This window comes from Schistocerca gregaria, chromosome 1, assembly GCF_023897955.1.
Source record: "Schistocerca gregaria isolate iqSchGreg1 chromosome 1, iqSchGreg1.2, whole genome shotgun sequence".
In the NCBI taxonomy this organism is placed as follows: domain Eukaryota; kingdom Metazoa; phylum Arthropoda; class Insecta; order Orthoptera; family Acrididae; genus Schistocerca; species Schistocerca gregaria.
The window spans coordinates 172,477,382-172,549,470 of NC_064920.1; the positions used below are offsets into that span (position 1 = coordinate 172,477,382).

The following is a 72,089-nucleotide window of genomic DNA, read 5'->3' on the forward strand; positions in this document are numbered from 1 at the left end:
GTGGTTGGAAAGGGAGTGAGTCAGGGTTGTAGCTTAGCCCCAGTGTTATTCAATCTGTATACTCAGCAAGCAGTAAAGGGTGGTTGGTTGGTTTGAGGGTTTAAAGCGACCAGACTACTTAGGCCATCGGTCCCTTTTTCCAAAAAAACTAAAACCCCCGAAAGAGAATAGAAAAGAACAGCAGGAAAGACGACAGACGACACAGGACAAGAAATACTCCGACAGAGAACAGACAAAACAAATTAAAATCACACCGAGTGTTACGGTGGTTGGCCGACCATAGAGATAAAAAAGGAAAAGCCAACCACCGAGGACACAGTAAAAACTCAGCTTAAAACCGTAGGCCAAGGGCCAGAATCAACTCAAAATATTAAAATAAAACAGAAACACTCAGATTAAATGATAAAAACCCCCTGATCGAATAAAACGTAAAACTAAGTCAGCCATATCAGGCTGGAGCCAGCCGAAAATGAACATTGTTCGGAATGGTCCCCTAGAGTTAGCGCATAACCGACACGACCAGCAACCATCGAGCCGTCAGTGTAGACAATGCCAGAGCCCTGATACGTGGCCAGGATGGAATAAAAGCGGCGGCGGAAGGCCTCTGGAGGGACTGAGTCCTTCGGGCTCTGTGCCGAAGGCAAGGGCGAGGAACACACCATGGGGGTGTACGCAAAATGGCCCGAAAAGGAGGTGGAACAGTGAAAACCCTCAGCCCGGAGAGAAGCTCTTTGACGCGGACCGCGATCGTACAACCTGACTGGGGCCGACGTTCTGGCAGATGTACGACCGAATGCGGGAACAGGAGACGATAGTTTGAATGCCCGGGCAAGCTAAAAACATGGGCAGCATAAGCGGCAAGTAAATTGTGGCACCTTAACCGCAATGGAGGGATACCTCCCTCCACTAGTATGCTGTCCACAGGGCTGGTACGGACAGCACCAGTGGCAAGGCGTATCCCGCTGTGGAGGATTGGGTCCAGCACCCGCAACGCAGATGAGGATGCTGAGCCATAAGCCAGGCTCCCATAATACAGACAGGACTGGATTAACGCCTGGTAGAGCCGGAACAGGGTAGATCGGTCGGCGCCCCAGCGGGTGTGGCTCAAGCATCTCAAAGCATTTAGATGACGCCAACACGTCTGTTTAAGCTACCGAATATGAGGCAGCCAAGTCAACCGGGCAGCAAAAACTACACCCAAAAGCCTGTGGGTCTCCACCACAGCAAGAAGGTCGTCTTCTAGTTGAAGCCGCGGCTCAGGATGGACTGTTCGGCGCCGGCAGAAATGCATAACGCGGGTCTTGGCAGCCGAAAACTGAAAACCATGCGCTACAGCCCAAGACTGCGCCTTGCGGTTAGCGCCCTGTAGCTGACGCTCAGCAGCTGCAAAGCCAGTAGAACTGTAGTAAAGGCAGAAGTCGTGAGCATACAGGGGAGACAGAATTTCCCACCGCTGCAGCGAGCCCGTTTATTGTGATTAAAAACAGGCAGACACTGAGAACAGACCCCTCTGGTACCCCGTTCTCCTGGACTCAGGAGGAACTATGAGAGGCCGCGACTTGCACGCGGAAGGTACGAGACGACAGAAAATTTCGGACAAAGATCGGCAGAGGGCCCCGAAGACCCTATCCATGAAGCGTAGAAAGTATGTGATGACGCCATGTCGTATAGTACGCCTTCCGCATGTTGGATAAGACAGCGACCAGGTGCTAACGGCCGGCAAAGGCAGTATGGATGGCCGACTCCAGACTCACCAGATTGTCAGTGGCGGAGCGGCCTTTACGGAACCCACCCTGAGACGGAGCCAGAAGGCCCCGAGACTCCAGTACCCAATTCAAGCGCCGGCTCACCATCCGCTCGAGAAGCTTACAAAGAAAGTTGGTGAGGCTAATGGGGCGGTAGCTGTCCACCTCCAAAGAGCTCTTACGCGGTTTCAAAACGGGGATGACAATGCTTTCCCGCCACTGCGTCGGAAACTCACCCTCGACCCAGAAAGAGTTGTAAAGGTCGAGGAGGCGTCGCTTGCGGTCCACTGAAAGGTGTTTCAGCATCTGACAGTAGATGCGATATGGCCCAGGGGCGGTATCAGGGCAAGCGGCAAGGGCACTGTGAAATTCCCACTCACTGAATGGAGCATTGTACGATTCTGGATGATTGGTGCGAAACGAAAGGCTTCAACGTTCCATCCGCTCTTTAATGGAGTTAAACGCCAGGGGATAATTCGCAAAGTGGAAGTCAGAGCAAAATGCTCTGCCAAGCAGTTGGCAATTTTGTCGGAGTCTGTACAAACTGCTCCATTCAGTGAGAGCGCTGGGACGCTGACAGGGGTCCGGATTTTTGACCAGACCTGCGATGGAGAGACATGGAGGCCAATGGTGGACACATACGCTCCCAGCACGGCTGCTTGCTTTGGCGGATAAGGCGGCGGGCCCGCGCACGCAGCCGTTTGAAGGTGATGAGGTTTTCAATGCAGGGATGTCGCTTGTGACGCTGTAGCGCCCGCCGGCGATCTTTAATCGCCTCAGCGATCTCAGGCGACCACCAAGGCACAGTCCTCCTCCGAGGGGATACAGAAGAACGGGGAATTGAAGTTTCTGCGGCAGTAACGATGGCGGTGGTGATCGATTGAACCACCACATCAATGTCATCATTAGAGAGAGGCTCAATAGCGGCAGCGGAGGAAAACAAGTCCTAACCAGCCTTATTCATAACCCATCTGCTAGGGCGCCCAGAAGAGTGACGCTGTGGCAGTGACAGAAAGATCGGAAAGTGGTCACTGCCACACAGGTCGTCATGCACTCTCCATTGGACAGACGGTAAGAGGCTACGGCAGTAGATCGAAAGGTCAATGGAGGAGTATGTGCCAAGAGCCACACTGAAGTGTGTGAAGGAACCATCATTGAAAAGTGAAAGATCGAGCTGTGCCAATAAATGCTCAATGGTGGCGCCTCGACCTGTTGCCACTGACCAACCACATAGAGGGTTATGGGCGTTGAAGTCGCCCAGTAACAAGGACATGCTGCGTGACAGCACCATCCGGTGGAAGGTAAAGACTGGAGATGGTAACAGCCTGTGGCGTCCACACCCTAACAGCGACAGCCTCTAAAGCTGTTTGTAGAGATACAGACTCGCTGTGAAGACAGTTAAGGACATATATGCAGACGCCACCAGACAACCTTTCATAAGCTGCCCGGTTCTTATAATAACCCCCATAGCCACGGAGGGCAGGGGTTCGCATTGCTGGAAACCAAGTTTCATGCAGAGCAGTGCAGAGGAAAGGGTGAAGGCTGATAAGTTGGTAGAGATCAGCTAGATGGTGAAAGAAACCGCTGCAGTTTCACTGGAGGATGGTGTTGTCCATGGATGAGAAAGGCGTGAAGGGACTGGGTAGCAATTAACGCCGCTTTTTCACTCGCTGCCACCAAGCCAGTACCTGTGCGAGTGACATCCATGGCGTCTGAGGGCCCAGCGAGATCAAGGTCCTCAGCGGACGCCTGAATCTCGACCTCATCCTCAGACACAGAGCTCGAAGGGTGCGGTGGGGTCAGTGCCACGGCAAGTTCTTTGGCCTTAGAGGTCTTGCGCTAGGACTTCCCTCGCTGAACCTTGGGTTTCACCGGCTGGGAAGGCTTCACCGAATCTGTCTCCGGGACGGAGGAAGATCGCGAAGCCCTATGAGCAGCCGCTGGTGGAGACTTATGCCATTGTTGGGCGTCATCCTTCCCGCTGGTGGAAGCCTGGGAAGGGAGGGTCCCAAGGGAACCGTTACGAGCGAGAGCAGCCGAAGAAGTTAGACGCTTCACCGGCTGAGAGGTGGGGACAGACGTCCCCGATGGGTGGGAGGATGGTGCTCCTGAGGTAGGTGGTGCAGGAGCAACCGGTTGGGTAGAACCCCCCATGGGCAAGGGGGCAGGAGGATTTGCAGTGCTCATCGGGCTGGCTGGAATTCTCGAAACTGATGGGGATAGCACAGTTGTTGTAGCAGCTACATAAGAAGATGTCATTCTCATAGGATGGAGTCTGTCATATTTCCTTTTGGCCTCAGTATAGGTCACTTGGTCCAGCGTCTTATATTCCGTGATTTTTCGCTCTTTCTGAAAGACTTTGCAGTCTGGCGAGCGAGGTGAATGATGCTCTCCGCAGTTGACACAGATGGGAGGCGTGGCACATGGAGTATTGGGATGTGATGGGCGTCCGCAATCTCTACATGTGTGGCTGGAAGTGCAGCGAGAAGACATATGGCCGAACTTGCTGCACTTAAAGCACCGCATCAGGGGAGGGATATAGGGCTTGACATCAGAACGGTAGACCATCACCTTGACCCACGCCGGTAATGTATCACCCTCGAAGGCCATGATGAAGGCACCAGTAGCAACCTGATTGACCCTCGGACCCCGATGAACGCGCCGGACGAAATGAACACCTCTACGCTCTAAGTTGGCGTGCAGCTCATCATCAGACTGCAAAAGTAGGTCCCTATGGAAAATAACACCCTGGACCATATTTAAACTCTTATGTGGTATAATGGTAACGTTAACATCCCCCAATTTGTCACAAGCAAGTAACCTGCGTGACTGGGCGGAGGATGCCGTTTGTATCAGCACTGACCCAGAGCGTATTTTGGACAAGCCCTCCATCTCCCCAAACTTGTTCTCTAAATGCTCGACGAAGAACTGAGGCTTTGTGGATAGAAAAGTCTCCCCATCAGCTCTCGTGCAAACTAAGAATCGGGGCGAATAACAGTGACCTTCATCCTGAGACTTACGCTCCTCCCACGGTGTGGCCAGGGAGGGGAACGTTTTCGGATCATACTTCTGGCAGTAAATTGAGCCCGAGAACGCTTAGAGACTGCTGGCGCCTGGCCGCCAGCGAGAGATGATGTACCACGCTTCATTGCGGGTCATCCTCCATGATGCCCTCCAAACAGGCGCCACCCAGCCTCAGCAATAGCCACCTGGCAGGATGGCCATTGCCGGGAGTCCTGATGCCCTAGGGAGATGGGCATCTACTCCTTGGCATACGTGGGGAGTTAACGGCGCAGGCATCAGTAGAGCGATCCCTGTGTTGTCAGGGGGTTACAACCAACAGGGTACATGGCGGCCCCACCACAACGGACTGGCTACCGTGCTGGATGTTAGGTGAATGTGGTCCATGGTCGCCGTCAGTGCAGAAAGTGGCACTGCTCAGCGCTAGGTGGAAAGTGCACGCAGGAACATATCCATGCCCAAGAGATGGAGAGCGGGCAGGACTGCAAGGCAACGACAAAGAAGCTAGCGAAAGGTCTGATCGCAAGATGGACACAATGCACCAAGTAAGGCGCCCTGCCCCAATCGGCTCGCTCTTCGGAAAATTTTGAGATATGGAGGTAAAACCCAACAAGGGACCATCACATACGGCCGAAAAGTTTGAGACTCCTTTTAGTCGCCTCTTACGACAGGCAGGAATACCGCGGGCCTATTCTTACCCCCGAACCCGCAGGGAGGGGGGGGGGGCGAGCAGTAAAGGAAACAAATAAAAATTCTGAGTAGTAATTAAAGTCCATGGAGAAGAAATAAAAACTTTGAGGTTCGCCGATGTCGCTATCATTCTGTCAGAGACATCAAAGGACTTGGAAGCGCAGCTAAACGGAATGGACAGTGTCTTGAAAGGAGGATATAAGATGGAAATCAACAAAAGCAAAACGAGGGTAATGCAATGTAGTCGAATTAAATCGGGTGATGCTGCGGCAATTAGATTAGGAAATGAGACGCTCAAAGTAGTAAATGAGTTTTGCTATTTGGGGAGCAAAATAACTGATGATGATCGAAGTAGAGAGGATATAAAATGTAGACTGGCAATGGCAAGGAAAGCGCTTCTGAAGAAGAGAAATTTGTTAACATTGAGTATAGCTTTCAGCGTCAGGAAATCGTTCCTGAAAGTATTTGTACTGAGTGTAGCCATGTATGGAAGTGAAAAGTGGACAATAAATAGTTTAGACAGGAAGAGAATTGAAGCTTTCGAAATTTGGTGCTACAGAAGAATGCTGAAGATTAGATAGGTAGATCACATAACTAACGAGGAGGTTTTTAATAGAATTAGAGAATTTGACTAGAAGAAGCTACCAGTTGGTAGGACATTTGCTAACATCGAGTATTGATTTAAGTGTCAGGAAGTCGTTTCTCAAAGTATTTGTATGGAGTGTAGCCACGTATGGAAGTGAAACATGGACGATAAATAGTTTGGACAAGAAGAGAATAGAAGCTTTCGAAATGTGGTGCTACAGAAGAATGCTGAAGATTAGATGGGTAGATCACATAACTAATGAGGAAGTGTTGAATAGGATTGGGGAGAAGAGAAGTTTGTGGCACAACTTGACCAGAAGAAGGGATCGGTTGGTAGAACATGTTCTGAGGCATCAAGTGATCACCAATTTAGTATTGGAGAGCAGTGTGGAGGGTAAAAATCGTAGAGGGAGACCAAGAGATGAATACACTAGGCAGATTCATAAGGATGCAGGCTGCAGTACGTACTGGGAGATGAAGCAGACTGCACAGGATAGAGTAGCATGGGGAGCAGCATCAGAGCAGTCTCTGGACTGAAGACCACAACAACAACAACCACAACAACAACAACACTATTATTTTTTGTATAGATCTAAATATAGTGTTCTTTCAAAATTTGCTGACAGTCCATTTTCTGAGAGCCACTTAATAACTACTTGTAAAACATAATTTACAATATTCTCTGCTGTTCCTTTCTCTCTCTTCCGTTTTATTATAACACTAGTATCGCCTGCAAAATGTTACGTTCATGGTCTTTCTGTACATAAAATGAAAAGAGCACATATAGTATACCGAAAGATCTGTACAATAAAAATGCCTATCTAAAAATGCAAAAAATAAGGATCCACAATACAGCAGTGAACCAGAATGTCTAAATGCAAGCGAATGTCTAGCAGGAAACTGTAATTCAGATAAATCAGAATTACTTGAAAGTCGATTCATTAGAAAAATATTAAGCCCACGAAAAACTATGTAAGCTTAGAAATTGCTAACTAATAATAGTATTGACGGAAACATATCTCAAGTAATGGGAGAAAGAAGGCTAGTATGTATTTTACATTTATATCGGTTGCAAGACAGCAAATTAGCCATGAACATCTTCTGGTATTTTTGGGCATTTTGGTCATTACCGAAGTGGAAAACAATTTAGAAACAAGTAATATAATAGCCGAAGAAACAACTGACAGTGGAGGTTTTGGGGAAAAAGTAATTATGGACGGAAGCCAAGGCAGAAGAGAAATGCTCTGAAGTGATCAGGATGACGAATAAAGAATAGAAACTGGCATATGGTCCTTAATTGGCCCATCCGAGGAGAAAAAATAGTTTACAATAAGAGTATTGTAAATTCATTATTGGAAAGATCAATATTCTCAGAATCAAAGACTACGTTTCGCTTGCAGAACACTTAGAAAATGCAACAGGTGTACCAAAAAGATTGCCTACACTATGCTTGTCCGTCCTCTTCTAGAGTATTGCTGCACGATATGGGGTCTTCAACAGACAGGATTGACGGAGTACACAGAAATAGTTCAAAGAAGGGCAGCTCGTTTTGTGTTATCGCGAAATAGGGGAGAGAGTGTCACGGATATGATACGCGTATGGATGTGATACGCGCGTTTTGGTGGTAGTGCTTTTCGTTGTGGCAAGATCTTTTCACGAACTTACAATTAGCCACTTTCTCTTCCGAATTAGAAAACATTTTGCTGACAACCATCTACATAGAGAGAAATGGTCATCGTAATAAAATAAAAGAAATGAAAGCTCGCACGGAAAGATTTAAATGTTCGTTTCTCATACGTGCAGTTTAAGAATGAAACGGCCGAGAAATCGTTTGAAGGTCACTGCTGGATCAAATCGCTGGCAGGCACTTAAGTGTGTATTTCCGAGTAGTCATGGAGATGTACATGCAAATGTAGTTTTGTCGACAAAATACAATTCCTGACAAAAAGAATGAAGCACCGGTAAGACATGGTCGGATGTGAAAATAACTTCGTTCAGGTACTCACCATGCGCGGGTATTGCGACGATCAGAACTGCAGTTCTCAGTTACAGGTAAATTGTTCACCAGAGTGCTTGAGTGTCGTTCGTGTTTAGTGTTGTTACCATGCCTAATATGGTATATAAGGGACGTTGACTGACCACTCGGAAGGACATGGAGATGCTGTGTATTCGTATCAGACAGCGTTATCAACAGCTGACATAATTTGAAAGGGTCCTGATTGTGGGTCTCCATTTGATCGGCTGGTCGAATCGTGCAATATCCATAGTTTTGAGGCATTCGGATGTGACACTGCCTTAACGCTCTACCGTGTGGGAAATTGAGGGCAGGCGTACTCGCCGTCAAGGTTCTGGTTGATCACATATGACCACACCACAAGTGAAGATCACCGTATTGTACACCAAGCACATTGTAACCCCTTCACATCTATGCCTGCCATCCGAGAACAAGTAATGAACTCGCACCATTGGTTGGACACTAGCAGCAGTGAATTACCGTCACACCCGTAGATTGCCTTAAAGCCACAACACAAACGGCTTCGTTTGGAGAGGTGCCGTGACCAGGAAGCATGTGCGGCTGAAGAATGGCGTCGCACTGTGTTCAGCGACCAATCACAGATCTACACTGTCCTGGATGACCATTGACGGTGAGTGTGGCGACGATCTCACATGGGAAACTCCCCATCGCACCACCCTCAGATTTAGTGGTAATAGGGTCCAGCGGATAGCCTACCAACTGAAAACAGAGCAAGCATGAAACAAGGAAGAAAGTGTGTGAAAACAGCAAAATAGAAACAGTGAACGCTCCAAGCGTAAGAAGTTCAACACAGAGCAGTGAGGAAGAGCCTCGGCGTCGTAGTTAACCACTTTAACAGACTGTGAGGCAAAATTTTCAGCCCTTATAATGAAAAATCTCATACATGCCCTCAAATTACCAGCTAGTCAATCGGACTTACCAAAGGCGTACTTGCGTACCTTGACAGAAAAATAGAGATGATAGAAGGATGCCAGCATATATAATTCGGTGCCTTGGAATCTGCAACATATATTTTAGAGAAGACTCAAAATGTAAGAATGTATACGACAAAGAAAATAATCGGAACTATTGGTAAAAAATTCCACATCCCACAGCAAACCAGATGAAACACAATGATTTAAACAGGAAAATGGTCAAATTCCGCAGGCAAAGTCGTAAGTTCAAGGTTGCGCTCAACAGCTTAAAAGTTAATAAATGATTTGTCCCCGACAGCTTCACGACGCCACAGAATAAAACTATAGTCATCCGTAGTACCAGTAATGTGGAAGATTGACGCTGCCATACACCGAACAGTAGGTTGCTCCAGAATTACTGGTTCACGAAAAAGGATAAAGTTTAAATCAGCAAGTTTCCTGTCAACGAAATAAACACCAAGAAAGTAATGTATATGGACGTAAAATCGTTTCCACAAACAAGTTAACAACACTCCTTTCGTTCATACATTGTTTTATAAACTACATCTTTAACGAGGGAGGAGAGCCTATAAATGACCTGAAACAACGCCTGAAGAACGAAAAAACAAGGAATCATGAATAGTAAATGGAAAAGAGAAAAGTTCTTACCATTTATACATCTAATATCTCTTGGCCATTACGTATGTCAATTCCTTCTGTACTTCACAATACAGCGGTTCCGACGTTTTCCTTGCGCTTCGTCGACTGGAGGGAGGCAACAGATCATCGAAATCCCTAACATGCAGTTTCTTATTCACCAAAATTAGTGCCTTAGCAAATGAGAATAATCTGTACGTAAGTTGAGTTAGGACATTTATTATTGTTCTACCCTCTGCAACAATAAACAAGGAAGGGGAACACAGGGACTCTATTGTAAACAAAATTCTCTTAATGACTCTTGCAGGCCTCTGTGTGTGGCGACGAACTCACATGGGAAACTCCCCATAACACCACCCCATCGCATCGCATTTAGTGGGAATAGGGTGCAGTGGATAGCCTACCAACTGAAAACAGAGCAAGCATGAAAACAGGAAGAAAGACACAGGAAAATAATTTCGTGCACTCTTTCCTGAAGGTGAAATATCCTTTATATAGCTGGCATTTTATTCAGGCTCTAATGGTCTCAACCGACTTTGTTTCAAATCCATCAGTATACAAAGGTCTTAGGTTGATCCGTTGTCAGTCGAAGGATCTTTTATCTACCACCTTTCACTTCCTTCAGCTCTGGAAATGTTTGTTAATGTGAGAAATGCAGAGTTGCTCCGTGGTTCGGAACCAACGTTAAACTGTACGTCCTCTTATAACAAGTTATTTCACAGGCCGCAGGAAGGAAAAGGCATTCCCCCATATTGAGGAACACTTGTTTTCAAAACAATCTTCAGGAAGACGGCAGATTTATCCTTCCACTATAAACATTTAGCCATTAGTTTTCTGTGTATCGAGAGGCGATTATTTCAGGGGAGTCAATGAATTTAATATCAAATAAATATATTTAATATGATAAAGAAGGGAGATGATTGCAAATGCCGGTGAACATTCTCGTCGTTTGGTTCTGTACAGGGCCCCTTTACTTTAGTTTTGTGGAGGATCGTGTACGAGCGATCCACAGCAACAGTTTTTCTGTATAAATCTAATGCCAGTGATCATTCTCGTTATTTGAATCAGAACAACCCCACTTTATTGGTATTTTGTAGAGGTTCAAGTACGAACGATACACATCAGTATCTCATGATAGGTTTTATTTACATCTTACACGTGGAGTTTAAACTTGATGCTAGTCCCTATTTTATACTTGATGCTAACAATCCACTTCAGGATATGATGTTTCTCACAAGCTCTTCCGTTAATATCCATGCGTTCTTTCCATGTAAACTGTTTGTCTAAGGTAACTACAAGGCCTTTATTGATTTATCATACGGCGCTGACCTAATTAGAGTCTGTACCTACTACGATGTTAATAGTGCGAATTTTCACTTTCCGTTCTTATTGTTGTGCACGCTTCGTTAAGTATCATTAACTGCTATTGGTTATTTACAGGTCTTTCTGTTATAACTGATTTCCTGACGCTTTTATCATAAATAAATTACGACTTCTTTAATGTTCCGCGTTTTTATCTTTACTTGCAACAATGTGTGCTTATGAGTGTAGCCTGCCGTTGTGGAACCGCGCGACCGCTACGGTCGCAGGTTCGAATCCTGCCTCGGGAATGGATGTTTGTGATGTCCTTAGGTTACTTAGGTGTAAGTAGTTCTAAGTTCTAGGCAACTGATGACCTCAGATGTTAAATCCCATAGTGCTCAGAGCCATTTAAGTGCGTAAATTTACAAGCTGTGTTTCCCATGTAGAAAGGAAAAGATGCAAGCACTATCCCAGTGTTCAGAATGAATTTGATTTCTCCGTAGTATTCATGCTAAATTAGCTTCTAGTCGTTTGCTTGCCCTTCGTATTCCTTGGTTAAAAATGTTGCTCAAATGCACTCTCTGGATATCGGAATGTACAAGAATGGAACCGAATTTTGATTAACATCTTTGGCGTTACTATTTACAGTCTGAAGTTCAGAGATAGGTTTAGCCGCGTAGTCCATAAGTAAGTAAATTACAGATTTTATTCTTATTTGATACGTAGTATATTTCGAAAATTTTCCACAGAATGCTTTTCCATTTTTTATTGGGATTTTGAAAGGAAACGTTAAAAATTCATGCGAATTGCAGTGTAGCTGCAACATGGACCCTGTGTACAAGAAAAGAATATTTGAAGGGCACAAAATGTAAATTTTCCATACCGGTACATCAGCAATTGCCATTACGTCTTGAAAGCGTATAAGTTTGATGATTACGACATCTTCCCAGAAAACTCTTACTTCTCTAACTAAGTTCGTATCATTTTCGAGAAAAACATTGAAGAATGCGAAGAATAAATCCAAGAATAAAGACATGTAACAGGAAATTCTTTGGGAGGGGTCTGAATATTACCAACAAAGATCAACCAGTGTGTTATGTAATTAGCTGTTCAGTTGATTATATTGGACTCACAGGAAATGCAGAGCGGAGGTGTTGTACAAAATTTGAGATACGAAAGAAGTGATCGTATTAAATTTTAGATACAGGTATAACTGTTTATATGTCCCGTGTATTACTTGCGTTTATTAGGTTAGTAGTTTGAGTCGTATTAATAGCATCCATTGTGTTTTTATTTCCGATAGCAACCAGCACTTACTACCTTCCCAAATTTGTCAGCACTATCAAGCCGTTCTGCTAAATCTGAAATAGTGCGTCATTATAAAATATTATGTTATTATTGTGGTCTGCACTGGAAGACTGCTTTGATGCAGTTCTCCATGTTAGCTTATTCTCTTCGTCTCTGCATACCTACCGCAACATCCATCCATTTGAATCACCTAACTGTACTAAAGTATTGGTATATCTCCACAATCTTTACCCCTCCCTAACCTCTACACACACACACACACACTTCTTTAATGACTCAGTATATGTCATAACAATTAATTCCTCCTTTTAGACCAGTTGTGTCTTAAATTTCTATTTTTCACAGTTCGATTGAGTACCACCTCCTTTGTTATTCGATGTACACACCTTCTACCAACCTTCAGCATTCTTCTATAGCACCGCATTTCAAAAGCATTTATTCTGTTCTTTTCTTAACTGCTTACCGTTCACGTTACACTTCCGGATAAGGTTACACTTTGAACAAATACCTTGAGGAAAGACCTAAGACTTAAATTTATGTTAGATATTAACAAATTCCTCTCTTGCAAAAAGGTTTCTTGCTAGACAGCTTTTTATATCGTTTATTTGGAAAAAAAAATGTCATTTGGAAATGTCTGTCAGCAGGAGGAACAGCCTTCAGTTTTATTTGAGGTACTTTATATCTGAAAATACTAAATCGACAGATTACAAATTGCAGAGGCTACAGAAGACAAAATTAACTCGATCGATATATGTTGAGTCATACAGTGGACGAAGCCAAGGGTATTTTCATATGAATGAAATCATTTATGACGATAAGTTCACAAACAATTAAAACTTTAGTTAGTTTGTCTGAGATTGTCTTTATTCTTTCTAGAGTGTATTGGTTTGGTTATTCTTTTTGAAGATAAAAGTGACAGTTCTTATACAAGCATCTACATCTATATCTACGTGATTACTCTGCTATTCACAGTAAAGTAGCTGGCAGAGGGTTCTTTTATGAAAGCTTCAATATCGTCAAAAATGACGACGAAGAACGCGAAACGAAAGAAAAGCTTAGAAACACGAATGTACAATTCCTATAAAAATTAAACGGTTACACTACTGCCTTCATTTTTGATAGAAAACTCAGTCACAGTACAATGTAATTCGTTGACACTGACCTCATAAAACAACAGCATTATCAATTAGGCGGTATACAGAGGAAAGTTTTATACGAGTCGTCGACGGAAACAATGTGGCGACGATAACGTCATTTTGTTGGCGATATTTTCAGAGGGGCTAAGCTACAGGTCAGTCCGTCGCCACAACTACTTCTTTTTAGTATCACATTCATTGATATCGCCATATAAGAAGCAAACTGATACCATCCAACCTAACCTACGTCTCGGTGTAAATCATAGATCAATCTTTCACCACACCCAGTTTTTTTTTTTTTCACATTCGTTGGCTTCGCCAACTAACAAAACTGAGAATATATGCACGAAAATCTGACATGAGAGCAGCCATTAACATTATGTCACTGGCTGACGATTCGTACCGAAACATCGTCTTCACGCAATTAGGCGTGGGTGCAGTTCAACAGCCATGTTCTAACATTACATTTTCCTTGCGGCCTGCAATTGAACACCGTCACTGGCTAACCATTATTCTTTATAAGTTGCTATAAGGTCATTCATTTCTGTTTGGTTTTAACGTCATCATCTCTATCCCTCAGATTTTGTTACCCCACTAACACCTCTTCGAGGGAGCTCCAGTGATCAATACATAGAGTTTCTATCACAGCAAGAAAATCGTCCCCATTTTAAAAGGTGCAATGTATGCTGATTTCCTACGTAATGTTCTACCGATGTTACTACAAGATGTTTCATTGCATGACAGAATGGCGATGTACTTCCAACATGATGGAAATCCGGCATATAGCTCGCGACGGTTGAAAGAAAAAATGGTACAAATGGCTCTGAGCACTATGGGACTTAACGTCTATGGTCATCAGTCCCCTAGAACTTAGAACTACCTAAACCTAACTAACCTAAGGACAGCGTGCGGTTAAAGCGGTATTGAATAGCATATTTCATAACAGGTGGATTGGTCGTCGAAGCACAATACCATTGCCCGCACGTTCCCCAGATCTGACGTCCCCTTCTTTCTGTGGGGAAAGTTGGACATCTGCTATCGTGATCCACTGACGACGCCTGACAGCATGCATCAGCACGTTGTCAATGCAAGTGCGAACATTACGGAAAGCGAACTACTCGCTGTTGAGAGGAATGTCGTTACACGTATTGCCAAAAGCATTGAGGTTGATGGACATCGTTTTGAGCATTTACTGCATTAATGTGGTATTTACAGGTAATCACGCTGTAACAACATGCGTTCTCAGAATTGATAAGTTCATATATCACATTGGAACAACCGAAATAAAATGTTCAAACGTACCTACGTTCTGTATTTTAATTTAAAAAAACCTGTTACCAACTGTTCGACTTAAATTGTGAGCCATATGCTTGTGACTATTACATCGTCATCTATCACAAAGCGAAATAAGTGGTCCAACTAAAACATTCATATTTCTTTACGTACTATACGAATATGTAATAAAAAATGGGGGTTCCTATTTAAAAAAACGCAGTTGATATCCGTTTGACCAATGGCAGCGCCATCCAGCGGGCCAACCATAGCGCCATCTGGTTTCCCTCTTCAAGCTAGACAAATTTCGTTGTTTGTAGTTTTTACGTCTGACGCTTACTTCGTGAGAATTGCTCGTTTATTTCTGAACTGTACACGCTTCTGAGAGTAAGGTTAGGTAAGAGCTTCAGAGCAAAAGTTAAATTGCTGTGAGTGTAACGTTTAATAATTGGAAATATTATCTTGTATCTTACAATTGTTGGCTATTTTTGTAAATAACAAGCGTTTGCAGGGCGTGGTTAGGCAGAAACAGAAGTGTTTTGCTCATATGTCCGTGAGTGAAATGAGTTGTAATGATACTTATAATTTTATTTTTTTCGAATGTGACATCAGTGAGGAGTTGCGAAAATACTAAATCAGTTGTGTATAGTTGCGGGCCCGGTATACCGCTTGCAAGTTATCTAATAAATTACCATTTTTTCGTTTACTGTTTTCTTTTTTTGGGGGGGGGGGGCGGGGAGGGAGGGGTTTCCTATTATCGGTACCTTTGATTGAGATATATAGGTTTACCGTACATTGCGATTATCCTTGTGCGGTTGTTTTTATAATTTCATGTGCTTTTGTTTGGAATAATTCGTGTGTGCTATCATTTGGTTTTTTCGTTGCTTTGAGGAAGTGTGTCTGTCGTCGTTGGAGCTATATAAGTTAAGCGAAAATGGTTCAAATGGCTCTAAGCACCATGGGACTTAACATCTGAGGTCATCAGTCCCCTAGATTTAGAACTTCTTAAACCTAAATAACCGAAGGACACCACACACATTCATGCCCGAGACAGGATTCGAACCTGCGATCGTAGCAATCCACAGCATCCGGCTAAGCGAAATACTCGATTGTAATTTCTTGTTTACTGCATGTTTTGCTTATTCTGGAGGAATTGTGTGTGTATTACCTTTCGATTATGTGTTTCCTTTGCGGTGGAGATGTCGTTGTCTTCGTGTGAGCTACATAGCTTCAGCGTATGTTGAGGTACTATTCGTGTCGTTTTCGTACATTTTCGTTCGGTTTCGTGTTTAGGAATTTGTTTTTCTTGTTTCTCGACGATATGAATCTTACGTGGCTCTGTGGTCGGTATCGCTTTCATCCTTTGAGCGAAAGGAAAAAATTCGATTCCAATTATGCCATTTTTGTGTTTTGTTATTGTCGACAAATTAGTGCATCTAATTTCTCGCTTATCTTGTCTTGTTGTGAGGGGAGTGTCTGGTATCGGTATCTTAGTTTAAGCTATGTAGGTCCAGAGAATTGTTTGATTCCAGTTCTGCATTTTCTGTGTTTTATGGTTCTGTTTATTCCAGACTAACTGCGCCCCGCAGTGTTTTCGCGTTAAAACAGCTACCTATAAACGTAACCCGTTTATGTGTTTAAACAAGTGTTATATTAGCCCATGTCCTCCGTCCGCCTCTGTCTAATTCCTCCTCCCCTTCTCTCTGCTCATTTTCTCCTGTCTCTCTCTCCCTCTCTGTCCATCTTCTCTTCCCCCTCTCCCTCGCCCCCCTCTCCCCATCTTTGGTCACCTCCTTCTCTCCCCTCTCGGTCTTTCCGTCTCCCCCTTTGCCTCTGCACTATACCACTTCCACCCCAATAGGAGGATTAGTACTTCGTTCTAGATCGTAACTAAAGTTTGTACAAAGTTTGGTTGAAATCCTTCCAGGAATTTAGGATGAGCTTTTGACCCGAGGCTTTCTCCGTGTAGGCACATGTCCAATACATTTCACATGTATTTGCACAAATATTTCACCTGAAAAAAAAGTAAGCGATAAACTGTTTCCCTGTCATCATTTTGTGCGTTTGCCAGCGAGGAAACGTATTGGAAAGCTTTGAAATTTTGTGAAAAGTTTGTTGCAAGTAGTTGAGTGTTCTCATTTTGAAATGCTGGAAGAATAAAGTATGGGTATTCGTGTGTTGGGACTACACTTCTTTTGACCCCTAATCTTTTGATCGGTAGGTGTAGCAAGGTAGCCTGAGTGTTAATTCAGATTCATTGCTAGAGTCAGCCAAATGAGGTGTATGTACTGACAAATAAATGTTACAATTTCAGACAAACTGGATGATTTATTGAAGAGAAAGAACTTCACAGACTGGCCAAGTCAACAATGTTTCGGTCCACCTCTGGCCCTTATTCAAACAGTTGTTCGTCTTGGTATTGATTGATGGAGTTGCTGAACTGGGGAGAGATTCGGCGACCTTGCTGGCTAAGGTACTTTGACAGGCAGGAAGACAAGCAGTAGAAACTCTCGCTGTGTGCAGGCCCAGGACGGCTTGCCATAAAGGACAACAAAACGGGGCGTAGAATATCGTCGACGTTCCGTTGTGCTGTAAGGGTCCCGTGGATGACAACCGAAGGGCTTCTGCTATGTAAAGAAATTGCATCCCAGATCATTACTCCCGGTTGTCGGGCCGTATGGAGGGCGACAGCCAGATTGGTATTCTACTGCCGTACGTGAAATCTCGAGACACATCTTCCCTGGTCGTTGGGGCTCTACTCGAAGCGGGGTTCATCACTGAAGAGAATTCTACTCTTGTCAACGAGATTCCAGACCGCAGACGTGCATGGAGACACTCCGGACAGCAGGTTCCTTTTCGATCATCACAAGCGACACCTTTAGAAAACAGCGTTATGTCGACGATATTATACGTGTCTTTTTGTTGCCCTTCATTGCAAACCATTCTGGCCTTGCATTTCAATAAGCTAACGCCCCCCCCCCCACACACACACACACACCGAGAATTTCTACTGCTTGTCTTCGTGATTGTCAAATCCTACCTTCGCCAGGAAGGTCGCCGGATCTCTCCCCAGCTGAGAACATTTAGAGCATTATGGGTAATGCTCTTTAACTAGCACGAGATTTTGACGATCTAATGCGCCAATTGGACAGAGTTTGGTACCGATATCCCTCAGGAGAACGTCCTGCAACTTTGGAAATCAATGTCATTCCAAATAGCTACTTGCATGAGAACCAGACGCGTTATTGACTTGCTAAAAAAAATGGCTCTGACCGCTTTGGGACTTAACATCTGATGTCAGCAGTCCCCTTGACTTACAACTACTTAAACCTAACTAACCTAAGGAAATCACACACATCCATGCCCGAGGCAGGATTCGAACCTGCGATCGTAGCAGCAGCGCGCTTTCGGACTGAAGCGCCTAGATCCGCTCGGTCACAACGGCCGGCTATTGACTTGCTCAATCTGTGAAGTTCTTTCTCTTGAATAAATCGTCAAATTATTCCGAAACTGTGATCATTTGTTCGTGTGTGCTTGTACATCACATGTATTGATACCCGTCCCATTCCCTCGTGGTGCATCGTTTTCTGTCGCGGTGTATATAAGATGAAATGACGTGTCCTATCTTTCTAAGTCTTAGCTGCTCTGGAATGATCTTATCATTACTAACTTTTATAAATCTTTACCAACCCAACCGCCCCCCCCCCCCCCCCCCCGCGGTTGTCCCGTTAATTTCCTGTTCATTGAAGTACTTTGCGTGTTTTTACGTTACTGTATGAAATAATGGTCTATCTTGTCGTCTTTGTCTTGAAAATGTAAGCAGCTTGCTATTAAATGTTATCTGTGGTTGTCTTAATAACTAAGGTAAACAATCGTCTTCACGCATATTATGACATCAGTGCTTAAAGCAGGCGGGTGGATTCGGACCTTACTGTGTTCCAGAAAATGAGTCTATTTGGTCAATCGCTAGCAGAATACTCAGTGTTTCTGATTTTATAAAAGAATGCGCAGCAGTAGACCTTTGCAAATAATAATGACGAAGTTATCTACAGCAGTCGAATAACCTATAACTTGCACCACAAATATTGCGGAAATGGAAAGTGCTATTGATGTGTGGTTTTTAGAGAATGGATTGTTAGTCAAGGGCTCGTGTTGTTCTCCAATAAACAGATTTTAATAATACTTAGAAAGTGTACTTTTTGTGCAAACATACACTTTTTAAATGACACAATACCCATGAACATGAATAGATTAAAAGTCTGGGAAATTAGAATGTCAGTGGTGTTTGTTCCAGGATTCTAGAGCGAGTCATTTATTAGATATGGTGTTATGAAAGTTTCGACACCGACAGTCGTTTGTGCCATTCAACACCCGTAGATGCTAGGTGAAATGTAATGTCTGCTTTCGGTTGCTTGTGTATTCCTTGACTCGTTAGCTAGTTGGTGCATGGCAGTCCAAACAGCATGTTGTGAGTGGGCTGTGGGATTTACCAATGCAGAAAAAGCCTATATGATCATGGTGTATGGAGAGTCTAGAAAAAATGCAGCTCGTTCTTGTATCGTGTATACGGCAATATACGTCAACAGAAGTCAACCATCTTGGCAATTCTTTATCTACTTCTTCAACCAGTTACGTGAAAGTGGTAGTGTAACACCCAGACAATGTAACAGAAGGAGGCAACTGACAGCAGAAGAGGGGACAATTAATTGTTCTTGCTGCTATGCAATCGCACGAGCTAGTGGCATGAGTCTGACAAATGTCCTAAGCGATCTCCATCGACATAGGTTTCATCTCCATCACATTTCTCTCAATGAAGAGCTGCATGGGAACGTTGATGAGAATCGTGTTAACTTACATACGTGGGCATTAAGAGAGGCTATTCCAGATGCATCATGGAGCTTGTTTAGAGGTGAAGCCACATTTACCAATCATGGCCTTACTAAAGTGCTCAAAAATGCACTGTTGTTCAATTGATAATCCCTGTTGACTGAGTCAGGTGGAACGTCAGCGTCCATGGAGTGTAACCGTGTGGTGTGCGTTAGTTAACCATCAGCTCATAGGCCAATTTTTCTTAGAACACTGAACGCGCACAAGCATCACAGCCTCCTAACAGATCGTCTTCCACGGATTCTAGACGTTCCTCCGCAGATTAAGAGGACGCGTTCCCGTGTCCTCTATATCTCTTTTTTTTACGCAACCTTCCCTTCTACAATAACCTATGAAACCTTTCCTTAGGATTTATATCTCTTGCTTAATAATAACAAATGAAATCTTCCCTTTGAAATTCTCTTTCTCAATCTTCGCATACAAATTTAATTGGTGCTTATTAAAAGTGATTTTCTGATTATTTCGACGAAACATAGAACGTGTCGTCGTCGTGGCCCTCGGTCGTTATCTGCAATAACCCAAACTGTTCTTACTTTTTTTACTGTTACTGGATCGCCATAGGACTGCTACATCGAACTGCGACATGAATATGCTTACTCTGGTTTACTATATTCTATTAACTGCTGGTGGGCTGTCCTAATAAGTGGCCGTATTTATTACCAAAGCTGACGTTATTCTTTAGTAGCAAAGCTGACGTTATTCTTTAATTAATTTGACTGAAGTTACGTAATTCATAGTTACACTTTTTCTTGAGAACAATAAAATTTTTGCAAAGTTTTACGTTGATGGTTTTTGGGATGGATTATAATCAGTAATGCAACATTGCTGGCAAAAATTAATTATATTGTAAAAACGCTTCAAATATTTATTGTTGGCAATGAAATGATTTTACAAACGTTCAAATGGGACTTACTTTTTATCATAATATTACAACTAGCATTGCGTGCACATAGGTTCAGTAGTCTTGAGTTTCTCAAAAAAAATAATTCAGTAATATTAGTTCCTCTTATGATAATAGTTAACTGATATCTCTGTACATCCGATTATAATCTCTTATAAATCATAGCTGGTGGTTGGCAGCCACACCGCTCCTCTCAACCTCTCGCTTCAGACCTGCTACCGACTTGCTTCACTTCACGCTTACTGCTGACTTCCTACGAACGCTAAGGTGCGGTCTCTCCTGCCAGCAATGCTTTCTGGTACAGACAATCCATGAAAACATTACAAAATGTATCAATGCGCGGTCTTTCCTGCTCTTTTCTTAGAATGTATTCATACGCGGTCTCCCCCGCCCTTTCTAAAATTATATCAGTTTGCGGTCTCTCTTGCTAACAATACTTTGGTGCAGACATTCCCTGCTACCACAATTATTTCCAACATGACAAATATTAATTATTCCTACTTAATCCTATTAATAAAATATAAACATCTTTCATAAGTTGTGGTTTGACAACAGACAAGAGAAGTACACACGTCTTACAACCTGTAGTACCAATATTATGGGTGTCCCGTCCATAGTGCTCAAAGTACTCCAACAAGTCTTCACTAATTAATTATAAATCGTTGGCTTGGACGCGGAGGACCTGTACCGTAGTCGGCCCGTTCCCCGGATTTCACGCCTGTATTTTTCTTTCCGTGGTGAAAGTTGAAACACGCTGTTTACAAGGATATACCAACTGCACTCGATGTTATGCAAAAACGTATTACTGCAGCCTGCTCGGACATTTCCGCTACAATGCTGGCACATGTGCAGCAGTCGTTCCTTACCGGACTAGAAGCATGTATTGCCGCTGCAAGTGCTAGTTTTGAACACGGCGTGTCATGGCCATTTGTTTCGTTACTGGTCAGAATCCACAAAAACAGAGGATGCACTTGCGTTCTTCTTTACCACAAGTATTGCGCAAGTGTCGATGTGGAATCTTTCCAAATGTATCTCGACCGTAAAAGATCTGGGCTGGAATACTGCAACAAACCCCCCTGATATTCTAGTTTATCCTACTTCTAGCCCGTTAACGTCAATAGGCATTGTTACATTTAAAGAAGTGTATGTCTGCACAAAAAATACACTTTCTGAGTATTATTGTAATATGTTCGTTGACTAACAATATGAGCCCCTGACTACCAGTTCATTTTTTGAAAACCGCACGTCAATAGCACTTTCCATTTTCGCAATATTCGCGGTACAAGTTGTAGGTGATACACCCTATGCATGTGTTCTCGTGTCGATGTTATGATGAATTATTGCATCGGTGCTTCTGTGAGTCAGGAATAAGATATTAACGGAGGTCTGACGACCAGCTATAAGTAGTCAGGCGATTGGGATGGGATCAAATGTAGGTGGCAACTTGATGCATCTGGAGTGGAGATGGAGCACATGGCAGGACCATGTGGGAGCAGACAACGGTATCTAGCTGGGAGAAGGTCAAATGGGATTTGTTTTGGGAGTGTGTGGCTGTGACATTTAGGTGAAATAGTATGATTTCATGAAAAGAATGATATTTTGGAGGACGTTTGTGACAGTACAGATTATATTTTCTGTGATAGAGACAGGATGTAAGAAAATTTTAGGATAGTTTACTATGTGCATGATGCAAATAGCGAAGTCACTGAGGTTTTATGAGAGAGGATTTTGCTTTGAACTTGTATGAATGTGGTGAGTGGGATAAGTTAACAAGCGTTGTATTATGGGGTGTGTTCGAGGTTAGGGGACTGTTTTAGAAGGTGACTTGATTTACAGTGGAGATAGGCTGGCGAGATATAGGGTTTTGGGTTTGGATGATCATTGTACATAAGGCATTTTTTGACAAAAACATACTTGATCTTAGGACTGGGGAAGTTCTTCACGATGACTACGCTGGTGAAGGGATATTCTAACTATTCAGAGGCACTTTAAATAGGAAACCCAGTACCAATCGACAGCTATCTGATGTTTCTGCTGCTGTAATTGTTGTTTACTTTGCTAGCAGTTGTAAAAACTGTGCGCCGGCCGCTGTGGCCAAGTGGTTCTAGGCACTTCAGTCTGGAACCGCGCTGCTGCTACGGCCGCAGGTTCGAATCCTACCTCGGTCATGGATGTGTTTGATGTCCTTAGGTTAGTTAGTTTAAAAAAATAGTTTTAAGTCTGGAGAACTGATGACCGATGTTAAGTCCCATAGTGCTTAGAGCCATTGGAACAATTTTTTATAGAAACTGTGGCACAGAGAAAGAGTAGCCCTAATGAATACATCTTAACAGAATGCGTAGGACAGAATATCAGGAGTAAGTAATTAAGACTGAAGAGGGATGACGTACGAATAGACTCAGCAGTTTCTTGAGTGGCTGCAGAAATTAGTGAGTGAATACTTGTCAGATGATGTGAATGGATGAAAGCTGGTGCCAGCACGCTTCATCGATAACGAAATCAGCGGACGGTACTTCTAGGCTAAGCTCCAACAGCAGCGAAGTTAGCAGTGCTCTATTATATCGTTAAACAACGTAAGTCTTTGTTAAAAGTGGACTGCACTTCTAAACTTAGCTCCAACCTTTTTTGTGATATCGAAGTAGCAAAAATTCTGATATTGGCCAGAACAAAATCAACTGTGAAATCTGTGTTAGTGCGCGACACAGTCAAAAAAATACGCGATGCTTTTTCAAAGGTCCGTTATTTAGGAATAGTTACAGACGACAGTGATCACAAAGCCGAAAAATATTTTCGTTAATTCATCCGCTTTTTTAAGCTTAAGAAAAGTGTCTTAGTTTCTGCTTCCCAAGTCACGTCCAATTTTTATCAGTTTAAGACAAATGTCAGACAGAAATTATGGCAACCACATCCCTGATGACAATGGCTGTGTGCGCGGCAGTCTAAGGCGTGTTTATGTCGCTAAGGCAGTGATTCCCAACCTTTCTGAGATCATTACCTCTGAGTACAGTCAAATATTAGCTGAAACCCCCATTCCCCTGTTGTCAACTTTAGCGCCTATCTGAACATTAGAATGATTTCAAAGACATAATGTTGTTTAACATAGCACACTGCTAATTTCGCTGCTGTTGTTAATATTCCCCATTCAAATGAATTTGACACAAAATAACTGTCTTTGCTTTTTTATGCTTGTAGATTACACGATTTATTTATACACTCCTGGAAATGGAAATAAGAACACCGTGAATTCATTGTCCCAGGAAGGGGGAACTTTATTGACACATTCCTGGGGTCAGATACATCACATGATCACACTGACAGAACCACAGGCACATAGACACAGGCAACAGAGCATGCACAATTTCGGCACTAGTACAGTGTATATCCACCTTTCGCAGCAATGCAGGCTGATATTCTCCCATGGAGACGATCGTAGAGATGCTGGATGTAGTACAGTGGAACGGCTTGCCATGCCATTTCCACCTGGCGCCTCAGTTGGACCAGCGTTCGTGCTGGACGTGCAGACCGCGTGAGACGACGCTTCATCCAGTCCCAAACATGCTCAATGGGGACAGATCCGGAGAGCTTGCTGGCCAGGGTAGTTGACTTACACCTTCTAGAGCACGTTGGGTGGCACGGGATACAGGCGGACGTGCATTGTCCTGTTGGAACAGCAAGTTCCCTTGCCGGTCTAGGAATGGTAGAACGATGGGTTCGATGACGGTTTGGATGTACCGTGCACTATTCAGTGTCCCCTCGACGATCACCAGAGGTGTACGGCCATTGTGGGAGATCGCTCCCCACACCATGATGCCGGGTGTTGGCCCTGTGTGCCTCGGTCGTATGCAGTCCTGATTGTGGCGTTCACCTGCACGGCGCCAAACACGCATACGACCATCATTGGCACCAAGGCAGAAGCGACTCTCATCGCTGAAGACGACACGTCTCCATTCGTCCCTCCATTCACGCCTGTCGCGACACCACTGGAGGCGGGCTGCACGATGTTGGGGCGTGAGCGGAAGACGGCCTAACGGTGTGCGGGACTGTAGCCCAGCTTCATGGAGACGGTTGCGAATGGTCCTCGCCGATACCCCAGGAGCAACAGTGTCCCTAATTTGCTGGGAAGTGGCGGTGCGGTCCCCTACGGCACTGCGTAGGATCCTACGGTCTTAGCGTGCATCCGTGCGTCGCTGCGGTCCGGTCCCAGGTCGACGGGCACGTGCACCTTCCGCCGACCACTGGCGACAACATCGATGTGCTGTGGAGACCTCACGCCCCACGTGTTGAGCAATTCGGCGGTACGTCCACCCGGCCTCCCGCATGCCCACTATACGCCCTCGCTCAAAGTCCGTCAACTGCACATACGGTTCACGTCCACGCTGTCGCGGCATGCTACCAGTGTTAAAGACTGCGATGGAGCTCCGTATGCCACGGCAAACTGGTTGACACTGACGGCGGCGGTGCACAAATGCTGCGCAGCTAGCGCCATTCGACGGCCAACACCGCGGTTCCTGGTGTGTCCGCTGTGCCGTGCATGTGATCATTGCTTGTACAGCCCTCTCGCAGTGTCCGGAGCAAGTATGGTGGGTCTGACACACCGGTGTCAATGTGTTCTTTTTTCCATTTCCAGGAGTGTATATACATGGGGATGGTATCTGTTCTTTCGGACATGTCCCAAGGGAAAGATACCATCGGTGACCATGCAGCTCGTTTGAATGAAATTACAATGAAATGAATACCCCTAGCTGCATACAGGCCTTGATATAAGTCAACGGAGACAGTTGATAATGTATGTGTGCTCCGACCCGCACACTAACCTAGGATCTCATGCTTACATTTCCTAAAGAACAGATTCCATCTTCATGTATGTGTATACAGTTAAGGTCCCACCGAGCATTTGACCATCTTCTGTGCAGATGAACAAACAGTGCCCGAACTCTTACGGGAATTGGAAAAATGCTGCGAGTAATGAGTGTAATGGGCAGGGGTACTGTGAATATAGTGCGAGCCAATACTTTGGGAATGTGGGTCTCACGGGAGGCGTGCCAGCGATAATTCCCTGCAGTCGCACTATCCTCTGTCTCCTCGGTGGCTCAGATGGATAGAGCGTCTGCCACGTAAGCAGGAGATCCCACGTTCGAGTCCCGGTCGGGGCACACAATATCAACTGCCCCGTTGACATATCAACGCCTGTGTGCGGCTAGGGGTATTCATTTCATTGAAAGGATCTTTATCTCTCCACAATTCATGCTGTGTCCCTTGTCAAGACAGTGTTCAGCCACAGCAGACTTTTCTGCCTGATGCAACGTGGTGTGACGTCTGTGTTCAGCGCATCTATCGTTAACAGTGCAATACGATTGGCCAGTGTATGATTTTGCACATTCGCACTGGATTTTGTACATCCATGGTCCCCTTAGACCCAGGTTGTCTTTAACAGGAAATGGTATAGTTTGCATTCGCGATGGAGCGCGGAAAACCCATTTTATCTGATGTTCTTGAATAGTCGGCCTATCTTGAAGGATCCGCTACCAACATCAGGTAGAAATCCATCCTCCTGGAGTTCTCAGTTTCTTCTGGCTGTCCTTGAGCTTTTGTGCGTGCTGGTTGAAATGTGTTGCCAATTTGTTTATCAGAGTACCCATCTTGTACAAAAACAGAGCGAAGATGGCCTAACTCTGCTGATAAGATCCCTGCATCTGAGATAACGCTAGCCCCTTGAACGACAGTCCGTAATACTCCACTGTGTTGCGATAGGTGATGGCAGCCCGTGGCAAGTAGATGTAGAACACTGTGAGTTGGTGTACGAAACACGCTATGAACCAAGGGACCGTCTTACTTTCTGCAGACCAGGACATGTAAGAACGGGAGGTCTCCATTTTCCTCCGCTCCATGGTGAAGCAAATGCCCGGATGGAGGGAGATCAGGTGTTCCAGAAATGCAGGAACCGTTGCTACTCCATGTGGTCATCTCCAGAAACATTTAAGTTTCAACACCGCAGACAGAAGTGCTTTTTCCTCAAAGTCTTCCTTAAAATGGTTAGCTACTATGAGGGGCAAAGGACTGGCTCAAAATAATATCCATCAAATAAGAAGTAAGTCGAAGTAAGCACATGTTTGAATATATGTAAGACGTCCTCGTCCAGCATAGATCCTATAAGTTGTAATGAATCCACCAGAGGTTCTCGTGTGAACAGAGCGACCACGTCGAAACTCACAAACACATCAGCAATGGACTCAAAAGGGAAGCCAAATGTTTTTGTAGGTAATATGTTGGGGCTTTTATATTGCTCGCTATGGAGAGATGGGGAACCTCTCCATAATGGATCTTAGGCAGCCCATAAAGTCATGGTGGAACTGGCGCTTGTATTCGTGAAGCTCCTTTTAAAATGTTAGGTAACTAACTGGACTTGAGGACGAGGATGTCTTCCGTTGTACTGCATCAGTTATATACTTGTGGAGACGGTGAAACGCTGGGTCCTGCAGTATATGTGTCATCGTGTCAAAGTAAGACTGTAGACCTCAGTATGTTATATAAATTTGAACTTTATATCCTAAACTGTTCCAGAAAAAAGAGATGGGCATAGGTGGATGAAAAATGATTAAAAAATACAGGGTGTACATTAAGTTCGGAAACACTTTCAATTATTTATTGCACAAGAACCAAACGTTGCACAGATATGATACATATGCCATTTTGAAGAGACACTCTGTAAGTTTTTTTTTTTTTCATACATACCGCAACAGCGCAGTTTGGTCATTTGCCGATAGGCAGCGCTAGTCGCAAACATCGTGAGTTCAGGTGCGGAGTGAGCTTTCTGTATGGTGGAGTTCAACAAAAACAAGGTTACAGCTGTTCAACGGATGTCTAGAACCAAGTACAGTAAGAAGCCACCAACAAGGAAAGCCATTTACCACTGGAACAACAAATTCATTATGTGCCCGGCAAAGAGAAGCGGACGTCTCAGTGCGGGTGAATTAAATGTGGAGTGCATATGAGAGACATTTATATGGAGTGCAAGGAAATCTGTGCGTCGAGCGTTCCGTGAACTCTATATGATAATTGCCGAATCTGGGGTAGAAAGCATCCATGTTAATGCATTTAATTTGAGCGTACCTTGTCACGTCAGAAACTGTACGGCTCGTTCTTCTTCGCCGAGAGCACTGTCACTGGATATTCCTACTCGGACATATTGCAGCAATGGGTGATGCCTCAAACGCAATCGGACTCTCCGTTCATCTTTCAGCAGTATGGGACTCCACCTCATTTTCTTCGTGAAGTTGGTGAGTACCTGAACACGAGCCTGCCGCATTGATGAATCGACTGTGCTAGAGAAGTGGACAGCTGCTTCATGACATGGCCTCCCCGATCACCAGATCTCACTCTGTGTGACTTTCTGCTGTGGGGACACATTCAATATCTGGTGTATGTACCGCTTCTACGCCGTGATGTAGCAGAGCTCCGGGAGAGAATACGGGAAGCGACTACAACAGTTGACGATGCCATGCTGGCAGGGATATGACAAGAATTCCATTACCGTATTGAAGTCTGCCGGGTCACTCATGGTTCGCATATCGAATGTTTGTAAAAAAAGTTTCAGAGTTTCTCTTCAAAATGCAATATATATGGCATCTGTACAATGTATAATTCTTGTGAAATAAATAATTGAAAATTTTTTCCGGACTTTATGTACACCTTGTATTTTTTTATGTTATAAAACTACCAATCATAAATTCCCGTTTTTTTCCGATATTTTTGGTGTGAAACCTAGCTTATTGCCAAGCTTCATGATTTTACGTCAGTGAGAAGTCCCTATAGGTTTTGACGAGTGAGTTTTCGAGTATCAAAATACCTGACATAAACGGTGGTATCTTTTGCTTGCATTGACTTAACGGCTTCAGTGTTTTGCACCGCTCAGTATGTGACATAAATTTCAATGTTATACTTCTACCCGTCCCTGAGAAATAGGGATTTTAACACAGGGACGGACAGAGAGACACATAGACAAAAACGTGATTCTATAAGGATTCCGTTTTTACCGACTGAGGTACGGAATCTTAAAAATATTGCAAAGTCATGCCCTGGAACCATACGTAGTTTTTTACATGATTCTTTACTGTGTAAGTTTTTTGCTACGTATTTGTACACTCGAAAGACGTACTAATTGAAAAGACAGAGCTTCCTTTATAGGTTGTGTAATAATAAGCGCTACCAGTCACATTAGAATGTGATGTTGTTTAACACACGACCGGTTTCGGGCTTGTACCCATCATCAGGTGGTTTACACTCATGTATACGTTTCCATACTCAGTGTTGGAGATCAATATGGCTGGTGCATCCTCGCTTATTTCCAACACTGAGTATGAAATGATATACATCAACGTAAACCACTTGAAGATGGGCACGAATCCGAAACCGGTCGTGTGATCAGATGATCAAAACCAACTGCAAAATGATTTTGAGATGATATCTGTATGGTGCAAAAAGTGGCAATTGACTCCACGCAATGAAAAGTGTAAAGTTATCCACAAGAGTACTAAACGAAATCTAAATTTCGGTTATACGATAAATCGCACAAATCTAAAGGCTGTAAATTCAGCTCAATACTTAGAGATTACAATTACGAATAACTACAGTTGGAACGATCGCATAGATAATGTTGAGGGTAAAGGAAAGCAAAGACTGCGATTTATTGGTAGAACACTTGAAAATACAACAGATCGACTCCCCCCTGTTCAGGAGTTTTGTTGTGAGGTGTGGGATACACATCAGATGGGACTGACGGAGGAGATCGAAAAAGCTCAAAGAAGGGCAGCTCGTTTTGTGTTCTCGCGAAATAGGGAGGAGAGTGCAACGGACATGATGTGTAATTTAGGGTGGCAGTCAATAAAACAACGGCGTTTTTCGTAGCGTCAGAATCTTCTCGTCAAATTTCGATCACTAACTTTCTCCTCCATAAGGGAAAATACTCTGTTGGCTCCTATCTACACAGCGAGAAATGATCATTATGATAAAATAAGAGACACTAGAGCTCGCACAGGAAGATTTTGGTGCTCGTTTTACCGCACGCTGTTAGACGGTGCAACCGTAGAGAAATAGCCTGAAAGTAGTTTGATGAAGCCTCTACCACACACTTAATTGTGAATTGCAGAGTAAACATGTGCATCTAGCTGCAAAGCGTTAAGTAAAAGCACTCACTATTGTGGCTGGTAGCGGTTATTATTCACCACCTTAGAAAGGAACAGTCACGGTGTTCAATTGTATCCATTATGGATAAAATAATTTAGAGCTTCTTTTGTTGAAATTGTTGTTATCAACACATTTGCTGGTGTCAAGAAAGAAAATTAACACAGATATGTAATACTATTTTGTACTGAAGTCAAAGGGAGCGCGAGCCTTACCCACTCGACATGACATTTGTTTGTCCTCCCGTAAGCATACAAGGGAGAAACGATGTGTGCAGGTTGTGATCAGACCCTGCCGGCTGGCGAGATGCCGTCGAGGCGCAGAGAAGCCTCCCGCAAGCGACGGCGAGAGAGCAGCCCCAGCGACGACCGCCGCAGGGTCAAGAAGCGCCGCGCCTCCACCGTCGCCTATACAGGTGAGGTCGGCACATAGCCTACAGCAGAACAGTACGCGCCGCTCTAAAAAGCGTCAACACTGAGTGAGTGGCTTGTTTGTAATCTTTCATTTGTTTGATTCTATGTCGTATCCACCAGTTCACCAACTACATTTTGTTTATATGAAGGAGAATCGGAAAGTAACGCACAATAATTTTTTCTCCCCTGGTATTGCAGCTGCAGTGTTGAAATTTCATGCCGATATACACTTAAGGGCCAAATAAACTGGAATGGGTATGCGTATTCAAATACAGAAACGTAAGCAGGCAGAATACGGCGTTGCGGTCAGCAACGCTCATCTAAGACAAGTGTCTGGCGCAGTTGTTAGACCGGTTACTGCCGCTACAATGGCAGGCTGTCTAGATTTAAGTGAGTTCGAGCGTCGGTGCACGAGCGATAGGACACAGCATCTCTGAGGTAGCGATGAAGTGGGGAATTTCCCGTACGACCACTTCACGAGTGTACTGTGAATATAAGGAATACGGTAGAACATTAAATCTCCGACACCGCTGCGGCCAGAAAAAGATCCTGCAAGAAAGGAACCAACGATGGCTGAAGAGAATCGTTCAACATGACACAACTGCAACCCTTCCTCAAATTGCTGCTGATTTCAGTGCTGGGCCGTCAACAAGTGTCAGCGTGCGAAACATTCGGCGAAACATCGTCGACATGGATTTTCGGAGCCGAAGGTCCACTCGTGTACCCTTGATGACAACATCGCACAAAGCTTTACATCTCGCCTGGGCCCGTCAACACCGACATTGGACTGTTGATGACTGGAAACTTGTTGCCTGGTCGCACGAGTCCATTTCAAATTGTATCGAGCGGGTGAACGTTGTACGGGTGTGGAGACAACGTCATGGATCCATGGACCCCGCATGTCAGCAGGTGACAGTTAAAGCAGGAGGAGGCTCTGCGTGTTCAGCTGGAGCTATATGGGACCCCTGATAATTCTAGATATGACTCTGACAGGTGGCACGTGCGATCACCTGCACCCATTCACGTATGTTGTGGATCCAAACTGACCTGGGTAATTCCAGCAGGACAATGCGACACCCCTCACGTCCATAACTGCTACAGAGTGGCCCCAGGAACACTCTTCTGAATTTAAACACTTCGCTGGTTTCCAGACTCCCCAGACATGAAACATTATTGAGCATATGTGGGTAGCCTCGCAACGTGCTGTTCAGAAGAGATCTCTTTCCCCCTCGTACTCTTACAGATTTATGGACAGCTTTGCACCATTCATGGTGTCAGTTCCCTGCAGCACTACTTCAGACATTAGTTGAGTCCATGCCACGTCCTGTTGCGGCACTTCTGCGTGCTTGCGGGCTCCCTACATGATACTAGGCAGATGAACGAAATTCTTTGGCTGTTCAGTGTAGTGCAACAGAAGGTGTCAGATTTTCATGTGCAAGTCTAGAGAGGGCACCGTGAACTATTGAACAAACATTGCGCACATGCTACTGTCGTCAACCTCTGAAGATCAGCGAAGTGTAGTTCGACATTTGTGGGCCAAAGAGCATAAATCGAATGAAATTCACAGGGACATACGTGGCTTGTCTGAGGAAGACTATTTGGACCCTAGCAATGCTTCCAGGTGTTGTGCATTCTTCCAAGAGGGCAGTGTGAACCTTAGTGATTCGCCAAGCTCCGGGCGACTGGTAACAGCTGCAACCCCACAGAAAGTCAGAGCCACTGTGGCAGCAATTTTGAACGACCGGCGTGTGCAACTGCGAACCTTATCGCAGCAGTTCAACATTTCATATGCTGCTGTGTACTATACTGTTCATGACAGGGTTGAAATTTCGTAAAATTAGTGTTTTCCGGTGCCTGACAGACAACCACAATGGCCAGCGAATTATGACAGGCTTGGATTACTTAACGCCTTACGGCGCACAAGGGCATGATTTTCTGAAAGGAATCGCCACTGGTGATGAGTCATGGGCATACCGCTACACGCCTAAAACCAAGCAGGCCTCTGTAGAGTGAAACATGCTGCTTCCCCAAAACGAAAAAACTTTAAAGTGATTCAATCTGCTAAGGAAAGTGTGACAGTGATGTGGGATATGCGTGGTGCGTTGCTGGTGGCCTTTTCTGAACACGGAACCACTGTGAATGTTGCAGGCAACGTTAAAACTTTGGTTAAGTTGCGACGTGCTCTTCCAAACGCCATAACATTAACGCTGATGGTGTTAAGCTTCTTCATGAAATTACTTTCCCCAGTGTTGCTGAGTGGGAGGTGCTCCAGCACCCACCATATAGTGCGGACCTTCCGCCGTCGGACTTTTATCAGTTTGGTCTCGTGAAGAAATCCCTGGCTGACCGACTCTGTTTGACAGGTGTGCATGTGAAATCAAGTGTCCACAGAGGGCTATACTCCAACCACACGGACTTCTATGAACAGCGCATACTGAATTTGGTACCACGGTGGGAGAAGTGTGTTGAGAACGTTAGTGACAGTGGAAAAAACTAGATATAAGTTGATATGTGATTTTTTTCTTTGGTTGCCTATTAAACTTTTGGCAATAAAATTACTTTCCGATCTTCCCTTGCAGTTTTAGGGTGCACTCCCAGTTTCAAATCTCATAAGATTTCAAAGCCAGGATTACTAGGACTATTCCGTCCGAGCAGATTTCAAGAAAGAATTAGACAATTTACAAAGTTTACTTACTATTTCGTCAATTTCCTTTAGCCACTTGGCTTCTCCAATAGTTATTATTCATAAGCCCTAATGGGGCATTAGGAGTACATGGTAATTCTGGAGCAACAATTAATGCACAAGCAGAAGCTGTCATCTAGCCTGTTCCAAGGCATAAAGAAATAATGGCACCCCTCTCAGGCGGTTGTCACTTTCCTAAAATCACTTTATCTGATGCATATTTGCAAACTTCCCTTAGTGTAGAATCAAGAACAATAATGGTGATCAACATGCCAATTGGACTGTACTAATATAACCGTCTACCTTTGGGATTGCCAGTGTTCCAGCAATATTTGTAAGAATAATACAGAAGATTCCTCAGTGCATAAATTAACCAGACAATATTATCATAAGAAGATAATCTCATGTATATCACATGGCTAACATACAGACATTATTCAGCATACTATATCAGAACCGGCTGTAATGAAATTTAAAAAAAAACGTGTACCTTTCTCAGCCAGACGTGCAATACTTAGGGCACATACTGAGCAAAGATGGATACAAGCCAACCCACAAAACATAGTGAAGTAGTAATTAAATCTCCTGTTAAGCAAAGATAAAACAAAACTCATTTCAAGACCAAGTGAACAGTTACAGCGAATTTATTCTGAAAATAAATCAAATTGGCAAACCACTAAACCAGATAAAAAGAAAATTGTGTAATTAATTTGTTAACAGAATTGCCAGAAAGAATTTTTAATCTTAACAGCCTTTCTATAATTCACCCCATATTCGGCTACATTCAACTGTCATAAACATTTAGTGTTGGCTACTGATGCTTTCCAAGAGGACATAGGGGCAGTGTTCTACCATAAATATGACGATGGTTCAGAACAACCGATTGCATTTGAATCTGAAACAATAATATGGATCTGGAAAGCTTTTCACTAATTGAGAAAGAAATACTGCTGTTATTTATGGATTTCAAAACTTCAGGGTCTTCTTATATGGAACAAAGTTCCATCTGATTACAGGTCATAAGCCCCACTTCTCACTCTATGGTTTTTACAACTGTTACCAAAAAAAAAAAGAAAAGACAGAGTAACTAAAAAAACGGTTCAAATGGCTCTGAGCACTATGGGACTTAACTGCTGAGGTCATCAGTCCCCTAGAATGTAGAACTACTTAAACCTAACTAACCTAAGGACATCACACACATCCACGCCCGAGGCAGGATTCGAACCTGCGAACGTAGCGGTCGCGAGGTTCCAGACTGTAGCGCCTAGAACCGCTCGGCCACTCCGGCCGGTAGTAACTACATATATGGCCACTATAGTTAAGTAATTTTCGACACTATACGTTCTCACCTGCTGATACAACATTCAAATCCTCACGCTCTTTTGTTTCTGCCCATGGGCCCATGAGTGGAGTTTGACTCATTTTGTTCTGAGTTAGATCGTAGTTTTCGGAAAACATTCTACAATTATTTGCTTATTATGACAGGAGTTGCCACTAGTCTTACCACAGATCTCACCCTCAGTGCGGTTCTCCGTCACCTACAATGGAGATGGACAGATTGACTGCCTGAGGATGCCCCTGTACATTTTTCCTGCATGGTACTAGTGTCTCAGCATTCAGCAAGGCGTCCTGTTGCTGGTCAAATTAGAGAACTCTTGCATTACAGAAGTATGATAACGACGACTGGTACTTACAATTTTACATTAGTACGGACTAATGTACCATCGCCGTTTTTTCAATCGTCGGCATAGATAGATGTGTCAAAAATAAAATATAGCCTTAGGATTAGGGTTTGTCGCGTTAATATAAAATAGTTCATCGATCTTGCAGAGCTCACAACCGACTGATTGTAATCGGCTAGCATGGTTACTCTGAAACCAGGACAGGAGGCGCTCGTGCCGAGATGTAAAATTTTAAGTACCAGTCGTCGTTATCATACTTCTGTAATGCAAGAGTTCTCTAATTTGTCTTAAAATTTATTCTTGGCTTATAAGTTTCATACTTTTCTAATGTAAGCTATGATGCTGATTGCCCTTATTTATATTTGTCGAAACCTATGGAAAGAGTTTCTTTATCCATTGCAACTGGTCGGCTGTTTATAATTTTATTATAAAAACTGTCGTTGTTTAGCTTAACAGAGGGAGTTGAAATATAAATCCACCCACGAGTTAGTAGGAAAAGTAGACAATATGGGATAATTTCCATGAAATCCGAAATCTGGGGCAAGCTGCCGTCCGAAAGTATTTTTCTGGACACTGAATTCTGCAGTCTGGAGCCGTGACTGTCACGAAAACCTAGGCATCTGGCAACCCTAGTCTTATGTATACACAGATTTAGACGCTGGTCAGCACGTAACTAAGTATTGTTACAGCCGGATGTCCAAATTCCTTAGTAATTTGTGATAATTTGGCCAGACTGACACGTATTTCACAGACGACCAGTTACTGTACAAATACAACGAACTGTTCCAAGTGGAAACAGTTTTCCGCACCTACAATATGGGAAGCTACAGTAATTCAATTTCACTGGTTAAAACTTTATTTTAGTATTTCAAATGAAACCAATGTCGCAGAGTACCATTCCTAACTGTTTTAAAATACTGTTCAAAGAATTTCGTCTGAGGAGATAGTTTCTTTTTCTTTTTTATCCTAACGTGGTAGATAAGAGTTTTGTTTCAGAAAATTGCCGATGAGGAACTGGTATAAATATATTTCAAGTTAAACAACGATAAGAAAAAACACTACACAACCATGTAAACGATTATTATAGACATCGAGAAATATGATAAATAAACCTTTAAGAGAGTGAGTAGACAGACCACTCCAAGAATGTATTTAAGGTAAACAGCAATCAAATACAATTTCTGTATGTTGTTCCACATTTAGGGAATTACTGGTATTTGAACTACAATACATTTTATTTATTAATATAACTTAAAAATTAACACTAATAAAGTGTTTACAGTGTACTTAATAGTTTTAGCCATATAAATTGCGAGGACTTACTGGCATTCATAGCCTTTTAATGTATAACTGAGTAGATGTTAGTGCAGTTTCTGAATATGGGCAATGGCTGTCATACAGAACCTAATGTAGACAATCTCTTCAGAATTTTTTACAGTCTACTTTATTCTGTTATCCAACTTCAGGTATATCTTCTCCCTCTTCCCAGCTTCCTTCTTCAAGCAGTCCACCAAGCCGTTGACCCGTTGACTCTAGCGCGACGGTTTCAAGTAACATTTATTTCGCTGTTCCACCCTTCGACAGCATTCGTCGTTTGGTGCCCTTTACCACTGCAATTCCACATTGCGATAGGCATATCATCATTCTGTACCCATGTATCCATAAAGCGGTTAAAAAATTGAGAGAGTCTTTCGTTATCAGGGGCTTCCGCATGAATCTCAAGCATTCCTTACTTACATCCTGCAGTTTTGCCCACGCTGCCCACATGTCGAAATGAAGTCTTAAATCTTCGTTCTGACGGTACTCATCAGTTGGACCGGAATCTTGAACTTTTCTCCATAAGCTCTTCTTCTTATGGAAAACATCCACCTATTTACTTGAGGGGAAAACTTGGCATAGGGCCGATATAGCAGCTGTCATAAAATCAACATTCACTCTTTTTGGACGCTACTAAGGAATTGTTTGTTAATCAGACAAAACAGGCACATATATGTGCCATTATTCTTATGAGGGAGCAGGGAAAATACCGTAGGAATGATGTCTGTTTCGTCTCTCTGGCCTCCTAAGTCTGCATGTTTGGTGTAGATTTGTGCAAACTGATTGCTGCGACTCTTTAAATGTTCCATTCATAAAAACTGGGAAGACGTTTTTAAGCTCTCTTTTCCTTTCCTTTCACTAGAAATGATCATCCTCTCCTCTAATCTATCGCATTCTGGAAGAAAACTACTGTAAACACACCTTTAAGAGATCTTCATGAAGATCCATTTCAGAACAGTTTATGGGCTCTTGTTGGTTTCCCCCCACTTGACTCCGCAGATAACAGCAAAGCATTCTTCATATTTACCGTAGCAAAATCATAACTTTTGTTATAAAGTTTCCCCCTTTTATCCACGTGTATTTCGGATAACTGAGTAATTTCTTCTAGATCCCTCTTCTACGCCCTCTCCATTTGCTTTTTCGCCTCTAGCCCTACGTCATTAAGAGATAAAGAGACATGTTCCAACACATAAAACATTTCTCCATTCATCGAACTCTTTTTCCCCCTACTGTGATAGGATTTTTCGCGTAAACAGACTCTCGTAACAACATGATCTTTACATCACTAAACTTGTGGTACGTGTAACGACTATAATGAGTAGAAGACCTGGCTTGATCGTTGTAACGACTTCCATGATGAGGGTCACACCTCAAACTGCAAAAGCAAAGCAAGCACAGGAGTTAGTATACTTCGACCAGCGATGTTCACATAGCGCTTCAGAGTTGTGGGAGGAGTGTAATATTAAGTATCAAAATGCAGCGCGGTAGCAACTGCAAAAAGTATTCTTTCAACCATACAAAGCAGTGACTTGCAAGTTAGCTCCTCCGTGATTAATACGGGCATGAAAGTATGCCTTGATCAGGAGTATCAATGCTTTTTTTTTTTTTAATGGGGAAACGCAGCACAGTAAGTTTTAGTCCATATGATAGACTACTGTTTAATGTTTGTTCGCTTTAACTATCTGTGGAAGATTGTGACGCTACGTAAACAATAAATAAAAAAGGTTATTTCCAAAGGTATTAATATATGTCGGTGGTAACCATCACCGATTGTAACTGGTGACCGTCTTCAAACCTGATGACAAAGTTCCTTTCAGAACTGTAACATGTGAATCATTACATGTCCAACCGCGCCACTCTTGACCATCGCACATATACGTATCATTGTTAATCACGCAGGAGTGAGCTCATAAATAACTATGGTGTGTAGCTTAAACAATACTATTTGTAGTTGCTACCACGCTACGTAACATTACCTGTAGCAAAACTCAGGTATCGCAAGTCTCCATGTCCTCATATCTGCAGACATTGCTCGTCACAAGTAACACCGTCTATCTTTGTCGTATGTAAACACGACGATGTTGCCGCTCTGGTAAGGATTTAAGTTCACCTTGTAGAGTAACACATGTTACTCAAGCCACAGAATGCGACATAACATGTTCAGAACTTACTGAATGGAAAGAAAATCAAAATAATAAGAACAAGGAAAGGTGAAATTCTAGAATGATGCTCATAATAAAAATAAACATACATTGCAGACATCATCTTTATCTGATACATCTTAATAACGGACATGGAGAGGTAAAGGCTCCAGGTGTGGCCTTACTAACCCAACCTAACGTAACCGAACTTCTCCTCGTCTCACCTCACCTAGTTTACCCTAACTGAATCCAAGCCAAGTGAACCCTGCACAATCCAATCCAGCAACCCAAACCTACCATAAACGTCCTAACCTAATGCAACTTAATGTAACTATACTAACCAAACCAAATCCAGCCTAGCTTAGTTAGACTAACCTAAGCTGACATAACGCAATGAACCCTAACGTATATTACCCAAACCCCGACACGGACCTTAACCCTGACCTTAATTGCGTCCTACATTTGATTCTAACCTAATCGGATATATTCTGACGCTTAACTAACCATAACGTAAGCCGCAACCTAGCGAAAAAATTAACATTAACGTTAACTTTAGACAACCAAATCCAACCAAACCCAATCCAAGCCAACCTCACCCATCCAAATTAAAACCCATCCTAAACTCGCCTCAGCTAACCTAATATAATCCCATGTCAGCTTATACCACCTCGCTTCTTCAACAGCTCACTTCATCTCACTTCACTTAACCTAATCTAAGCTAACCTAATCCAAATACAAATCCAAACTCTGATCTCAACCAAAACTTTAACCCAAGCCTTAACCAAAGCGTTAACTCTAACCTTAACCTTCAACATTACTGAACCTAACCCCAGAATAGCATACATCTTATCTTTAACCCAACTATATCTAATCCAACTACACCTAATTCAACCTAACCTAACACAGCCCAACTTAATCCAACCCAACCCCTAACCTAACCCAGCCCAACCCAGTCCACCTGAATCCAACCTAACTTATCCCTACCTCATTGCACCTAACCCAAATAACCTTGCCTAAGCTTATTAACAGTAGAAGCCGTTCTCGAAGTCGAATTAGATTCCATAAAGATAGATCGTAACAGCAACGAGTCTTCATTTTACAGGAACAATTTTAATAACTCCAAGTTACGATGATACAATCATGCAGACTAGGTGTCCCATGAACATTCTTGTTTACAGTTCCACTCATTACCCTAAATTACATTCCCATCGCTAAGTTAAGTCTACTTAAAATACTCCCGCAGAAAACAGAGGGAGTTTTCCAGAGAAAAGCATTGAACTTCGGTTTGAAAGCCTATTGTTTGATTGCTGAAGCTTGTTGAAAATGCATGATGCCAAGTACTTCACACGTTTTTTAACACTAGTGAGGTGTTGTTGCAACACAAAGTTAGTTCCCGTACCTTGTGTACGCTGATACGATGCAGCTGTTCAGTCACATGGCAAGCAGTGTCAGAAGTCCCAGCTGTTCCTTCAAAAGCCTACATGAGCTTCGTGATTTAACACCACATATGGCATGAACTGCTTGGTTTTGAGCTGTAAACTCATTTTTGGCCTTACTTCTGCAGCAGACTTTTAGTTAGTTATGCTGTGAGCTCGACGTTATTAGTTTGCGTTAGACCAACTACAGTGTGAGGCAGCTAAGACAGGCCACCCAAATGTACCCAGAAAAAATAAATATATCGAACTGCTGTTTTTGCTAAATTATACTAGACAATAGGATGAATTTTCTGCCACTAAGTTCCTGCATGACGTCGAGTAAGGCTCTCCTGAACCCATGGTTTTCATATTCACACAACATTAGTGGGAATCTGGACAATGAGAGGAGCAATATCGCGGAACGAAAAAACCGCAGTCTCGATAGGCCACGGTGCTGCTGCCATAAAATTCCGGTAGAAGTTTCTCCGCCTGACATAAGGCATAACATGATCTTCTCGCAGGCATTCAACATTCAAATGCGGTTTATGCATGCGGAACCCCCTGCGTAATCGTTGCTCATATGCAGAACGTAGAAGCTGCTATCTACCTACAGGGTGATCCAAAAACCCGTTATCATTTGAAAATACGCTTAAAGCTTTACTGTCAGATTGGAAAATCCGCTACTGCTACTTTAAGATCGTTTCGCCATAAGAAGGGTATTCGTACGGGTATAGGTCCCATGACAAGTGTCGCTATGAAGAAAATGATTACGAACGTCGAGGCCACGGGCTGTTTAGACGATCGCCCCTTTAGTGGGCTGCCACATACTGGTGTTGCTTCTGCTCAGACAGTTCAGCAATAAATGGAGACTTCAGCGGGTTCATCCTCGTATGGTGAGATCAGCGCTCATGAAGTTGCACTTTGCATCAGCATTCCACGCAGTATTGTTTGGAGAGCACTAAGGCGCACCTTCAAATTCTATCTGTGCAAAATCAAGCGTGATAACGAACAGTTAGCCACCGTTTTTGTGACGAAGAGAGATTTGCGGTGTGGGTGCTTGAAAAATAGGAGATGAGGACGATTGGTTATCTAACGTGTTGTGGACCACTGAAACCCGTCTCACACTCCGAGGGTCTGTCAACATGCACAGCTGCAGTATTTTGGCTACGGAAAATTCTAGAACGGTCGTGGAAATATGGTACAGAATCACATCACCCCTAGCGTGGCTGGTAACTACTTGCTGGAAGGTACTACTTTTATGCAGGACGATGTCCATCCCGTATTGCTACACTTGCGAAAGCTCTCTTGCGCACTTAGTTAATGAGGGCTGGGTGCTGAGCCGCCACTTCCGTCGTGTTTGGCTTCCCAGATACCCATAAATCAATCCGCGTGATTAATGGTTCTGGGGTTTCCTGAAGTTGCAAGTCTACCGTGACCGTTAAACCACATTACGGCCGCTAAAAGACAACATTCCACGGCAGTTTATCTCCGTATGTACTGATATGCTGTGCAGTGCTGTTCACAACATTTTCCTTCGCCTACATGTGTTGTTGATGAATGACGGCCGACATGTTGAGCATTTGTTACAAAGAACGCCGTAGTTGCTAAGGATCAATTGTTGCACTAATTACTGCTTTTGTGTCATATGAAGCGCCATCTGATGGTCAATTCGTGTTTTTCCGGTTTCAATAACCCTTCACGTCATTAAAGATGTGTGTCAGTTTTTACCACTGCACGTACATTATTCATGAAATGAAGTGCTGAATTTTCAGATATTAAAGGACTTTTGGGTCACCTTTTATTTTGTGCAGTTGTTCTGAAATGCTGTATCCAAACATGTTAGTTTGACATTAGTTTACCGGCTTCATGGCACCACAGTTTTATTGGCAATCAGTGTACACCATGCCTGCATAAGACCACCAACAGGAGCGTTGTGCACAATCCCCTTTAATAATTTGCTAACAGAGGCAGGTGCCCTCGTACTAACTTTGTCATTCCAGCAGCTACGTCTCAGATAACGCAGGAACACTCCGCCAAATGACTGATTATCCATGCTTATGAACTGCATTCAGCGATGAGCGACATGAACTCTCTTTGAATGAGTGTAGTGGTAGCAAACTGGAGCGAGTGAAATTACAAAATTTTAAGAAATAGTCATTAACTCCCATCACTGTACTGTATAAACGTGTAATATTATTAGAAATCTTCTGGAAGATAGACCATCCTTCAATAGGATCCCGCCGTATCCAAGAATACAAAGAAAGATCAGACACTACAAGCTACAGACGGCTGCCCTATAGCAATTATTATCAATAATCGACCTACATTGATGGATCTTCGAACAAGGAAAGAGTTGACATGCTGAATAATCGTGTCTTCTGCCAGTTGTTCCCGTCATTCTCGCACGATATTTCTACGGCGTGACTGGCTGTTTTCTTCAGGTGCTTCCCGTGCCTGGTCCTGGGGTTGATCGGATCCAGTACTTATGCATGGATGGAGTTAGGCGCTCCGAAAACGGAGCGCCTAGCATCATCCAGGCATAAATATTGGACTCCATTCGCCCAAGGGTCAGTCTCAGGGAATGCGTGAAGTAGACAGTGAGTCACGCTGACAGCCGGCAAAAGACGCCATTATTCAACATATCAACATATCAGCGGGAAACCTGAAGGATTACAAGGAAAGAGCCCAGTTGCATACAATAACCAAACCGAAAAAAATTAAGAAAATTATGCAGCTAAGGCTTGGATTTTGTTCAGTGCTGCAGTTAGGTGAAGGTGGTTCACCTGTAATACTCTCGTAATATTCTGATCTCAAAAGTCCACGACCTACTGTAAGAGTTTCACGGTACCAATACAGAGGTAATTTTATTTGGGAACTAAATCATGTGGGTATCTCAGATGATGGTTAACCCAAGGAATTAGTAGATTATACACTGAAGGGGAAAAATCTCAGCCCCCCAAAATTATTGATGTACAGTAATGAAAATTCTATGATAAATTCGTATAGGTGATATATTACGTGTTTAACATTATAAGATCACAAGTTAATGTAAGCGCGAGATAAATCATTGTAAATGTGAAATGCTGGTACCTCAATAACCAGTGTAACAGCCACAATGTTGAATGCAAGTATGCAAATCAGCGTGCTTTGTGTTATACGGGTGAGGGATGCCAGTTTATGGGGAGGAGTTCCGTGTCTGTTGTACATTTTCGATCAATACAGGAAGAGTCAACGCTGTTCGTGAATGACGATGGAGTAGTCCGACTGTATCCCTATGTGCTCGACTTGAGACAGATCTGCTGATGTAGCAGGGCAAGGCAACATGGCGACACTCTGTAGAGAATGTTGTCTTCCAGCATCGATGTGAGCGAGTGTTATCCTGTTGGATGGCAGCACAGTGGCAGCAGAACAGGTCGAATCACCAGACTGACGTACAGATTTTCAGTCAAGGTGCGTGGAATAACCAAGGGAGTACTCCTTCTGTCATACGAAATCGCACCCCAGACGACGACTCCAAGTGTAGGGTCCAGTGTGACTACCACACAGACATGTTGATTATAGACCTCCAACTGGTGTCCTTTTAGCCAACATACGACCATCACTGCCGCGCGGATTAGCCGAGCGGTTTAGGGCGCTGCAGTCAGGGACTGTGCGGCTGGTCCTGGTGGAGGTTCGAGTCCTCCTACGGGCATGGGAGTGTGTGTTTGTCCTTAGGATAATTTAGGTTAAGTAGTGTGTAAGGTTAGCTGTTAAGTCCCATAAGATTTGACACACTTTTTTTCTTTGAACGACTTTCACTGGCAGCCGGCCGGAGTGGCCTGTGGTTCTAGGTGCTACAGTCTGGAGCCGAGCCAACGCTACGGTCGCAGGTTCGAATCCTGCCTCGGGTATGGATGTGTGTGATGTCCTTAGGTGATTTTGGTTTAGTTAGTTCTAAGTTTGAGGCGACTGATGACCTCAGAAGTTAAGTCGTATAGTGCTCAGAGCCATTTGAACCATCACTGGCACGGGCGCAGATCCGGACTTCATCAGAAAACAAAACAGACTTCCACCCCGCCCTCCAATGAAGCGTCCCTTGATACCAATGAAATCGCAAATGGCGGTGATTTGGGGTAAGTGGAATGCAAGCTTGAGGGCGTCTGGCTCGGAGCTCACCTTGGCTCGGAGCTCTCCTTGAAGTAATCGATTGGTAACAGTTCGTTGTATTACTGTGGTGCTAACTACTGCTCAAACTGCTGCTGCTGCTGCTATGATGCGCCAGAGCAATATGCCGAAAACTATGGTCTACCCTCTCGGAAATGCCACGTTGTTGTCTGGAGCCCGGTCTTCTTGCCTCCGTACATTCTCATGACCGCCGCTGCTAGCATCATGCACAGTGACTACATACCAGCGATGTCTTTCTACAGTATCCCAGAACGAACATCGGGCTTCTCTTAGCCCTCTTACAGAATCATGTTCAAACTCAGTGAGCTGTTAATTACGTCGTCTTTGTCGCCTTAAAGGCATTCGTGACTAACATCATCGCACCACGTCCAATCCAAAAGGCAACCAAGCTCAGGACCGTTACAGCGTGTATTTAAATCAAACCTGTTTTGCAACCACGCAGTGGTGCTGCTAGCGCCACTCTTATACGACTGGATCGAAATCTGGATAGGCAACATCTGTTAGATGTTGAGACACGCCTGCCAACTTTCGTTTATGTCGCACAAATCTTTCTTGGTGTTGCCAATTTTTTCCGTCGTTACAGATGTGTGAGCTAATACGTGTAATCTCAAGAAGGCGCCACAATCTGAATTCTAACTTATACATGGGAAAACTGATATCAGACATAACAAAAAACTATTTAGAAGACCCTACTTCATGGTAGACATCGTTATGGCCGTCCCAGAAGTGGATAAGTTCCAAAACGCGTTATTTGAGGAATTACGTTATTACTCACTTGATGTCCGACCTTTACTATTGCGAACCAGTAGACTGAATGCAGAACTACATATTGTTATAGTAATGGTCGCTTGTCTCCTGCATGACTCTGTATTACGAGAAGTGTTTTATGCTGCATAGCATACAACCTGGACATAAAGTGTTCACCCATAACTACCTTTTGTGCCACGACGTCGCAACCCAGTATGAGTATTGTGCCCAACTACATGTGGCACTTATCTTCACGGCGAGTAAGCCCTATTATGCACAAACGTTTTGCATCAACCCAGTTCTCAGAACCCTTGAAGACAGACGCTGACTGTGGATATTGTATCACAGACAGAGTCCCTTTGACTTTTCAGAGATGTCATTGAACCCGCCCAAAGATGTAAACAACCATGCATGAGCAGCGCCTATTACATAGCCGGGGTCCGACAGTCTACCAGTTCCAGTCATTCCACCAGGAAGGAAGTACACGGCCTGTGTCGTCTGAAGTTCAACCGTGCCATACGGTCAATACTGCGGTCCGATCGTGTCCGTATTGTTACTTTGTGCCAGGGAGGGCTCCTAGCAAGGGAGGTTCCCAGGCGTCTCGGAGTGAACAAAAGCGATGTTGTTCGTACACGGAAGAGATGCAGAGGGACAGGAACTGTAGACGACAAGCCTCGTTCAGTCCGCCCAAGGGCTACTACTGCAATGGATGACCACTACCTACGGATTGTGGCTCGGATGAACCCTGACAGCAACGCCACCATGTTGAATAATGCTTTTAGTGTAGTCACAGGACGTCGTGTTACGACTCAGAACTGTGTACCATTGGCTGCATGATGCGCAACTTCACTCCGACGTCCATGGCGAGGGCCATCTTTGCAACAACGATACCATGCAGCGTGCTACAAAAGAGACCAACAACATGCCGAATGGACCGCTCAAGATTGGCATCACGTTCTCTTCACCGATAAGTGTCGCATATGCCTTCAACTTGACAATTGTCAGAGACGTGTTTGGAGGCAATCGGGTCAGGCTGAACGCCTTACACACACTGTCCAGCGAGTGCAGCAAAGTGGGAGGTTCCTTGCTGTTTTGGGGTGGCATTATGCGGGGTCTACGTACGCCGCTGGTGATCAAGGAAGGTGCCTACGGCTGCACGATACGTGAACGCCATTTTCTGACCGATAGTGCAGCCATATCGGTAGCATATCGGCGAGGCATTGGTCTTCATGGACGGGAACTTGCGCCCCCATCATGCACATCTTGTGAATGACTTCCTTCAAGATAACGACATGAACCCTATCGAATATGCCTGGGATAGATTGAAAAGGGCTGTTGATGGACGACGTGACCCACCACCCACTCCGAGGGATTTACTCCGAATCGCCTTTGAGGAGTGGGACACCCTGAGCTCTATGGGACTTAACATCAGAGGACATCAGTCCCCTTGAACTTAGAACCACTTTAACCTAACTAACCTAAGGACATCACGCACATCAATGCCCGAGGCAGGATTCGAACCTGTGTCCGTAGCGGTTGCGCGGTTCCAGACTGGCGGTTCCAGACTGAAGCACCTAGAATCGCTCGGCCTACACCGGCCCGCCAGAGTGGAACAATCTGGACCGACAGTGCCTTGATGAAGTCGTGGATAGTATGCCACGACGAATATAGTCATCCATCAATGCAAGAAGTCGTGCTACTGGCAATTAGAGGTACCGGTGTGTACAGCAGTCAGGACCACCACCTCTGAAGGTCTCGCTGTATGGTGGCACAACATCCAGTATGTGCCTTTCATGAGCGATAAAAAGGGCGGAAATGGTGTTTATTTTGATCTCTATTCCAATTTTCTGTACAGGTTCCGGAAATCTCAGAACCGAGGTGATGCAAGCCTTTTGTTTGATGTTTGTATCTGCCGATTTGAAATGAAACTGAACACCTCTCTGTCTCTCATAATAGTGGATGATAAAACAGTCATCCAACGAGTTCTGCGGTTTATGGGAATAAACAAGCTCTACCGAAAAACTGAAATTGTGTATTATCTGCCATGTTAGATGCTGGCCTGAAAATGAAAAGAATGTTTGCCCCTGAAGAGAAACCGTGGATGGTCAGCTGTCACTGTTAAGCCTCTATTTATCAGTGGGTGCTACTTTTGCATCCTTTAGAATTGTATAGTAGTCCCTTGCCTGGTCGATCTACATGATAGTCATATACAGCGTGCGCAAGACATACATTTAGAAAAAAGCCAGACATAAAGAGTTTAATAAGGTAGGCTTCCTATGCGGACAATTCACTTCAGTAGAGGTTCTTAAAATCGACAGATTGCTGTATATCATTTTAAATATCACGCATATGTGTGTCTAGAAGGTGGGTGCACTTGTAGGCTGGAAGACAAGTGATACACAGTATTCCACAGTCAACTGTTGATAAACTGCATCTAGTGCGAATTGACAGATATACTACAGAAGTGTACCCGACTAGAACGGAGTGAGTTTGTGTGATTTTGTATGGTCCAACGGACTGTTAACAGAAACCCCCGTCGTGAGATCGGTCCCGTTTATGGGAGCAACTATATGTCACGGAAATTTGTTTTGAGTTGGATGCGGAAATTTGGCAAGAACTAGAAAGGATAATAAACAGGGATCATCGTGATTCGTAAAGATGGTCACGTGACAATCGATGACGTGAGTGTCTTAGGTCGTTTTTTACAAACCGCATATGACAGCATCTCTAAGCGATTGAATTTTCGAAATGGACTGTGTGTGTCCGACCGGCTGATTCCACAGCACAAATGTGGCATCCAGAAACGCCTCATGAATTACAGCGAAGAAGGAAATGATTTTCTAACAGATATTGTTATAGAGATCGAGTCATGTATCCACCGCTACCAACTCTCGTTCTCGTTAAAGTCATCATTTATGTAATGGCAGTATTCTTCTTTTCCAGAAAAAAATCGAGATAGTTCCACCAGAACTCACAGTTGTTGTGACTCTGACACATGACACACGCAGGATATTACATTGTTGAAATTAAAATGTCATTCGGTCGCATCCTGCTTGCTACCCTTGTATGAAGTGCAACGGGTCATACGCCGAAATGGTAGTCGTTCTTCTGGATGGAAATACCACCCCCCCGCCCCCCCCCCCCCATCATGCACACACACGCGCTTCAGATAAACTCAGAGGTTATGGCAAAGATTTAATTGTGAGCACTTGGAACAGCCATAATTTGTTTGAAAAAACACCATCTAGATGGGCAGCACTCTGAAGATGTTGAGTGGTCAGTCGTAAGATACGAATGTTCCGCAAGAAGTGATACAGGCTTTTAGGACCTTGCAAACAATGGAATAATTTCAGGGGGATTACTTTGAACAAAATGTGTTTTGCAAGCTTCACTTTTTGGACCATGTGGGTAAGGTGTAGCTCAGAGACATCATATAACGAGATGAATATGGGAAACCTGCCAAAACAACACACTAATTCGTAAGTAGAACAGGACCCCGCGGAGAGTGATAAATTCATCGAGGACAGCTTCTTCACGGTTTGATGCTCTGATAAGTATTGGTGTGAAGTATGGACCGACATGATGATAGAAGAGACTCTTATGAAACACGTGAAGAATGTTGGAGGTGTTTCACGAGGAAGAGGTTTCACCGATAATGTGTTGAAGCGATGGATTTGCGTATACCAATAGCCCATCACATTTGTGAAGCTATGGTACAGTTTTGCAATTTACATTCGGTTTCGAGTGATCAACATGTTGAACTGAGGAGTATGAAGATAGAAACTGACGACAAAATTAGCAGATATCAGCTGTGGTTGCAACGACACACACTCCATTTGCTTATAAGGAGCAATTGTATTCATTAGGATCTCGATTAGTAGCTTCTCAGGAAGTAAACTGCTACAAAGCTGTGTCTGTTGGTGAAGAAGCTCTTCGAACTCTCTCGCCAAAATTTGGTTCTCTGATCCAGCATCGTTAAGACAATGTGCATGTCAACTGTTAAGCTTGAAAAAAATATTACTGAAGTAGAAAGAATTCAGTTATTTCAGAGAATACTGTGCACGGTTCATTTACCTGATAATTTAAAGGATTGCTTCATTTACGAATTCTCGAGTGCACCAATGTCTCTATTTGACAGTAGTGGATTGATGAAGAAAACAAAAATGTCATCACTGTACAATCTTTCCAGTCAAGTACCTGAAAGACATATTGACAATAATAAATCGAAGTTCTTTGTTATAGATGGAGGCTTTCTTATCCACCTCGTCGTGTGGCCTAAGAATGGAAGTTTTGGTGACATTTATAAAACCTTAATAGCGTATATTCAGAGACATTATAAACATGATGGTGCTGTTGTATTTGACGGATATTCAGAAAGCTCTCTGAACATAAAAACTATTGAACGCCAAAGGCGAACGGTAAAGCGGACCTCACGAGAAATTTTGTTTAATGATAAGACGTTATGCGTTGAGTCACAGTCTGACTTTCTTAGTAACCTTAGAAATAAGGAAATGTTTATTACACAACATGTGCAAAAACTAGACAGTTTAGGTATTTAAAACAAGATTGCAGACGGCGATGCAGACAAGCTATAAGTGGCTCCACATTTTACCAGCAAGTGATTATAGTGGGCCAAGATGTAAATCTTCTTGTTCTACTTATCGCTGTTGCTCCAGACGACACAGACATAATCCTGACGAAGAAAGGTAAAGGTAGCATAAGAACAAAAGATATACGTGACTCCTCGTTCATGACTGCAAGAATTCAATACTGTTTCCTCGTGTAGTAAGTGGTTGCGACAGCACGTCAGCCTTGTTTGGGAAAGGAAAGCCCAACTTCAGATTATTCCACTTTTAATTCAACAACCCAGCTTCCTCTCCTGACAGCATTGCAAAAGTAGGAGAGCAATTTATGCTCTCTCTCTACACGAAAACAGTAGAGAATCCGGATGATAACTTATATGCCATTAGATTTAAATGTTTTAATGTACTTTTGTGTCAGGCAAACAGTGCTATCATACTCTCTCGTTTGCCACCCACTAGTGATGCAGGACACCTCCACTCTTTCCGAGTTCACCTACAAGTCCACCTGTGGCTGGGGAACAACTTGGATCCCAGAAACTGGGGCTGGAGGGAATCAAATCATCCCTCTCCCCGATTCACGCGAAACGACTACCTGTTCCAGAGAAAATACTGTTACTGATTTCATACGGCTGCCCTCAAGGCTACGGAAGAAAGTGCGGGTGTGTGAAGGTTGACCTATACATTACACAACAATATGCAAAAACTGTCGTGAACATAGCTGCACTAATACGCCGCGAAGTGATTTGACAGAAGATTTGGGCGATGTTCCTAAGTAAAAAGCAAAAAAAAAAAGTCATCACAAGAATTTATTTGCTTGATATTGCGGTATTTTCATTGTATACATGTAGTACATATGACTGTACACATATTACAACAAAAGTAATTGTTGGTTAGTTTTATAGTAGTTCTTAATTTTCATGAAAAATATTTTCAGTCCAATAATTGCACAAATCTAAAGTAAAAGACTATAAAGCAAAATTGTTCCATATAAATAAAAGTCTGTTTTAAAAGGAATTTCACTTTTTTATCTACAAATTTTAGCTATCATAAACTAATTACCTTGCTTAAATATGCATTTGATCTTCTCTGAGTAGAATTTCACCAGAAATATTTTCTGTCATATAGATAACTTCGTTAAATGAACCGATTTTCGTCAAGTTTGGAAAAAGGAAAAGAAATTACATTAAGGGATGGTGGAGGGTGAAGCTCTCCCCGATAGAGGAGGGAACTTTTCTGTTTCTTCATATCCTAGTAGCGTTTTCCCAAGGTTTCAAATCTTTATAAATTTTTTCCGCCATTTTTCCTAAATTACCTGGACTACTAGTTTCACATGTTGTTACGTAGCCATTGCAACTGGACTGCAGAATAACTCAATGATTGCATATTTACAAGGTGACTCAGTTGCCAATGACTATAGGTCTCATGCAACCCACAACACCTTCAAGTACCACGAGCAAGAATTTCGTACTGAATTCACAAGCTTGCTATGCAGGAACTATTAGTCCTACATTAGAAAAAGTGAACAGGACCGTTTTGAAAGAAAATTGATGTAGTAAATTTTGTGCTCGGATGGTTTGTCGCTAGAGACCGTAGTTTCAGAATTATTCAAGAAAAACGTACGAAAGTGACCTTCAAACGTGTTTTTCTTGATGAACTCTAAAACTGCGGCAACCATCGAAAACTTATCCTAGTACGAAATTTAAGTGCATTAAATTTCTTACAAAAGTTTTGTTCATTTTTTCTATAGGACAAATAATTTGTGCGTAACAGGCGAGAGAATAAGAAAGTTTCACACGTAGTTTTTCAAGATGTTTGCAGGTTGCATAAAACCCATAGGTAGGGGCAGCTATTTGTTGCACCTTACGCAATCTGAGAAGGACCCAACTCGTGAATGGAACATCTTGAAATTTCACAATTTTTCCTTCTAATTTAGAGCTCAAAACGGTATTTCTTTTTATTACTAAGACTTACTAAGTATGGGCTTCAGTTTAGTTCCTTTCCAGCGCTCGGCATTTCACCTAAAACGTTTGCCCATAACCGCCACCACTACCAATCTCCCCACGCGTACCCTGCCGACAGTGAATTTACCGGAACGGTGTTTTGCGCGGACACTACCTGGGATCGTAACCTGCATCACCGTACACAAGTTTTAAAAATTCTGTCCCACCGCTGGGGACCCCTCATTCTGAGTGTGGTCTCTTCGGAACTCATTTCAGCAACGTTATGTAAAAGCTTGCATCAGCCGAGAGTACATTACAACACCAAAACCACATTCGCACCAGGGAAACGGTATAGTGTACCATGAACGGCAGACGAGCAAACAAACCAATGTTATGTACAGGGTGGCGATTTGTCTGGGAAACACGAAAAACTGGGAATGCTCAGGGAAACTGAATATTCTGGAAAAATAAGGGAAATTACAGGGATTTGTTTAACACTCACGGGAGGCAGAGAGAATTTAGGGGGAGATGAATTGTTCGTAGAAGGACAGAAGTGCTCTGATTCATTTTTTTACAATTTGTTATAAGATTCTGCTTTGTAAACAATGGGTTGTAGAGTCGCGTACGGAAAGGTGAAGGTGAAGGAGGGCGTTGAATTATTTTAAACTTTGTTGATTGATCGGACGCATGACGACCTCGGGGACCTTCGTTATTGTTCACGGATTCTCTGTCTCCTACTTCGTTTACCAATCGATGACTATGAAGTTTGAGTGTGACAGAGAGCAGCGTGCACGAGAGGATGCATTACATAGCTGTGAATTCGTCATTCACGCAAAAGCCATGGTTCTTTTTTTTTTTTATTAAATAGAAAAACTGGCTGAAAAATCTGGAGTCGCCAGTTTACTTACTTCTTCCAATCTTCCGTTAATCCATCTCCGCTTCCCTCCTCTCTTTGTCCATCTCCTCCTTCCTATTTTCTCTGCGCACCCCTCTCTCTTTATCCACCTCTCCTTCCTCATCTCTCTATTCATTGACAATGTTCCTTTCCATCACCTCCATCTCTTCCTCTTTCTGTGTATCTCCAGCACCCGCTCTCTCTCTCTACCTCCAAGAACCGCCACTCTGTCTGTCTCGTCCTACCCCTCCCTTCGTCCATCTTCTCCTTCCCCCTCTGTCAATGTACTCCCCCCCCCTCTCTCCATCTCCTCCTCTCTCATCTCTCTGTCCATCTCCTCCTCAACCCTAATAACATCTCCTCTTCCTCCTCTCTATTTCAATCTCCTCCTGCCACCTCTCTGTTCATCTAATCTCCCCTCCTCTCTGTCTATCTCCTCCTCTCCGTTACTTGTTCATCTCCTCCTCCATGTCGCTGCCTGCTTCTTCCTCCCCTGTCTTTGTCCATCTCCTCCTCTCCCCTCTCTCTGTCCATTTCTCCATTCTCTATCTCTAACCATTTGTTCTCCTCCTCCTCTTCCTCCTGTCTGGGCCTCTTTGCCCCCTCGTTGCTTGTCCATCTCCTCAATTCCCATCTCTCTCCTCGTTATCACACTCACGTCAATAGGCTAGTGGTTCTTTCCCCTATGTGTTACTTCCCACATTGTAATCAGTATGTATACCAAATCCGGCATTTGTAATTCTTCATTGATTTCTTTTACTACTTTGTCAGGCCTCGTTTCCCTTCTGGCTGTGACCGAGCGAGGTGGCGCAGTGTTTAGCACACTGATCTCGCATTCGGGATGACCACGGTTCAATCTCGCGTCCGGCCATCCTGATTTAGATTTTTCGTGATTTCCCTAAATCGCTTCAGGCAAATGCCGGGATGGTTCCTCTGAAAGAGCAAAGCCGACTTCCTTCCCTGTCCTTCCCTAAACCAATGAGACCGATGATCTCGCTGTTTGGTCTCTTCCCTCAACCAACCCAACCTTGTGACTGTTGGTTGATTGCCAAAAGTTTCTGTCTAGGTTCCCACAGTTTCTTTTAGTTATTCAGACTACCGAAAATTCAACCAGACGGTTTTATGGGTGGCTGACATAGAGCTTTGGTAGTTGGCGCAATGATATTTGACAGTTTTAAATCAGTGTTGTTTGTCGTTTTAATTAAATTTTTGGCACAGCTTAGAACCATGCCTTATGTTGTTTATAGGGTAGCTATTTAATTGACCCCTTTTTCCTTTCAGATAATTTGATGATGGCTAACCATGGCGAAATGTGTCACTTTTGTATAAAAATAACTTGACAACCGTGACTGTTTTATGTTTATTGTAATCCTTTATCATATTGTTGTGTACATAGTTCCGTGTAGTCTGCGTGTACACAACTTTCCCACTAGAGCGCCCCCACTAAGCACAACAGCGAAGGTGCAGCGCTTGTGTGTCTCCGCACTACGAGATGGCGCTGCCATAGAGACGGACCAAATTCTGCTTCCACCAATACGTGTATTAACATGTAACGCAGCCATTGATATTGGTGCTAATGTAGAACCTTTTCTCCTTGCGGATCACACTCGCGCAGTGATACATGAACGTGCGAGGTATTATAACGAGTGTACAGACCTCCGCTCAGTCAATCTGCCTTTGCCATCACCAGTCTCTACGAGTTCTACATTTGTCTGTACCAGTCTATAGTCAAGTTTCAGTCTGCGCCTAATAAGATTACCATATTCCTGTACATGGCCATGAAGGTAAATGTATAGACACTTTTGTCAAGTATTAGAGATATATGTGAGAATTAGATTAACGTACCAATACCAAAGGAACTTCAGACTGTCAATTGTAAATAGCATCCAGAACCAAGTTAAGTAATTTTTATGCTTCTTATTATTTTAATACATGGGTGTCAAAATTAATCAAGTTCTGTTTAAAGTTGGTCACCATCAATCTGCTACGCTAAGTGTGTAAGTGCCATTTCTATCGTCTGACCTAACGGCAGAAGATAAACACGCCACGATACATATTGCTGACACTCGCCTACTTCGTTAGAGCGACAAGTCAAATAATCTGATGGTGTGTGTACAGAAGGTCTTACAGTGCGGTCACCGTGGTGTCACCGTCAGACACCATACTTGCTAGGTGGTAGCCTTTAAATCGGCCGCGGTCCGGTAGTATACGTCGGACCCGCGTGTCGCCACAATCAATGATTGCAGACCGAACGCCGCCACACGGCAGGTCTAGAGAGACTTCCTAGCACTCGCCCCAGTTGTACAGCCGACTTTGCTAGGGATGGTTCACTGACTTCTACGCTCTCATTTGCCGAGACGATAGTTAGCATAGTTTTCAGCTACGTTATTTGCTACGACCTAGCAAGGCGCCAGTATCCGTACTATTGATATTGTGAATCATATACCATAAAGAGCGACGTTCGTTATTAATGGATTAAAGTTAAGTATTCCACCAGCTACATCCGTTTATCTCAATTCTAATTCCCTTGTCGTGTTCCAGACCTCACGCCAGCCTGCGTGAGCTAAACGCATGCATTTCGGCCTCCTTTAATAACCCTGTGTTGGCTCTCCTGCCAACCACAACACTCACCACACATATGTTATCCGATTTCGGACACCCTCGAAAGTTTTGGAATCTCTGGGAACGACATCTTTCCAATATCAATGTCGATAAGAGACAAAAATTGCCAATACCCTCGATTCTAGGAATGGATAAACTGTTTATGTACTAACTGTTTATATGCTAACCTACTCACACCTGGAAATTTTTTTTAGATATCTTTTTTTGATGAGTATGAATTTAATGTGACAAACTGATTTGCTCACGTGCTATTAGACCAAGTAGCAAGATGAACGTACATTTGAATGCAAACATTTGGTAAATGCGTAGGGTCGCGAACGAGTAGGAGGAGGAGGGCTGCCCGAGCGACCACCACCCGACGCCGCGGCGAGCGTCGGCACTCGGGCTCTAGGAGGCGCAGGTACGAAGATAACAGCGAGGAGACGTCGCGACGTCGGGGCCACCACAGCAGCAGCCGGGGAAGGTCCCGCCACAGCAGGTCCAGGGAGTACAGGGAGGACAGGCACTTCTCCCGCGAGGGCAGGGGCAGGTCCAGGGAGAAGGCGAGTCCACGGGAGAGCAGGTCCAGGGAGCCGCGGGGCGAGCGGCCCGGAGAGGGCCGGCCCTCCAGCCAGCAGCAGCCGCAGCAACAGCAGCAGCAGCCGCAGCAGCAGCAGCAGCAGCAGCAACAGCAGCCCAGCAGCGGGCGTCAGAGGTCCTCCGGGGCCTACGGCTACACCGACTCTGACTGACTTGTCTTGTCGCTCTAAATTATTCGCTTCCTACTGATGAAGCGAAACAAAATTTTAGGAGTGTTCCGCTACTGCGTTTTTGATGTATTTTAAACGTGGAAATGTCCTGTTTAGTGCCAATTACTACTCTTGTGCCTTTTCACTATTTTGAAACGACCCTTTTCCTTACCTCTACTTGTTAATAAATTTCTTTAAATATTTAAGAATATTATTGCGCATAATACGGAGACACCCCTCACTGTTATCACAACAGCTATGTTACCGAGAAAAGTGGATAAATGTAACGTAATGTACACTACTGGCCATTTAAATTGCTACACTACGAAGATGACGTGCTACAGACGCGAAATTTAGCCGACAGGAAGAAGATGCTGTGATATGCAAATGATTAGCTTTTCATAGCATTCACACAAGGTTGGCGCCGGTGGTGACACCTACACCTGACATGAGGAAAGTTTCAACCCGATTTCTCATACACAAACAGAAGTTGACCGGCGTTGGCTGGTGAAACGTTGTTGCGATGCCTCGTGTAAGGAGGAGAAATGCGTACCATCAAGTTTCCGACTTTGATAAAGATCGGACTGTAACCTATCGTGATTGCGGTTTATTGTATCGAGACAGTGCTGATCGCGTTGGTCGAGATCCAATGACTGTTAGCATAATATGGAATCTGTGGTTTCAGGAAGGTAATACGGAACGCCGTGCTGGATCCCAACGGCCTCGTATCACTAGCAGTCGAGATGACAGGCAGCATGTAAGAATGGCTGTAACATATCTTGGAGCCACGTCTCGATCCCTGAGTTAACAGATGGGGACGATTGCAAGACAACAACTATCTACACGAACAGTTCGACGACGTTTGCAGCAGTATGGACTATCAGCTTGGAGACCATGGCTGCGGTTACTCTTGATGCTGCATCACAGACAGGAACGACGAACCTCAATGCACTAATGGCAAAACGTCATTTTTTTCGGATGAATCCATGTTCTGTTTACAGCATCGTGATGCTCGCATCCGTGTTTGGCGACATCGCGGGGAACGCACATTGAAAGCTTGTACTCGTTATCGCCATACAGGCGTATCACCCGGCGTGATGGTATGGGGTGCCATTGGTTACACATCTCGGTCACCTCTTGTTCACATTGACGGCACTTTGAACAGTGGACGTTACATTTCATATGTGTTACGAACCGTGGCTCTACTCTTCATTCGATCCCTGCGAAACCCTACATTTCAGCAGGATACTACACGACCGCATGTTGCAGGTCCTGTACAGGCCTTTCTGGATACAGAAAATGTTCGACTGCTGCCCTGGCCAGCACATTCTCCAGATCTCTCACCAATTGAAAACGTCTGGTCAATGGTGGCCGAGCAACTGGTTCGTCACAATACGTCAGTCACTACTCTTGATGAACTGTGGTATCGTGTTGAAGCTGGATGGGCAGCTGTATCTGTACACGCCATTCCAGCTCTGTTTCACTCAATGCCCGGGCGTATCAAGGCTGTTATTACGGCCAGAGGTGGTTGTTCTGGGTACTGATTTCTCAGGATCTATGCACCCAAATTGCATGAAAATGTAACCAGTTGTAGTATAATATATGTGTCCAATGAATACCCGTTTATCATCCGCATTTCTTCTTGGTGTAGCAATTTTAATGGCCAGTAGTGTGTAAAACAGAGAGAAAGAACCCGATAGTACGTAATTATACTATTAGTGTTAAACGTATTGAGAACGTGACACTGTGTAAGAATTTTGGAGTATCATTAAGAAGCTATGTGATACGGGATATCCACGTAAAGTGATTATTGAAGAAGGCGTGTGGAAGATTTAGACTTGCATGAAGGTTTCGCAAAACATGAAATACATCTGTAAAGGAATTCACGTACAAGACGCTAATGTGACGAGTTCTACAGCATCGTTTTAATGTTTGCAGTTCTTGTGAAACAGGAACAACAACAGACTTCGGGTGTCCGCTGGCACCATTACATATATAACATACAACTACTAGAAGTAAGATAAGAGAGGTCAGTGTGTGTTCAGAGGCGTCTAGACAACCATTTTTGCCTTAATCTTTACAGGAATGGAACAGAAAAGAGAATCGATAATGTCTGGAATGATGCACCCACTCCATGCAGTGTACAGTAACTTACGGAGTTTATGTGTGGATGTAGAAGTATCGCAGTGGTTAACGCATTACGCAGGTACTTCATTATGGTTGACAATAACGCGCTGTGATCTGTTGAGAGGGCGTTCCGAATGTAAGCTCCGTCATTGAATTTGAAAGAGAAGATAGTACACCAGGTGCCATAAAATAACGCCTTATGTATCCACTACTTCCACACCTGTTGCTGGCACGACGACGAAAGGACACCAGCAAATGAATGACGTACAAGCTAAGCGCTGAAGAAAAGAGAGCCATAGTAGACTTGGTGCCCGAGGTTATACGAGTATATCAATCATGATGGCAGGCGGACCTGCAGACAACGCGCTCGCCAATGAAACTGCATGCGCTATCATCCAGTATGAATGGGCATGTGGGACTAGGGTGTCCCTCATCCATGAATGCCTACAAACTGTGTATAGTGAAGAGGTCATATCTCGTCAAATGGTTGCTCGGTGACATCGTATGTTCAGAGAAGGGAAGGTAGAGTTTGGAGGATGAAGGTCGAATTGAGTGTACCTCCACGTCCGCTAATGAAAGAACTTTGCTAGAGTACAGGTCCTGGTATTAGCAGACAGCAAGTAATGGTGTCAGACGTGGCGTCTACATTGCGTACTGGCCGTCCTCAGGCCCATCACATGCTCCATAAAGTGTTGGGTTACCAAAACGTGTTTGCAAGTTGGGTGCCCACAAACCTGACTCTGTATCAGAGGAGTGCCAGAATGGCAGTCAGTCTCCGTCACTTGATGCGGTACAGGTGAGAAGGAACTGAGTTCCTGTACAGAAACATCACGGGCGATGAGACATAGGGACACCACTTTACCTCGGAATCCAAGGTCGCCTCATTGATGTGGAAGCATTCCACTCCACCAGTAGCAGGATGTGCGACAGTTTCTTGTATCGCATGGCACCGAGTTTTAGCCGAGTGGTTTCTTCAGACAGATAGCACGTCATGACAAATGTCTCAATGGCTTTGGCGACTATGTTGAGAAATAGTTCGGGGTGTTTAGTCCATAATGCTATGACGTACTTGTTTGAGACAATGAAGTTTCCGTGTGAAAAACAATGAAGAAACGAACATTCGGAACGTCCCTCGTACAAGGGGCCGGGAGAACAATCAGTTTTAACTCATATAAGGTTGAAACTGATTCGAGTGTTCGTCGTTTACTAATGGCGGCAGTTGTTAATCAAAGTAACTGCATATTCTTTGCACAACGTATTTCGATGCGCAAAACACCAATGAAGCGAGCTTGTTGTGACTGGAAGATCTATGGGTCACTTTCAGGAGTTGTGATTGGTCCGTACCTTCCTGCTTTAGATTAAAACTGGAAGCTGAGGTGATAATGCTAGGGACAAATGTATTAGACTTGGCTACTCGAGAATATCGGGCGGTTATAATTAAACTTTACCTATTTAACACGTTATAACATAGGAACTAATTACTGTACAAGTACCAAACTTTGTAGTGTTAATGTTTAGAGTATGAATTCCATGCGTTCCAGAGCCACCGTCCAGGTCCAACTATGGCAGCCAGGAGCCATGATCAGTCATCGTGATTCATAGTCTCACTTACCTGACTAGTTTCAGTGCACTTGTTGACATGTCAAAATGAGCTTGGACAAAAGGAGCAGGGTATTATTGGTGAAGACGTATTATCAAAACGACAGTGATGCTGCAGATACACTTCGAGTACAGCGCCGGCTGAAAAATTAGGAAGGGTCATCTTTCTACACCTGCTGTGCCGATCATGATGAAGTTCGAATCAACAGGAGAACTGGGTATCGTTCCGCAAAGAGGTCGACAACCGGCTGCACCACATGTGGTTGACGAAATCGCTGGTGCTCCGCCCAATTCCCGATCGTCAGGCAGAGCACATGCTGTGTCACGACATTTGAACGTCCCGTGGGCGGCCGTACGCAAGGTACTTCGAACCATTCTCAAATGGTATCCCTTCAAGATCCGTATCGTACAGTAGCTTGCAGCAAAGGACGCCGCGTGACGTGTTGATTTCGCTCCCCACGTTCCCGCAAGGATTGAAGTTGACGAGGGCTGGCCCCAGGCCATCCTATGGACAGACGGAGCTCATTTTTCTCTGACGGGTGAGGTGAACACACGGAATTGCCTAGTGTGGAGAGCTTCACCTCCAGTCACTGTGCATTAAGTTCCTCAGTATGGTGAACGTGTCACCGTATGGTGAGGCTTCACGGCTATATTAATCATTAGCCCATTCTTTTTTGAACAGGTTGACGCTCAGGAACCAAGGTGTGCAGCGTGATTAGCCAGAGTTAAGGCGATATGCTTCGCCAGCTTGTCATGCCCGCCTTACAGCAAAGAGACGCCCTGAACTCAAAAGCTTAACAGTTTTCATGCAAGATGAACCGCACTGCACATGGCTCGTGAAGTTCACCTGCTTCTCCGAATCGAATTTGGAAATGATAGAATTATCAGCTGATCGTTTCCACATGTTTGGCCGGTACAATCAGTTGATCTTACTCCCTGTGATTTCTGGTTGTGGGGCTACCGGAAGGACAGGGTTTACCAGGGTAACATTCAGAAATGTGCTGATCTGAAGCGCAACATATCAAGAGAGGTATGCAGCATACCTATGGACATGTTTCATCCGCTGTGCAGAACGCAATCCTGCGTTTTCAGACCCTGGACACTGATGGGCGCCAAATTGAGCCCCTTTTGCAACAGTAATGATACTAGCATGTATTGGTTTGACGTTCCGCAGCTGAACATTAAAAGTGTTTGAACTGAATTGATTCTGCATTGTTTCTCTTCCCCATGCCGTTGACTATAATGCTACCAAGTTTGGTACTCGTATAGTAATACTGTAACGTGTTAAGTAGGAATTTTAGAAAGGCAATCCTAAGGAACCAAGACTGAAGTCAATCAATTAGCTATATACGAGGGTCGGTCAAAAAGTAATGCCTCCCATTTTTTTTCTACTTAAAAAAATTAAGTTAAGTGAAAAATTTGAATTTGGCGCCATTCCTCAAACCTTCTTCTGCAATCCACTGCAGTAGTAACTTTCTGTGTCAACAGGTGGCAGCACAGCAGAAGTTTGTAAGATGGCCGACATCGATGTTCGTTTGAGACAGCGTTGTGTGATTGAATTCTTGAATGCAGAAGGTGAAACGCCCATACGCATTCATGAAAGACTGAAGAAGGTGTATGGTGTTGTGACAGTGGATGTCAGCACTGTTAGACGATGGGTTCGTCGTTGTAAGGAAGCTGAAGGGCAAACACCGTTGACTGACGAAAAGCGGAGCGGCAGGCCGGTGAGTGCAGTGACTCCACACAACATTCAGCAAGTTGATGACATCATTCGTGGTGACCGTCGGGTGACTGCAGATGAAGTGTGTCGCATTATTTCTCTTAGTAAAGGCAGTGTGATCACGATTATTAAACAATTGGGGTACTCAAAAGTTTGTGCTCGGTGGGTTCCAAGAATGTTAACCGATCAGAATAAAGAGGCAAGGAAAACAATAGCCTCCCAATACTTGCAGCGCTTCCGTTTGGAGGGAGATGAGTTTCTGAAAAAAATTGTGACCGGGGACGAAACATGGGTGCATTTTTTTGAACCCGAACCAAAGAGGCAGTCAATGGAGTGGCGTCACACAAGCTCGCCGAGGAAGAAAAAATTCAAAACTGTGCGATCGGCAGGGAAAGTTATGGCAACAGTTTTCTGGGATACAGAGGGTGTGATTCTGGTTGATTTTTTGGAGCAGGGATGCACAATAAATTCTGTTCAATACGTCACAACCCTCAAAAAACTTAAAGCACGTCTTCAGCGAGTTCGCCCAATAAAATTAATGGCAGATGTTCTTCTTTTGCATGACAATGCAAGACCACACACCAGTCGTCACACCTCTGACGAGATTGTCAAAATTGGATGGGAAGTTTTGCCTCATCCCCCATACAGCCCTGACCTGGCACCATCAGACTTCCATCTGTTCGGGCCACTGAAAGAAGCTCATCGTGGGATTCATTTTGAAGATGAGGAGGCTGTCAAACATCCGTGCGTCAATGGCTTAGGAAGCAGAGCTGTGATTTTTACCATGCTGGGATACATGCCCTTGTTCAAAGATGGACCAAAACTGTAGAGATGGGCGGAGATTACATTGAAAAATGACAAAATGATCCTCAATGTTGTGGTTTTCAACCTATGTAATTGCATTTAAATTTCCTGACAATTAAACGTAGAAAAAAAAATAGGAGGCATTACTTTTTGACTGACCCTCGTACTATCATTGATTAGAGGCAAGTTCACAAGATTTGTGCAGCCAACTTAACACACAAAAGGGGAAGGCATAATGTGACCAAAAACTATTTCGTAAGCGGATAGCCCTGTGCTATCTCTGATTTTCGAATTATATGCTACTGTGACACATGGAAGTAGAGTCACTGTCATTGTGATGAGAGTTCATGTAGTAGCTTAGCAGTTTTACAGTCGTACGACGGACCCTCTCCGTTCGATCGTTTGTCTATGCAAATAAACCACTAGTCCAAAGTTTCTTAATGTGCCATAACTGCTTCATTAAATCTGACATAAGATTTATTTCTCGGTCAGTTATTATTGTTTCAGGCATTCCGAATTTTAGTGTCTACTGGTTCACCTCTGGAAAGAAAACATAAAACAATTTTAGGAGCCTAACTAAATTATTTGTCTATGACGCAAAGTGTGCCGTAAGTACACAACGTACAAACGGACTACGTCATGGGAGTACAACGTTAGGGCCCAGCCATCCCTGTCCTTTCCAGCGTGTCAACAGAAGACGCCTGCACTTTGGTCACTGGAGTGTGACGCAACCTGACGTCACAGCAACCGAGTGGGACAGAATCCAGCGTCGCAGCTGCAGCAGCGGCGGTAGGGGAGCACAGTCAGACGCCATGATATTTAAATTGCCACAGTCGTTATTTGCAGTTCCAAGTCAACGATTGTAAACAAGCTGCAATAAAGAAGATCGAACCTTCCTCCGATGCGCATCTCATGCTCCTCCGGCAGAGAACCACAGAACACACCAAGCCATCCTAGACAGTGCGTTGTACCGGGTGATCAAAAAGTCAGTACAAATTTGAAAACTTAGTAAACCACGGAATAATGTAGATAGAGAGGTAAAATTGACACACATGCTTGTAATAACATGGGGTTTCATTAGAACAAAAAAAAAGTTCACAAAATGTCCGAAAGACGGCGCTGGACAGCAAAACGTCAGTGACTGCTACCGTGACGGGTGAGAGGTACGCCGATATGCTACGGAATCGCATCATCCCCAGCATGGCTGATAAACACGTACTGGAACGTACGATATTTATGCAGGATGACGCTCCACCCCACATTGCTAGACGCATGAAAGATCTCTTGCGAGCGTCATTTAGTGATGATGGTGTGCTCAGCTGCCACTTTCGTCATACTTGGCCTCCCAGGTCCCCAGACCTCAGTCCGTGCGATTATTGACTTTGGGGTTACCTGAAGTGGCAAGTGCATCAAGATCGACCGACATCTCTAGGAATGCTGAAAGACAACATCCGTCGCCAATGCCTCACCATAACTCCGGACATGCTTTACAGTGCTATTCCTCGACTACAGCTATTGAGGAACGATGGTGGACATATTGAGCATTTCCTGTAAAGAACATCATCTTTGCTTTGTGTTACTTTGTTATGCTAATCATTGCTATTCTGATCAGATGAAGCGCAATTTGTCGGACATTTATTGAACTGTTGTATTTTTTTGGTTCTAATAAAACCCCATGTGATTCCAAGCATGTGTGTCAATTTGTACCTCTAACTACATTATACCGTGATTTATTCAGTTTTCAAATTTTTGTGTTACTTTGTTATGCTAAACATCGGTATTCTGATCAGATGAAGCGCAATCTGTCGGAAATTTTTTGAACTTTTGTACTTTTTTGGTTCTAATTAAGCCCCATGTCATTCCAAGCATGTGTGTCAATTTGTACCTCTCTAACTACATTATTCCGTGATTTATTCAGTTTTCAAATTTATACTGACTTTTTGATCACCCGGTAATTTAGATACGTAGAAAACACCATTATTTTATACCATGACGAAGACGACATATTTGTTAAAGTTCTCTGGCATTTTACAAACGTGCACGAGAGTATGCACTTCAATTTTGAGAAGGAGAATAGAAAATGGTAAATTTTCTAGACATTACAATGTATAAGGATGATGGGAAACACAGGTTCATCGTACAGGTGATCAGATTTGGTATAATGTTCTTGTCAGATACAATCATAAATAATCAAGATCCATTTTCTGTTTGGAGCTATTTTCTTTTACTTTTATGTTTCATCTTATAACGCTGTAGCTTCATGTCACTGGTTTTCCAATAATACTTGCCAGTCACTCACACAGTGCAAACGAAGTTCGAATTGTTTCATTGTTTAGGAATAAAGCAACAATCGATAAGAAATTGCGCCACATTGTTTATCTAAAGTACGCTGAAAAAGGAGATTTTCTCGGCAAGTTAAGCAGAAGGACCCATCTGACTGCCATCGACATCGTGCATTAAATTATTTCTTAAGTGAAATAAAGGAACCAGGAACGTCGGAGAATGAAGGCGCACATTCTAGTTATGTGCAGAATACGAGGACCAAAAATGAAGAATGTTTAAGCGTATTTCTGATTGTTCAAAAACATTAGGGGCCGCGAGTCACGTTGCGGTGACAATGTAGGTGCTTACGACTGAGATGTTCTCAGAATATTCCATTTATAGAAAGGAGTAGATTAATGAAGGAAATCATTCAAATGACTTCCTATGATACACAAAACTCACCTGACTGTAATCATCTTGTAAACCCTGTGGAGGGGAGAAGGCTAAAGAAACGCCCAGATGAAGCCGCATGTCATGACTTTTCCTATATCTGTAAGGTACATATTCACAGAAATGGAAGAATACAAGATGTTCAGGTAAGTCAACCAGTATTATTGGCATTGCCTTACACCGCCAAGAGACATTCTATTACTCTTGAATGTTGTACTATTCATCACATAAAACGGTTAGATTTACCAAATGAACGTCATATTTGAAAGTTAGAGGTGTTAAGTATACACAGGGAAAAATCCTCTAACCCCTATGTCATACGAACAATATCGAATGATTTTTATGACTAATTATAACACAAATTTTGGGTACCCCAGAACTGATACTTGTTCAGTGTGTCGCAGATTTAGATCTGACTGTTCTCAACCCCTCCCCCCCTGAACCCTGGACCTTGCCGTTGGTGGGGAGGCTTGCGTGCCTCAGCGATACAGATAGCCGTACCGTAGGTGCAACCACAACGGAGGGGTATCTGTTGAGAGGACAGACAAACGTGTGGTTCCTGAAGAGGGGCAGCAGCCTTTTCAGTAGTTGCAGGGGCAACAGTCTGGATGATTGACTGATCTGGCCTTGCAACATTAACCAAAACGGCGTTGCTGTGCTGGTACTGCGAACGGCTGAAAGCAAGGGGGAACTACAGCCGTAATTTTTCCCGAGGGCATGGAGCTTTACTGTATGATTAAATGATGATGGCGTCCTCTTGGGTAAAATATTCCGGAGGTAAAATAGTCCCCCATTCGGATCTCCGGGCGGGGACTCCTCAAGAGGATGTCATTATCAGCAGAAGGAATACTGGCGTGCTACGGATGGGAGCGTGGAATGTCAGATCCCTTAATCGGCCAGGTAGGTTAGAAAATTTAAAAAGGGAAATGGATACGTTAAAGTTAGATATAGTGGGAATTAGTGAAGTTCGGTGGCAGGAGGAACAAGACTTCTGGTCAGGTGACTAAAGGATTATAAACACAAAATCAAATAGGGGTAATGCAGGAGTAGGTTTAATAATGAATAGGAAAATAGGAATGCGGGTAAGCTACTACAAACAGCATAGTGAACGCATTATTGTGGCCAAGATAGATACGAAGCCCACACCTACTACAGTAGTACAAGTTTATATGCCAACTAGCTCTGCAGATGACGAAGAAATTGAAGAAATGTATGATGAAATAAAAGAAATTATTCAGAGAGTGAAGGCTGATGAAAATTTAATAGTCATGGGTGACTGGAATTCGGCAGTGGGAAAAGGGAGAGAAAGAAACGTAGTAGGTGAATGTGCATTGGAGCTAAGAAATGAAAGAGGAACCCGCCTGGTAGAATTTTGCACAGAGCACAACTTAATCATAGCTAATACTTGGTTTAAGAATCATGAAAGAAGGTTGTATACATGGAAGAACCCTGGCGATACTAAAAGGTATCAGATAGATTATATAATGGTAAGACAGAGATTTAGGAAGCAGGTTTTAAATTGTAAGACATTTCCAGGGGCAGATGTGGACTCTGACCACAATCTATTGGTTATGACCTGTAGATTAAAACTGAAGAAACTGCAAAAAGGAGGGAACTTAAGGAGATATGACCTGGATAAACTGAAATAACCAGAGGTTGTACAGAGTTACAGGCAGAGCGTAAGGGAACAATTGACAGGAATGGGGGAAACAAATACAGTAGAAAAAGAATGGGTAGCTTTGAGGGATGAAGTAGTGAAGGCAGCAGATAATCAAGTAGGTAAAAAGACGAGAGCTAGTAGAAATCCTTGGGTAACAGAAGAAATATTGAATTTAATTGATGAAAGGAGAAAATATAAAAATGCAGTAAATGAAGCAGGCAAAAAGGAATACAGACGTCTCAAAAATGAGATCGACAAGAAGTGCAAAATAGCTAAGCAGGGATGGCTAGAGGACAAATGTAAGGATGTAGAGGCTTATCTCACTAGGGGTAAGATAGATACTGCCTACAGGAAAATTAAAGAGACCTTGGGAGATAAGAGAACCACTTGTATGAACATCAAGAGCTCAGATGGAAACCCAGTTCTAACCAAAGAAGGGAAAGCAGAAAGGTGGAAGGAGTATATAGAGGGTCTATACAAGGGCGAAGTACTTGAGGACAATATTATGGAAATGAAAGAGGATGTGGATGAAGATAATGTGGGAGATACGATACTGCGCGAAGAGTTTGACAGTGCACTGAAAGACCTGAGTCGAAACAAGGTGCCCGGAGTAGACAACATTCCATTGGAACTACTGACGGCCTTGGGAGAGCCAGTCCTGACAAAACTCTACCATATGGTGAACAAGATGTATGAAACAGGCGAAATACCCGCAGCCTTCAAGAAGAATATAATAATTCCAATATCAAAGAAAGCAGGTGTTGACAGATGTGAAAATTACCGAACAGTCAGTTTAATAAGCCACAGCTGCAAAATACTAACACGAATTCCTTACACACGAATTGAAAAACTAGTAGAAGCCGACCTCGGGGAAGATCAATTTGGATTCCGTAGAAATGTTGGAACACGTGAGGCAATACTGACCTTACGACTTATCTTAGAAGAAAGATTAAGGAAAGGCAAACCTACATTTCTAGCATTTGTAGACTTCGAGAAAGCTTTTGACAATGTTGACTGGAATACTCTCTTTCAAATTCTAAAGGTGGTAGGGGTAAAACACAGGGAGCGAATGGCTATTTACAATTTGTACAGAAACCAGATGCCAGTTATAAGAGTCGAGGGACATGAAAGGGAAGCAGTTGTTGGGAAGGGAGTAAGACAGGGTTGTAGCCTCTCCCCGATGTTATTCAATCTGTATATTGAGCAAGCAGTAAAGGAAACAAAAGAAAAATTCGGGGTAGGTATTAAAATCCATGGAGAAGAAGTAAAAACTTTGAGGTTCGCCGATGACATCGTAATTCTGTCAGAGACAGCAAAGGACTTGGAAGAGCAGTTGAACGGAATGGATAGTGTCTTGAAAGGAGGATATAAGATGAACATCAACAAAAGCAAAACGAGGATAATGGAATGTAGTCGAATTAAGTCGGGTGCTGCTGAGGGAATTAGATTAAGAAATTAGACACTTAAAGTAGTAAAGGAGTTTTGCTATTTGGGGAGCAAAATAACTGATGATGGTCGAAGTAGAGAGGATATAAAATATAGACTGGCAATGGGAAGGAAATGTTTTCAGAAGAAGAGAAATTTGTTAACATCGAGTATAGATTTAAGTGTCAGGAAGTCATTTCTGAAAGTATTTGTATGGAGTGTAGCCATGTATGGAAGTGAAACATGGACGATAAATAGTTTGGACAAGAAGAGAATAGAAGCTTTCGAAATGTGGTGCTACAGAAGAATGCTGAATATTAGATGGGTAGATCACATAACTAATGAGGAAGTATTGAATAGGATTGGGGAGAAGAGAAGTTTGTGGCACAACTTGATCAGAAGAAGGGATCGGTTGGTAGGACATGTTCGGAGACATCAAGGGATCACCAATTTAGTATTGGAGGGCAGTGTAGAGGGAGACCAAGAGATGAATACACTAAGCAGATTTATAAGGATGTAGGTTGCAGTAGGTACTGGGAGATGAAGAAGTTTGCACAGGATAGAGTAGCATGGAGAGCTGCATCAAACCAGTCTCCGGACTGAAGACCGCAACAACAATGTTCTCAACTTGATTTACAGATAAACAACGAGAAATATGCAACTCAGATACAAACTCTGAATGAGCACAACCAACATCCAACGACTTAAAATGAACTAGGGTCTACATAACAGGAAAGCAGAAGAAGTTTTTCGAGATTATACATTCCAAACGTTCGAAGCCCAGAAAATCTGCAATTAAGAAAGCTGTCTGTATGGATTACCAGAAGAATCTTCCACATCCTAATACTTCAACCAATGAAGCATTTTACGCGTTTAGTATTTATTTGCTTTCTTCTGGGTAATTTATATTTATACATATGACGGAACAATTTCCAATAAAGGACCCGATGAATGTAATTCGTTTATACTTTAGACTACGATCAGAATCAATAGATCACCTGTAAACAACGCAAGATGGTATTTTTATTGAAACAGCTTTAACGACTAGAAACAATCTAAACACTGGATGGTAATGTTTCGTGGCAACTAAGATGGCGAAGGTTGACGTCATGTTTTTTACGTTATAACAACCCCTTACTTTTACCTCTATCTGCGCATCGTTTTCGCCTACAGCTGTTTGCGCTTCGTAGTTGAAAGCTGTCAAAAGCGCTACCATGTGTCAGGTATTTCCTTGCACTGACTCGACTGTGTGTGTGTCGTAGTAGTAAAGAATAAATGTATTAAAACTTTATGCATATTGCAGAATTTTTTCACACATCTCAGTGTTAATGATCTGTTATCTCTTGAATTATGTGTCGTACAATGACAATAAGGTACATTTAGCGGCATATGTTGATATTGTGTGTGAAATATGTTGTGAATAGGGTTAGTACGTAGCAAAGAAGCAACAAATGTAAACAAAATGCATGATGTGGCAGTTTTTCACGTATCTCAATATTTAAGACGTCATATCTCTTGAACTATGTGTGGTACCATGACATATTTTTCCTGGTGCATCCAGTTCTGTATATGGATACTGTCTGCAAATTACGAATAGAGTTAGTATCATAGAAGTAATAAATTCTTTATGCATAATTCTTTATGATGTCATATATCCGGAACTAGTATAGGGAGGTGGTTCTTACTCTTGTAGAGATCGTTGCCTGACAGTAAGGGACGAATGTACCAAGTTTGGCTGAATTTGTCGAATTGTTTGAGAGGAAATGTGGAAAAAACACACATATACACACGTCCATTTTTATAATATGTATGGATTATTGGCGGTAAAACTTTGCCAAGATATTAAACTCGAGCTTTATCGGACCTTTCCTAATTGTAGGTAGCATTCAATCAACTAGTCCTGAAGGTTTAATTATTAACTTGAAAAAATAAATGTTTGTAAAGACAGCAGCTGTAAGCCTGCAAAAAAATAAAAAATTAATTATATAAATCAATATTTTCGAGGTAATAATTAATATTTCATCACTACTCCTCTTAACTTCGCTAAGATGCCTTGGCCAAGGTCCAAAATACCAGTCAATTCGTACTTTTTCCCTATAATGTTATACTCCTGCTTACAACACAATAAAATCTGCTAAAATGTACGAACAGATTAAATCTTGCTTGGGAAAACCACATGTCGAAAAATAGCATGGTTTGGCGAATACAGTTTAATTTATAGTGGAATGTGATCAATAATTTAAAAGTAACAGTACAAAAACATAACAGGGAAGCATTCAAAAAGTAACCAAAGATTATATCAGGGAAACATCTAGGTACGTGTAAAAATGTGAAGTTTGAAATGAAAGTTCGATGGATGACAAAGAGAACAGAATGAATCAACAACGAATATTGAGTTATGGAAGATACATTGTTGAATACTGCGTAATTTTAAGAGAATTAAGACAGGCGTAGTTTTCAGATCAGTTGCATGTATCTACACAAATAGGTGCTTGAGATTCTGAAGCTATCAGTGATAAAATAAAGGAAGCAAAGTTTTATCTCAGTCCCACAACCTGCTGTCGGTTCTGGACTGGAAATCAGCGCCTTCCAAATAGTTCTGTGCTTGGCATCTTCTTCCCTTCTGCCCATGGCCATCTTATTTTCCGTTTACCAATCGTCTGTACCATTCGGGTTTCTTCTCTGACACTTTTATTAATCCTGCTCCCTTCTCTCTTCTATAGAAGTGCCTCGTCCGCCTAAGAATCCTTTTCTTGGCTTCCACAACAGTATCTGGTTCATTATATTTACACACTGCAGTGACAAAATTCATCGGTTAACGATATGCACGAGTACAGATGGCGGTAGTACCGTGTTTACAAGGTATAATAGGGCAGTGCATTGAAGGAACTGTCACTTGTACTAAGGTGATTCATGTTGAAACGGTTTTCGATGCGATTATGATCTCACGACGGGAATTAACAAACTTTGGAAGCGGAATGGTAGTTGGAGACAGACGTATTGGACATTCCATTTGGGAAATCATTGGGGAATTCACTATTACGAGATCGACAATGTCAAGAATTTGCCGAGAGTACTAAATTTCAACAATACCGCTCACCACTGACAACGTAGTCGCCGACGGCCAAGTTTCAACGACAGAAAGAAACGACATTTTCGTAGAATTGTCAGTGGTAACAGACAAGCAACACTGATGGAAACAGCCGCAGAAATCAATGTGGGACGTACGACGAACGTATCCGTTCGGACAATGTGCCAAATCTGCCTTTATGGGCTATGGTAGCAGACGACCACCGTTTGCTAACAGCACGACATCGCCTGCAGCGCCTCTCCTGGGCTCGTGACCATATCGGTTGGACACAAGACAGGCTGGAAAGCATGTCCTGGGCAGACGAGTCCCGATTTCAGTTGGTAAAAGCTGATGGTAGGGTTCGAGTGTGGTGTAGACTCCACGAAGCCAAGAACCCTAGTAGTCAACAAGACACTGTGAATGCTGCTGGTGGCTCCATAATGGCGTGGCGTGATTTGCATGGGATGGACTGGGTCCTGGTTATGTTCGGTTGAGGCCACTTTCAGCCATTCATGCCTTCATGTTCCAAAACAACGATGGAATTTGTGCAGATGAGAATGTGCCATGTCACTGTGCCACAATTGTTTGCTATTGGTTTGAAAAACATTCTGGACAACTGGAGACAATGATTTGGCCACTCAGATCACCCGACATGAATCCAACCGAACATTTATGAGACATAATCTAGAGATCAGTTTGTGCACAAAATCCTTCACTGCCAACACTTTAGCAATTATAAACGGCTATACAGGCAGCATGGCTCAATATTTCTACAAGGGACTTCCAACAACTTGTGTCCATACAAGGTGGAGTTACTGCACTACGCCGGACAAAGGACGTCGGTCACGATATTAGGAGGATTCCGTGACTTTTGTCACATCAGTGCACACCTCCCAGAGCTTCTCGTTCTTTTTTATGGCTTTCTCGTCCCTCTCAAATTTTTACCAATACCTTGCGCAGGATTTTATTTTCGGAAACCTTTACCCGTCTTTTCGCAGACTTATATATTCTCCATATTTCGGACCCATCTAGTAATACCGATGTTTCTACAGTTTTATATACTGTTATTTTGGTTCCTATTTACAAAATTTTGGATGACAGTAATTTGTTGGGTGAATATGATGCCTTGGATGCCGCTTTTATACTCTGTTTCCTATCTTTTGACTCTTCTAACTGCGTGTGATTTTTCTATGAGTCACACGTAGCGTTCTTTAGATATAAAAAGATAGCTTACCTAAAACTTGTACAAAAACTAGACTGCATTTGTGTCAAAAGCCGGGTAAAGGAGGCAATAATTGCGTATCAACCATTTTATTCGATTTGTGCACAGAGCAAGCAACAAACAAGCAGAATTTTAGAGAAGGAATTAAAGTTAAACGAGAAGTAATAAACCTTTATAGTGTTCCAACGACACTGTATTTGTGTCAGAGACGGTAATGAACTTGCATGATTGATAGTGCATTACAAACACGCTATAAAATGAAAATCAATAAATGAAAAATAATGGTACTGGAGTACAGCCAAATTGAGCCAGATAATATTGAGCGAATTACTTTAGGATATGAGTCTCCAAAAGGAGCAACACGTGTTGAATTCACCGAAGCATGTGCGGCGCTCAACATTCAAGGTAGCAGGAAGCGAGCCCAATACAAGAAAACAGCAGCTCCTGCGGCATATAAGTTGGCAACTGATATGGTCACACGGCAAAATGAAACAAGTAATAAGTATTTATTAAAATGAGTGACACTTAAGTATCTATCTTTGAGTGACGAATGGAGCCTGGCACTGTAGTTGAAGCCCTACAGACGAGTAGAAATCAACACACTGAAGGAGCAGTATCTGATCTAAAGAAGTTCGATCTGGATTGCTGTAATTAATTATTTAGTTACCGATCAAGTTTGAATAATACTTTGACGTTAGACATTTACTGTCCGACGATCTCCCTTTAATAGCTGATCATCCGCAACTGCTGCCAGCGATGAACTGGCCATCTGTGACTGCGGCGTCTGCATCAATCTATGAAGGTTGGA

The 72,089-nt window shown here is 43.3% G+C and overlaps 1 protein-coding gene across 1 annotated transcript; it reads left to right on the forward strand.

Annotated features, from left to right (window-relative positions):
* Window positions 1-11,553: 11,553 nt before the first annotated feature.
* LOC126285049 (protamine-like) lies at window positions 11,554-55,151 on the forward strand. The gene is made up of 3 exons (XM_049984372.1): window positions 11,554-11,615; window positions 29,890-30,027; window positions 54,524-55,151. Exons 2-3 carry the CDS (start codon window positions 29,919-29,921, stop codon window positions 54,943-54,945), a joined length of 531 nt encoding a protein of 176 aa, XP_049840329.1. The 5' UTR covers window positions 11,554-11,615; window positions 29,890-29,918; the 3' UTR covers window positions 54,946-55,151.
* The last annotated feature ends 16,938 nt before the right edge of the window (window positions 55,152-72,089 follow it).

What these genes read in the sequence shown, in the direction of transcription:
- LOC126285049 (XM_049984372.1), top strand. Translation starts at nt 29,919, where the DNA reads ATGCCGTCGAGGCGCAGAGAAGCCTCCCGCAAGCGACGGCGAGAGAGC. An exon ending in CTCCACCGTCGCCTATACAG is followed by an intron (nt 30,028 to 54,523) that starts GTGAGGTCGGCA and finishes GTAAATGCGTAG; the next exon opens with GGTCGCGAACGAGTAGGAGG.